The 72,089-nt window shown below is 40.1% G+C and overlaps 2 protein-coding genes across 2 annotated transcripts in view; one reads left to right on the top strand and one right to left on the bottom strand.

Moving 5' to 3' along the window:
* The window catches only part of LRGUK (leucine rich repeats and guanylate kinase domain containing), a 123,961-nt gene extending 123,932 nt beyond the window's left edge, over nt 1-29 (top strand). The window contains exon 20 of the mRNA XM_017532523.2: nt 1-29. This exon is cut by the window's left edge and continues 311 nt beyond it. The gene's annotated coding sequence lies outside the window, so the exon portion shown is untranslated.
* Nucleotides 30-25,082: 25,053 nt separating this feature from the next.
* Nucleotides 25,083-53,029, bottom strand: SLC35B4 (solute carrier family 35 member B4). The gene is made up of 10 exons (XM_017532521.2): nt 52,592-53,029; nt 45,602-45,715; nt 42,905-43,007; nt 40,843-40,892; nt 38,082-38,163; nt 37,815-37,875; nt 36,208-36,317; nt 35,276-35,351; nt 31,812-31,887; nt 25,083-30,496 (listed from the first exon to the last, which is right to left on the bottom strand). Exons 1-10 carry the CDS (start codon nt 52,666-52,668, stop codon nt 30,250-30,252), a joined length of 996 nt encoding a protein of 331 aa, XP_017388010.1. The 5' UTR covers nt 52,669-53,029; the 3' UTR covers nt 25,083-30,249.
* Nucleotides 53,030-72,089: the final 19,060 nt, after the last annotated feature.

The following is a 72,089-nucleotide window of genomic DNA, read 5'->3' as shown; positions in this document are numbered from 1 at the left end:
CTTTTTTATTAAAAAATAAGTTTCTTAAATAATTTTTAAAGATGTGAGTTTCTTTTTTAAAAAACATGAGTTATTCTTAGCTTTTAAAAATGTCATTTCAGTTTTTTCCATAGCTATAAATAATTTTTTCCAGCTGCTTCCTGCTCAGAAATATCAGATGGGAAACTCTCCCAAGATCTCTGCACTGTGATATGCAGAGTGGCTTTTTGATATATCCAACTGGGATTGTGATCTTAAAATTTCAACATGTCCGTTTATAACATTCCTGTATGCGCGAGAGGATTGATTTATTTTGTACTCATTATGAAAGGACTGCAGAGTTCCATTTAACTTGTAGCCAACATGATACCGACTGCATCTCTTAAGGAATTAAAGTAATTTTGGGGATTCTTGACTTGCTTTAGCAACATGAAAGAATAAAACATAAGAGTTAATTGTTTTATTTCACCCTTCTCTGACTCTGATTATGTACTGCTTGTCTTAGATATGCTTTTAGACACTTTCATCACCCTTATGGTTTCACTCCCTGTCTTATAAAGAAAAACTCCACTGAGTAGTTACAGACAAGGCTGGTATTTAGCTAGTATGTGCCAGTAAGGCTATCCTGATTGTTAAAACTTTGAGATACATTCCTTTGTATCGGTAAATGGACTGTTTTCTAAGTACTCTGTGCATGAAGACTAGTGAAAAAAGAAGCCTGCTCGTAGTAGTGTACTCATTGTTAAATATTTTGAACATCAGAATCTTCTAACGACTTTCCTTTTTAAAATATCAAAGCCCCTTTTAATAATCCTCTTCCCTGTGACAAATGTGGTTGTAACACAATTTGCTATTGGCTCCTGTCCTCCTCCTAGTTCTGCTCTCAAATGGGAGCTGATTAAATTTCTTTTCTTGGGGTTGGTGAGGGTGGAGCAGGGGGACCACGGAGGAGATGACAAGGCTGGGCAGGGAAAACGGAGGCATCTTTTCTGGAGAAGTGGGGAGACAGGGGGTGGGTCACTGTACTCCAAGAATCTTCAAGAATAGTTTAACATTCACAAGCCTCATCTAATCTTTTAAAAAATTATGAAATATTTCAGGGATGATAGAAAATATATAAATAATACTTCTGATTTAAGACAACATGGAGGAGCTGCACATTTCCTGGTTTTTCTCACTGAATACAGCTAAAATCCTGAACATTATAGCTAAAACTCTGAGAGGTGACAAGAAGGCAGATAGGCTATGGATCTGAGAGCTCAAAAAACAACATGGTGGTTAATACTCAGAGTCTGTGTTTTCCTCATAGATCCTAAACTAGGTGCTAGAGAAACTATAATTCAAAGACACTAATGGATACATCAACAAGAGCCCAGCAAAAGCCCGCTGTCTCCAGCCAAAGGACTAGGAAAGGGGCAGCCTCAAAAGATAGAAAACTTTTAGACGATAGCGGCACCACTCCAGCCAACCACCGTGGATTAAACTCTGCTCCCCACCCTGTCGGCAAAGGCTTCCAACCTCTTCTGGCTGTAACAAGGTTTTCCTCCTCCTCTCTGCTGGGGTAGTATCAAAGAAGGTGTTGTGGACAGCTGGGACTTTAACCACTGCCCAATAGTAATGAGAATGCCCTCCCATGATGTCATTGAAAGCCACTTGGGGGGCCTGGACTTCTGTTCCTCACTTAGTAATAGTGAGGCACCTCTCCCCTCTTTCCACTGGAGAATATCAGAAAAGGTCTCATGGAGAGGACTTTTCCCATCAACCCATGTCCCTGCAGTGTCAGAGGAAGCCATGTGAAGAGCAGTGACAAGGTGCCTCTCCCACTCCCAGTGAGTGTGGTTCAGTGGAGGCCTAGTGGGGACCCTACACTTCCACCCCAAGGCATTAATGAGGCATCACTCCTCTCTTTCCCACCCTGGGTGTCAGCAGAGGCCAAGTGTAGAACTTTGACTTCTCTATCTACCAGTCATGAGCCAATGCCTTTCTTCCCCACTGGTATGGTGTCAGAGACAACCTGCTAAGACAACAGATTGAAATAAGAACTGAAGTCTCATAACATGCTATTCAAAATGTCTACGATATAATTAAATCACTCACCATATCAGGAATTAGGAAAATATCAACTTGGATAAGAAAAGACAATCAATATATGCCAACACCAAATTGAAACAGATGTTGGAATCATCTGGTAAGGATGTTAAAGCAGCAATCATAAAAATGCTTCAACAAGCAATTAGGACCTGAAACAAATGAAGTGATAGATAATTTCAGCAAAGAAAGAGAAAATCATGGCAAAGAAGCAGAAGACATAAAGAAGAACCAAAAGGAAATTTTATGACTAAACAGTACAATCACTGACATTTTAAAACTCATTGGATGGGCACAAGAGTGAAATAGAGAGGACAGAGGAAGAAAACTTAATAACCTTAAGACAGAGGAATTGAAATTACCCAATCTGAACGACAGAGAGAAAATAGACTGAAAAAACTATGAATCCCAGGGATGTGTAGGACTATGTGAATTTGCGTCATTGGATTCTAGAAGGAGTACAAAAGAGAGAGACTGAAAAATATTTTTTAAAAAAATGATCCAAAATCTCTAAATTTGGCAAAAGCCAAAAAACTACAAATCCAAGAAACTGAGTGAATCATAAACAGAATAAAGCAAAGAAATTCACAAGACACATAATAATCACACTTCTGATAATTAAAGATAACAGAAAATCTTAAAGGAATGAGAGAGAAATGCTATCTTCATTATAGGGAAGAAAACAAATGGTAGTGGACTCTCATCAACAACCATGGAAGTGGTATATTTTGAAGTGCTCAAAGAAAAGAACTATCAACTTACAATTCTACATTCAGTGGAAATGTCCTTCAGTTCTGAAGGAAAAACCAAGACATTCTCAGATGAAAGAAAATAAAAATAATTTGTTGCCAACAAACCTATCCTAAGAGAATAGTTGAAGGAAATTATTGAAACAGAATGGAAATGATAAAAGAAGGAAACCGGAAAGATCGTGAAGGAAGAAATAAAAATGGAAAGAGTGAAAATATGGAATAGTACACAGCCATAAAAAGAATGAAAACCTGTCTTTTGTAGCAACATGAATGCACCTGAAGGCCATTATCCTAAGTGAAATAACTCAGAAACAGAAAATCAAGTATCACATCTTCTCACTTATAAGTGGGAGCTAAACAGTGGGTACACATGGACATAAAGATGGAAGCAATAGACACTGGGGCTGCAAAACGTTGACGGGGGGTGATATGGTTTGGCTGTGTTTCCACCCTAATCTCATCTTGAATTGTAGCTCCCATAATTGCCACTTGTTGTGTGAGGGGCCTGGTGGGAGACAATTGAATCATGGGGCAGTTTCCTCCATACTATTCTCATGGGTAGTGAATAAGTCTCACAAGAACGGATGGTTTTATAAGGGGTTTCACCTTTTGCTTGGCTCTCATTCTCTCTTGCCTGCTGCCATGTACGATGTGCCTTTCTCCTTCCGCCATGATTGTGAGGCCTCCCCAGCCACGTAGAGCTGTGAGTCCATTAAATCTCTTTTTCTTTGTAGATTACTCAGTCTCTGGTATGTCTTTATTAGTAGCATGAAAATGGACTAATACAGAGAGCAAGGTTTGAAAAACTTCCTATTGGGTACCATGTTCATGATTTGGGTGATGGGTTCACTAGAAACCCAAACCTCAGTCAGTGTCATGCAACATGCCCATGCAGTGAACTTGCACGAGTACCCCCAGAATCTAAAAAATAAAAAATAAAATACATTGAACTGAATAAAAATGAAAATATACCCTATCAAAATTTGTAGTATGCATCTAAAACAGTGCTGAAAGGGAAATTTATAGCAGTAAATGCCTATATTAGGCAAGGAAAGTCTTAAATCAATAAGCTCCTACCTCATAAACCAGAAAAAAGCAAAATAAACCCAAATCAAGCAGAAGAAAAGAATAGAGAGCAGACATTAATGAAAATGAAAGTGGAAAAAACAATAGAGGAAAGTCAATAAAACAAAAAGTGTTTCTTTGAAAAGAGAATAAAATGGACTCTTTAGTAAAAGCAGATGAAGATAAAATATATTAATAAAAATTACCAATAATACAAATGAAATAGGAGATGAAACTACAGACTCCACAAATATAAAACAGATAATAAGGAAATACTACAAACAACTCTACATGCATAATTTTACAATTTAGATAAAACAAACTCATTTTTTAAAAAACATAAACTCCCATAACTCACACTGTATGGGATAATTTGAATAACCCTATAAATATACTAAGAAAATCACAGAATTAGGTTAAATGAAAAAATTTGTAATCTAACTTGAAAAAGAATCTCCAAGCCCAAATGCTTTCACTGAAGAACCAATTGCTAACAGAAGCATTCACACCAATTCTATATAGTCTCTTCCAGGAAACAGAAGAGGAAGGAAAACTTCCCAACTCATTTTATGAGGCCAGTATTACCCTGATAGCAAAATCAGACAGACAATGTAATAAAAGAAAACTGCTAACCAAAATCACTTATATATGCAAAAATTCTTAACAAAATATTAGCCAAAAAAGCCTAGAACTAGACAGATTCACAGCCAAATTCTACCAGTTGTACAAAGAGCTACCACCAATCTTACTGAAACTATTCCAAAAATTCGGTAGGAGGGATTCCTCCCTAACTCAGTTCAATGTATTTTTTTTAATTCCCTTAAGACTTCCTTGTAGATCCATGAATTATTTAGAAGTGTGTTGTTTCATTTCCAGATACTTACAGGTTTTCCTGTTACTTTTTGTTGTTAATTTCTAGTTTGCTTCCATCACGGTCAGAGAACATACCCTATATGATTTCAATTCTTTTTTTTTTTTCTTTTTTTGAGACAGGGCCTCTCTCTGTTGCCCAGGCTAGTATACAGTGGTGCCACCATACCTTACTGCAGACTTGACCTCCTTAGCTCAAGCAATCCTTCTGCCTCAGCTTCCCAATTGGCTGGGAATACAGGTGTGTGCCAGTATACCTGGCTAATTTTCTTTTTTGTAGAGATGAGGTCTCAAGATGTTGTCCAAGTTTGTCTTAAACTCCTGGCCTCAAGTGATCCTTCTGCCTCAGCCTTCCAAAATGCTAGGATTACAGGTGCAAGCCACGGTGCCCAGCCTCAATTCTTTTAAATTTATTGACGTTCTTCTATGGCTCTGGATATATTCTATCTTGGTAAATATTTCATGAGTAAATAAAATTCAACAATACATAAAAAATGTATGTACTGTGACCAAGTGGGATTTAATCCAGAGAGGCAAGGCTAGCTCGACAGTTGAAACCAACCAATGAACTCTATCATAATAACAGGCTAAAGAGGAAAAATCAGAATATATAAATTGATGCAGAAAAAGCACTTGACAAAGTCCAACACCCACTCATAATAAAAGTCTAAGAATAGAGGGGACCTTCCTCAATTTGATAAAGAACAACTACAAAATATCTACAGTTAAAAATCATACTTGGTGGTCACAGGCTGAATGGTTTCTCTCTGAGAATAACAAGGCAGAGATAACTACTCTCATCGCACATTTTACATAGGACTAGAAGCTCAAGCCAGTGCAATAAAGTAGGAAAATGTAATAAAAAGAATACAAATTGAAAGAAATCCTTAAACTGCAGATAACACTGATCTACATAGAAAATTCCAAGAAATCTAGAAAAGAAAAACTCTTAGAATGAATAAATGTGTACATTAACGTCTCAGGTATCAAGATCAATTCAAAAAGTCAATTGTATTTCTACATACTGGCAATGAGCATTTGAAAACAGAAATTAAACTACACTCACTCAACACAATGAAATATTTAAATGTAAATCTTTTTAAAATGCACAAGACTTATATCTTACAAGTGAAAAAGAATAATATAATAAAACTCCATGCCCATAATATACCCATGTTAAGAAACAAAATATTACTAATATATTTAAAGTACATTTTTTATCCTTTCTAATAAGATTTTCCTTTTCCCACCCTGATGTAACTATTATTCTCAATTTGGTTTTTTATCCTTCCCATAAATTTTTTATACTTTTGGTATATATGTGTCTATTCCTAAAATATATACTGTTGTTCTCCATGAGTCAAAACTTTAAGTTTTACTACATGTATTCAGCAATTAACTTTCTCAGCATTATGTTTGGAAGATTAATCCATACAGTTTTTCTTATTATAGTTTTATAATTTTTACTGCTATATAATATTACACTGTAAGAATATAGTGTAATTTATTCACTTTTCTGTTGATGAACACTAAATTTGTTTCCACATGTTTGTTATTATAAAGGATGCAGCTAAAAACATTCTTGTCTAGGTGTGGAATTGCTGTGTTATACGTATAAAAGTCTTTAACTTTATCAGATATTGCTATAGTTTTTGTTGTAATATACCCTCACCAACACGTAAGAGAGTGCTCATTTTTTTTTTTTACATTTTCAACATTGGTATTAATAGTCTTTTTATTGCTAATCCAATAAGTGTTATTGTAATCTCACTGTGGTGTTTAGTTTGAATTTCTCCAATTGTCAAGTAAAGTTGAATCTTTTAAATAAGTTTATTGGCCACTCATGATTCCCTTCTGTGAATTGCCTATTTATATGTTTTGCCCAATTTTAAATTGAGTTATTATCTTTTTAATTTATCTTTTTAAATTAATTTGACATGTTTATATATTCTGATTAATAATTCTTTGTTAATTACGCATATTACAAAGGTCTTTTTCCAGGTTGTCACTTATCTTTTCACTTTCTAAAATGTTATATTTTAAAGTTTTTTTATATGACCAATTTTGTTAATCTGTTTCTTTTTGATTTGTACTTTTTTACATCTTATGAGTTTCTTTTTTATCCTATTGTCAAAAACATAATCTCAGATATTTTTCTAAATTTTTGTTAAGTTTTGCTCTTCCAATTTAGCTCTATATTTTATTTGGAATGGATTTCTGTGTATGATGTGAGGTAGGATTGAATTTTTTTATTCCAATTGTCCCATTACTCTCCCCTACTATTTTGTAAGATTCTCTCTCATAGATTGTTTCCATAAATGCTTTGACTTATGCATCAAATTCTCCAAATGCCTTGCTTGGAGTTGGTTAGGATTACATTCAATTCGTAAATTTGAGGAGGCTTCTCTTTTTTATGGTACTTGCTCTCCATATCTATAAAATTCTCCATTTACGTAGGTTTTCATTAACTTCTTTAATGAAATTGTATAATTTTCTCCATAAAGGACAAATGTATCTTTAGTGAGATTTATTCCTAGATGCATTTTATCTTGGTTGTTGTAAATGGAATGTTTTTAAGGGTTATGGTTTCTGTGTCTGGTGTATAAAATGCAATTCATTTCTACAGATAACCTGTGTATTAATTCTGACAATGTACTATAGATTATTTCAGGGTTTCTCTGCAGATAGTATAATAAGATAACAATGTTCCTTTTCTTTCCAGTCTTGTTATTATTTTCTGTTTTCCTTTCCTTTGTTCTTTTCTAAACTGCGCTGGAGAGAACCTTCAATATAATGTTGAATACTCACACCTGAATCTGTCTAATCTTATTCTCAGTCAATTCAGGACAATCTCAATTAGTTCACAGTTTCTCCTCTCTTGCATTTTACTTTGGATTTTATCCAACTTCCAGGGGGTTGTGGGGTTTCAAAGCATCAGGGGAGACATTAGGTTCCTCCCTGCATCCATGAGAAAGTCTTAGGTATTATCTATTTGCCAGAATGCATGCCTGTGGCTGTGGCTACATCCCCATCATTCTGACCTCTCCAGGTATGTCAACAATCTTTTTTATGGAACTTTGGTTCCCTTCATGAAAGCACATAATAAACCAACTGCTCCCTGTGTCAAGAGTCAGGCTCACCCCTTCTCTGCTTTGACACGCACCTGGTCTCACCCTGACTAGGAGAAGACGTATTGGGACGTGGACATATTGGGAATTTGGCAAACCTGTTATCTGGTAGAGCTCTCTATGGTAGAGCCAGGCAACAGGCATGAATGCCCCTCCTCTCAGAATCCCACACACAGATATGATTTCTAGTGTACTGGTCCCTGAAGTTATGCCTCTAAAGTCATTGTTCTCAACCTGGCCTGCATATCAGACTTTTTTTTTTTTTTTTTTTTTTTTTTTTTTTTTTGAGATGCAGTTTTATTCTTGTTGCCCAGGCTGGAATGCAATGGCACAATCTTGGCTCACCACAGCCTCTGCCTCCTGGGTTCAAGTGATTCTCTTGCCTCAGCATCCCAAGTAGCTGGGATTACAGGCATGCACCACCACGCCCAGCTAATTTGTATTTTTATTACAGATGGGGTTTCTCCATGTTGGTCAGGCTGGTCTCAAACTCCCAACCCCAGGCAATCTGCCCACCTCAGCCTCCCAAAGTGCTGGGATTACAGGGATGAGCCACTGTACCTGGCCATATCAAACTTTTTATAAATAGCTACCAAAATACCAAAGCCCAGTATTTATCACAAGCCAATTAAGTAAGAACCTATGGGCAGGGAAGCTCAGCCTTTGCAATTTGTTTTTAAGTCCCCAGAGTGATTCCAGTGTGCAAACAGATTTGAGAACTGCTGCTCCACAGGGCTTTCTAGGATGATTCTGTCAAATTTTTAAATTTTTGGCCTTCAGCAGTTTATGAGTGACCATTTGAACACACCCTCATTAGCATAAAGTATATTATACTTTTTTAGAATTACTGATTTGATTGTTGAAAACTATGTTATTTTACTGATTAGGTTTGCTGTTGTTCATATGTTTATTTTTTAATTAGTATTTTTTTCTTAATTGAACCACGAATTGTTGGTTCATGTCTTTGTTGCAATTTTATTCTGGGATGTTAGTGTTTCCTCTTATATTTTTGTGAAAGCGGTTCACGATTAATAATAGTGTATTCAATATTAACTATGTGGTCCCCATTTGTTATAAATATTCATTTCAATTTGTTATTGGTCTGCATTTATTTTAAATAAAGGTGTCTTTAGCTCTATATTTTCCTATGTAGTGTTTGCTGGTGTATATGCACAATTCTGTCTTCCGCAAGCAGCTCTGTCCAATAGATCTTCCTGTGATGATGGAAATGTGTAGAAATATCTACATTGTCTGTTATGGTGGCCACCAGCTCCATGTAGCTGTTGAGCACTTGAAATGTGGCTGGTGTGACTGGGGAACTGAATTTTTCATTTTACTTATTTTTAATTAATTGAAATGTAGATAATCACATGTGACTAGTGACTACCACATTGGACAGTGCAATTATCAAGGGTTTATCATTATAGTTTTGTGCTTTTTGACCCAACAGTCATGTTGAGAGTTTTTTTCCTTATAAGTTAAAGTTTTAGTGAATTACAATAAAGAAATACAAGTATGGCTTATGTAGTTTATATTTCTAAATTTTATTAATGTTCCTTGTAATCCCTTATTATAATGTGCTCAATTTTAGAAGATCAGTGGAACTGAAAAGAAAATCTGTGATATAAAATTTTGCAACATCTACTAATTCAATTTTGCTGATTATGGTATTTAAATTACCTAGATACAAGCTCTTATTTTTATCAGCTTGTTCTGTAATAGATGGTGTGGGATTTTAGCACCTAATTATAATTGTGTTTCAGTCTCTTTCTTCTTATACATCATAGTTTTTTTCTATACAAATTTTGATGTTATGTTAATCAGCTCATAAATGTACGGAATTATTACATAATAATTACAGATTTCATCTTGTTTCAATGGAAAAGTGTCCTTTTTGTTTCAATGTTGTATTAAATTGTTTTTGCTTTGAACTTTCCTTTGAAAATATCAGTGCCACCTGTGCTTATTTTTCTTTGCCTTCTATACTCATCCTTTCAATCTTATTCTTTCAATGTAATTTAATTTTGGTCTCACTCTTGACCTTCTTTAACTCAATTCAAACCTGTCTTTCATTTCAGTCGTGCAGCAAAACTATTTTTATTTTTCATACTAAGTTAAGTCCTATTTCTATCATTTTGTTTTATATTTTTATTGAGTTTGACACTGATATTTTGCTGTTTCACTTATTGGATTATGTTTTTGCTGTACAGTTTTTGCTCCTTTCATTTATAGTAATTTGGAAGGTATATTGTTCTCTAGTCTGGCATATATCATGGTATTTAACTTTTTTTCATTTACCCCTGTCTTTCCCATTCCCACAATTATAAGTTTAATTAGAAATTATAGACTCAGTTTATAGAATCTCATCTCCATTTTTTTTTCAAATAAATCTTTAAGAGCTGTTTTGGCTTTATATTAAATATTTATTTTATTGTAATTCTATCTGAACTTTTTAGTAATTTAAATGCTTACTACCCATTATTTTATATGGAAACTTTCTCATGGTCAAATTCTTGATCTTAAAGCCAGAAGAGAAAGTGAGGGGAAGGGAGTATTTCTGAAAATATACAGTATAGAAAAGTCTGCTTGATTTCTGTATTCCAACAGGAGAGATGAGAGGTAAGAAACCACTGAATTTTTTTCTTTTCATTTATTTTGCTGTTCCCAGGGTATATATTTTTTTCTGCTATATTCAGGATACTGTGCTCAGTGGAAATACCAAGACTTTGGCATATGGACTTAACTTTAGATGTTACTTCTAGTGCCAATTACTCTTGTTATTGTTGAAGTTTTTTCCTGGATTTTATCAAGCAGTTGTCTTTGACCCCCTTGATAAATTCATCTTATGGGAAGTTTAGGATAGGTAGCTGCCAATGTGCTACCATATTAACCAGGTTATCTGTACTCCAGTTTCTAGAGAGCACTAAGTTTTCAAAAGTTCACCAAAAAAATGTGTGTATTTATGTATTTTTATATCATCTCATTCCAAAAAGAATTGAGGACATTTAGTAGTAAATTCAATCAGATAAAGCACAAAAAGGGCAAGGTATTGTGCCAAAAAGAAATAAAAATGTTTAATATACCAAATGCAAGCTCTAATTGTTAGAATCACAAAATTAAGCTGCCTGGTAGCCAGAGCAAAGAAAAAAGTGTAAGGCCGGCTGCCTTGCAGAGGGTTAAACTGACACATCCATCTCGCTCCACGTCTGATAACTACGTCATCACCCAAGCTCGTTATCTGGCCTTGCCACATGGCTTCCCGGCACCTGCCTCCGCATGCCAGACCCAAGCCCACATTCAGCACTAAATTATGCATTCAACCCCCAGCCCGCTGTTGATAAACCCTGCAGGAAAATTTTTTAAAGAAGCCCCATCAGACTCTGCCTGGTAGCAGTCTGCTCTGTATGCCCCCGGAAGGCCTGCCTACCCATGGCAACTAGTTTCAAGCACTTCCTCCTTCCTGACAGCCAATAAAATTGCCTTTGCTTTGTTTCCCCAATAGCCAATCAATAGCCTCCCCTTCCCATAAAACCCCATGACCTAAACAGCTGGGCTCTACTTCTTTGGCCCCTTACTGGACCACAGAACCTCCCCAGGAGCTGAATAAATTAGCTTCTCATTTTCTTATACTTCCCTCAGTTTCCCCATTTTACATCGGCAATAAATCTTACAAAAAGCAAGCTCCATTGCACAGTTCAAGACTCATGGTGACCCTCAGACCTTAAGTCAAACAGTTGCTCAGAGGCAGCACAGCTTTTCTTGATAATGACTTCAGAGACTTACTTTCCCAATTCTCCCAAAACGGGTACTATATGAATGTGTGGACCACACTCTCAGCAGCCTACAGGCATTAAAGACAGTCTTGAGTTTGACAAAGCCATTTCTATTTCTTGTAATGTCCTCTAATGTAGACTAGCGAATACGAAATCTCCCCATCCCCACCAAAGGTGTGATTTGACAGGCATGTCTAACTATGTTGGAAGGCACTATTATGATTCACTGTGGGAGACTGCTGTCAAAATTCCTGCGTTCAAATCCTGGTTCAGCACTTTGCTAGGAGTCTGACTTTAGGTAATTTACTCAGTTCTCTGTTTCTTCATCTGTTAGGCTCCATCACGGAAGGACCGATAGTGGTGTCATTCACCAGAATAGTGGGGGATGGAGCGAGGGAGATGAATGGTGGCATATCATGAATCAGGTTGAACAAATATCAGGCAGGCCTCTAGCCTCAAGTCCTCAATTCCCTGTGGCTGCATCTTAGAGGAGAATTAATAAGCAAGTGGTGGAAAATAGAAGGGGAAAAAAGTATTCCATTGATTCTAAGAGGACATTTTTCACATTTTAATATCTCTAAACTCAGGGCACATTTAAAAATTGATGGCGTGCCATAGTTGAACTGGCAGCATTGTTTTTCTTTCTTGGTGGAATAGAAAATGATGGTGTATATTACAATGTACCACATCCTAGATTCAATAAATTATGGTAGCAATAATTATTTTAAGAGCTGGGCCACTCCTCAGGGGGAGCCAAGGTCTGTCTGAGGAGGTGGCATGGATCTCGCTAAAGTTCTGGCAATCCAAGAGGACCACATCTGTCCAGTTAGGGTGCTGTCAGCAGAAGCACAGCTCTCTCATTTTAAGAGGAATCCTTCATAGGGCGAATCCTTGCTGCCATTCTCAGAGTCCTCATAATGATGGAAAGGAACAGAGGAGCTACATATAGCAGGAAACTCCTTTCATTTGTCAGGGAGGAGAGCCACAAATGCACATGAGAATATGCAGGTCAGAGGGATGCAGGGAGTAAGTAGAGGGGCCTCTCTAGTACCACTTCCCTGTGGTTCTGTTTTTTTCACCAGTCAGCCGGGACTGCAGAGAGATCATTGCCAGTGGATGCTTTCTCTGACCTTTCCCTCCCGCATGCTCTTGGCAAGACTGGCCCCAAATCCAACGGGAAGCATATCAGAGACCACCAGGATGGGTGCAAAGAATCTCACAGAAACGTGGGAGAAGCAGAACTAGCCACACCATACCAGTTCTGGAAGAGGCTACATCTACCTTCAGGGAAAGTTTATGCCCCATTCCCCTTGAACTGCCCATGTAAAGTGCTTGCCAAATAATCGGTGCTTCATAAACATGAGCTATTTTTCTTTTTATAAATTTGTTTGCCCAGACAGGGTTGGAAGACATGGAAGATCTATTAGGAAATCCCAGAAATGCAGCTCTGGTTTTCATGGTGCCTGGGAATGCTGGAGAAGGGGAAGACCTAGAAGCGTCCTTGTGGGTTGAGAGTTGCATGCACTTTGGTCTGCCCTTGGCTGTCCCAGTTTGTGTCTATCATCCCAGCAAGATTATTAACAGAGGTCCTTTTCACTCTCAAAAGTATTCTCATGCAGACAATAATTTCATGATCACTCTATGTGTGGGTCATGTGAGTCCATCTTTCTGTTTCTATTCATACACATGAGAAATAATTTAAATATGAAGTGATAAAAAATGGAATCAGTAAGGTATTCAAATGCTTGAGAACAAGAATTTCAAACCCAAGAAATTAGAAATAGATAAAAACACAAAAAGAAAAAAATAAATAACATAGCATAGAACATTTCTACATTAGACTCGTTAAATAAAAACACTTGAGAAGTTAAAAGAACTATTCTAAACCAACAGTTCAAAATAAGTATTTTTAAGGTGTAGCATTAAAACATGTATAATAAATCTTAAAAGACAAAATAGAGAACCTAAATAATTAAGTAGGTAAATTGTACAATAGGGTGAATATAAATAGGAAACAAAAGAATAAAAATAGAGTGAGAAAAACTCATTAAAGCAGTACGTATCTGTATGTAATACATATATATGTTTACATTTGTAATATATTTATAGATACATAATATTTATCTCTTTAGCACAACAAATAAACCAAAATCTAAAAGAGAAATGGAAAAAAAATGAAAATTAGGCCTTAGCTAGAAGTCCATGAATAGCAACAACTCTTAAATTCTGTGGTCAAATGGTTTTCCCGCAGTGCAGTCCCCAAGCAGTGTCTGTGGGGGGAGAAGAGGTGTGAGGGCACCCAGAAAATTTACCTTCATTCCTCTCCCAAATCACATCAAACCCCCTAAAACAAACATAGCAATATCTGTGAGACATTGCATGCACATTCGTACATGTGCCACTTAGATTTCCAAATGCATAAGCATTCTGTTATCATTTTTGACTTTTCTGAAAAAATCTTCCCTAAAGAAGTTGATTAATGAAAATACCCTGATCCCAAACTCTATTAATAGCACAGGTGGTGTTTAGAAAGATGGTGAAATTAACACATGAAAAACAATTAGTACAAAAAGAATCAGCCTAGCACCAGGCAGAATCTATGGCATTACTCTTTTTAAAAATATATGCAGGAAGTTTCGTTGAATAAGAACTCTGAAAAATGAGAGCAACTTCATCAACTAATTAGAATGCTTCCATCAATCAAAGTGGCTCCACTAAGGTCACATACAACTTGGTTGCATTTAAGAAAGAGAAAAGTCTGTAGCTATATATTTTCTTTTATTTACTAACATGTAAAAAACTTCAGGTTTTTTAAATTAACCCAGGCAGTTGTTGGCATGAGAGATTAGTTTTGCAATTTCATGAGGTGCATTCCACAGCATGTTAAATTAGAATCCCAGACACTAAAGCCCCAAATCTAATTTTCACCCTGGTTTATAAGGTTCTCTTGAAAATTCTATTATCCTAATGCATGCCTCTAATTCTTTAACTCCTATTAAAAAAAAAAAAAAAAGCATGTCAATTATAAAGTCAAAAACATTCTGAATTGCCACTGTGGACTATGTAAATTTTATATGTACTGGATCATTGAGCCTAGGTACAAAGATCCAATCTATTTTACCTAAAATTGCAGTTCTTGTAAATTGTAGCAAAATTCTGGATCTAACTATGAATTGTGCAAAATAAAGATTTGCTTGAGCCACTCAATTTGCCTAAATAATAACTACACTTGCTTGTTCTTGGGCAGGTCCTTAAAAACCTAATCAGTATATGGTTCAGAAAGCCAGAGGATGGAGGGAAATGGAGAAACAGGGAAGGCAAGATAATGGAAAGTGAAAGAGGCTGGTTGATTTCACTGCCCCAGTGTTGATAACATGACTTTCACTTATGAAACTGAGCTACTGATGAGAGTGTGAGCACTTCCTGTAACTTTCCCCAGGACACTTTTTGCCCAGATCACTGAAGTGCTTGCTCCCTCATCTTCTCAAGTCTTCACTCACACATCTCAGGTCTCCTCTGATCATCCTATTTAAATATCTCTCTGTCTAGAGCCCCCACCTATACCCCACCTCTTTCTCCTTCCCTGCTTCATTTGTTTCCAGAGCACTTTTCAACATCTAACATTTATTTTAATTATGTATCTTGTTTATGGTGTGTTTCCTCTTATTAAAATGTAAGCCCAGAAACGTAGAGATAACCTCAATTCTAAATTTCTAGATTGTATTTACCTTGTTTTGTTAATAGGACATGTTGCTAATTTTTGAGCCTTATGAAAATGCTCCAATTTTTGTCTTCTGAGCCTGGCTTTTTATGCTCAACATTACGTTTTTGAGATTCAGCTTTGTTGATGGCTGAAGCTATAGTACATTCATGACTTTTCCACTTTTCCATTCTCTTGTCAACAGCAATTTTGGTCTTTCCAGTTTTTTGCAAAGCAAGCAGTTCTATTATGAACAATCTTATGTGTATCTGCTGGTACACATGTGCAAGAGTTTCTCTATGGGTATAACCCGGAGTGGAATTTCTGGTTCCTGGATAAACAGGTCTTCAGCCATAAAAGATAACTTCAAGGCCGGCGCAGTGGCTGCCGCCTGTAATCCCAGCACTTTAGGAGGCCGAGGCGGGTGGATCACAAGGTCGGGAGTTCAAGACCAGCCTGGCCAATATGGTGAAATCCTGTCTCTACTAAAAATACAAAAATTAGTCGGGCGTGCTGGCGAGCACCTGTACTCCCAGCTACTCAGGAGGCTGAGGCAGGAGAATCACTTGAACCTAGGAGTCGGAGGTATGCAGTGAGCCAAGCTCACGCCACTGCATTCCAGCCTGGGTGTCAGAGGGAGACTATCTCAAAAAAACAAAACAAAACAAAACAAAACAAAACAAAACAAAACATAACTTCAAGTTATTTCCCATGTCAGCTCTACCAATTTGCGCTACATAGTAGTATATAAAAAGTTCCTGTGGATACACTCTTTGTCCATACTTAATGTTTTCTGGCTTTCCAATTTGGGCCAATCTGATGAATGTAATGTGATATGTCACTCTGGATTTAAAATGCATTATTAATGCAATCAAACATCCTTTCATGTTTAGTGACTATTGGATGTTTTCTATTCTGTGAAATTCTTATTTTTGTGAAATACTTTTCATGTCTTTTTTGCCTGTTCTATTTAGTTGTCTTTTCCTTACTGATTTTAGGAGTTCTTTCTAAATGCTGTTTATTAATCTTTTATCTGTTGTATTATACAAACATGTTCTCCGCGTTTGTGGCTTAATTATTATCCGTTCATCTTCCCCCCTTCCTTTTCATGCTTTCCCCCAGAATATCTATGGATTTGGAAGAGGAGGAGAACCCATTCATGTCAACTTGATTTGTTACATTATGCAGAAATTCCCAATAGACTGTTCCTTCCTCTTAAATTTTCCCATTCCTAGCATTTTTGGTAGCCTTTCTTAGATAACTTTGCAGGAAAATAAATACTTAAACCTTCTGGTGTGTGAATTATTCCTTTTCATTATTAAATTGGGGAGTAAAATAATTATTTTGATTTCTCCCTTTGAGAACCATTTGGAGTTAAACCAATTTCTAATATTCCTCCATAACCTTAACTAACTGAACACAATGCATAATTTATAGGTAATTTGACAGCTGCTACAGTGCTTAGCACATTTTAATGCCATTTGTTTCTTGGAATTATTTGCATAAATGATATTCTAAGAGTCAAAGCTTTCTTTTTGTTCTTATTTTTTCCTTCCCCTAAGGTTTTAATTCTGCCTGAAATTCAATATTAAATCTATGAAGCTTCTTGTTCCCAGATTAGATCTAGATTCTTGATCAATGATAACATTTGTAAGAACAGGACTCTGTTGATTTTGCTCAACAATATATTCCTGGTTCTGGTACCTAGCATCTTATCTGGCATCTAAGAACTTGCCCAATATATGCTTGACTAATGACTTAGGTAAAGTATACAGCCACAAAATTGTCTTTAAGAATCTTAAATATTTACATTCTACGGACTAATATGTCTATTTCTAGGGATGTATTCTAGGAAGAAAATATGATCAATGTAGACATATTTCCCTACAAAGATGTTCATGGGATTGTTATTTACAGTAAAGTCAATTTGGAAGCAATGAATGTTAAATGATCAACAATAATGAATTTGTTTAAATAATTATGGAACATCCACATAATAGACTGCCATGAAGTCATTAAAACTCACATTTTCAAAGAATATTAGAAACATATACAAAACAGTGTTTAGCAAATAAAACAAAATAGTACTGTATATTTAGTATTATACTAATCTTGGCATATGGCATTTGGTGAATAAAAAACTGGAAAGAAAAATACCAATGTTTTTCAGTAGTTGTCTTTGATTAGTTAGAACCACCACATCAGACATGTTGGAAGCACCTTGAAATTAGTACCAAGTTGTTTCAGCTACATATTTCTATAGCTTAGCTCTGTGCTTTTGAATTGTGGTACTCAACAATTAATGAATTAGAATAACACACTTAAAAATGATCAGAATGCTTAATCCTTCATGGCTCATTTTTCACTAGCTTGTCATTGGTCATGTGTTCTAAAATTTCACGTATCATCTCGAGTTCCTGCTTGCAAAACAGGGCGTAGGCCATGCCCTCCAAGGGCACTCTGGGAACTGGAAATGACAGAGACACCTAAGTGACTTTTCGCCAGCACCTTTGAATGCCTGCAGAGTGCGCTGACAAAGTGTTGTGGAATCTGTGCTTTACCTGCTTGAATTAACTCAACATGCAGCATCCACAGCAGAGTGTGTGTGTGTTTGTTTGATTAGAAATAGAAATATTTCCATTAACTCTTCGTGGGCACTAAACATACTGAGCCCAGCAACACTGCCTTCCATCAATTATCTATGATACCATGGCTACATTTTGGCTACTTACGGATGATTCAGGGATATGTTCTCACTCTAATTATTTTGTATTACTCATTGGCTGTCAATATCTGATCCTGGATTGACTGTGTGTGACTCCAGCAGTGGTTACTATGGGGCCTGGGCTTCCTGGGATATTCAATTATAGGATCACATGTTGTATTAGTTCATTTTCACACTGCTGATAAAGACATACATGGGCAATTTATAAAGAAAAAGAGGTTTAATGGACTCATTAGTACCACGTGGCTGGGGAGGCCTCACAATCATGGCAGGAGGTGCCATGATTGTGGCACCTCTTACATTGGCGGCAGGCAAGAGAGAGAATAAGGACCAAGCACAAGGGGTTTCCCCTCATAAAACCGTCAGATCTCATGAGGTTTATTCACGATCATGAGAACAGAATGTGGGAAACCACCCCCATGATTCAATTATCTCCCACCGGGTCCCTCCTATGACATGTGGGAATTTTGGGAGCTACAATTCAAGATGAGATTTGGTTGCGGATGCAGCCAAACCATGTCACAAGTCCTCTGGCCATGAAAGCCCTAGAGGTCCCCTGGCAGGAATGTCGCAGAGGACTTTGGGAAAGTAAGGAATGTGTTCCTGGTTCCTCAGCAGAGGATCACTCTTATCTGTAATCACTCCCAGGTAAGATTTTCTAAGGTTGGCTGATATTCCTGTGGTCACTCAGGAAGGAGAAATTCTCCTTCAGCATCGCAAGTCAAGGAATGGGCATAAACGCAGCAGCAGAGACAAGGGGACCCCACAGACAACAGAGAGCACAAGCCACACAATCTCCTTGATAGAGGTGGTGGTGGTTGTGGTGAGTCCTCTTGGAACCTGGGAGAATAATATCAGGAAGACAGAAAGCTCTAAATCAAGGAGGTGCCCCAAGCCTTCCTCCACGTCAAGGCTACACTTCCAGTGTTTCACTGAGTATGATCTGCCTCTGCCATTCATTTGTCTCCATTAAAGTCCCTTTGCCAAGCTTTAATTCCCCCACTCCAAGCCCTTTGTGCTCTCTTGCCTGAGGCAAGCCAGGGGTTTGGACCCAGGGAAACGCTCAAATGCTGAGGCGTAGCCAAGGCATTGTTCTGGGGTCGGGCACTGGAGCTGCAGGGTAACCAGCCTTCAGGGACCTCAGAGCACAGAAATGCAGAAGCCCTCATTCATTTTCCAAACATCACATAAGCCTCCTGGGTTTTTCTTTGGCCCCAGGGAAATGAGGGTTCCTTGGCAAAGGTGGAGCTTGGGAGCCCTACCAGCCTGGCAGAATGAGGGCTGAGAATGAGTTCGTGAAATCAAAGTCTTTGTAACAATTCTATGTGCCATTCCTTCCACAACTCTGTTTGTGGTGCAAAATTCATACCCATTGTACTCACACCGTCCGTGGTTGTGGGGAGTGTACCGATAACAACCTTGGGCTTCCCAAAGACTTTAGGGACAAATTCCAAATGACATCAATAAGTATGGGAGTCAAACACTCCCATAAAGCAAGAAGCTTTTTGTCTTCCAGCAGATAGGTAACAGTGAAGTGTTACTCCTAGCATTGGTGAAATACCTTCTGTCACTGTCAGCTGCCCTGGTTTTCTGTTGCTCCTAAATGCCATTCATGGTTTTATATTCTACCAAGTGTGCCTCTCTTTACATAATTAACAACTTCTGCAGTGGTTAATGGATGCAGAGAAAGCTCTCTAAGGAGGCAATCTTAATTCATCCCGCGTCTCCTACAGGAAGACACGCGGTTCTATGCCAAGCGTAGACATGACACGATGGGGGATTTACATACGGCCTTTATAGAGTAATTTACTAGCAAGCTTGGGTGTATATTATTGTAAACTGCTGTATACCATGTGATTACATGATTAAGAAAGGAGGAGTGAATTGCTAATCTTGTCAGTCCAACTGTTTTCTTCCTTGATAACATTTGCATTATTACACTTTGGGTGATGAAAGATTGTAATTGGCTGTTGACACTGATTGAAACAAGGAGACGTGGCTTTTTCAAAAAAGAGAATTAATTAGCTTGGTGAGGCGGGGGTAACACAATTCAATCTACAGCTCTCACAGCTGCAAAACAGAAGTGAACTGTTAAAGAGTGTTTTCATCTTTTTCTTTCCCACCTGTTTTTCTCCTTTTGATGACATCTTTTCCTAGATTTAACACATTTAAAATGGGCCCACCAAAGAAAGAGGTGTGGGTGGGTGGGGGGAGCTGAGGAGCCTTCAAATGAAAAAGAAAGAATGTAGCTTTCAGGATTCACAGCAGAAATACTGCAAATGTGTGTGCGTTCCATTTGCATGTGTTTAAGCAACGTTTAAGGAAGATGCCATAGACAGATTAAGCTCAGCCAAATCTCTTTATGCCACTCAAATTTAAACCAGTAACAAACACCTGAGACCTCATTGCTTGTCTGGCAGTCAGAGAAGGATGATCTAGGTAAGTTATACATCCTGGTTTATTTGGTCGAGTCTCCATGGAGGCTGATTCTATGATTAATGAAAACCTGCTGTCCCACAAGATACAGTGTATGCTTGAACTGCCACCGGTTCAATATGGCACCTTTTCACCCACAAGAAAACCCAGGTCCAAGTGTTAGGAGGTAGATGTGAATGGCTTCTCATTGTTACCCATAATAACCCCTTGCCAAAGTTTTGTTTCTGATCCCCACAACTTCATGCACTGCTGGTCTAGAAGTTTTAGTTCTCAAGGGAGGAACACTGTCACCAATGAGTGCAACAAAGGTGCAGTTAAAGAGAGAGCTGAGACTGCCATCTGGTCACATTTGCCTTTTTATGCCACTGAAGCAGTAGGCAAGAAAAATGATGACTACAGTTGCTGGGGGAATTGATCCTGGTTATCAATGGGAAACAGAGTTCCTGCTACATCATGCAGACAAAGAATATGTGAAGCTCAAAACATTCCCTGGGTACCTTTCTTAGTACTTATCGTGTCACAGGTCAAAGTTAATGACCACCACCAATGTAGGCAGGAAAGGGAATGAAGGTTTTGGTCCTTCCACAAGGTGAAGACCCATGACCAACGGTGGAGCTGGCAGCGGGCAAAGGGAATACAGACTGAGGAGTGGAGTATGGCCTCGCACAATTGCTAAAATGTGGACTCTAACTCTACATGTCTTACTTTTTGCGTTTTTACAAATAAATATATTAGTATATTACCATTAGCAAATTGATTTTATATAAGATGTGTGGTTAGCTTTTGATTTTTGGCTTTAGGTTCACAAGATTATCAAAGGGTACGGCCCACTGAACTAGAAATGGATATGGAGACTTATGGGACTTTGAATCTCCATTTTGGGAAAGAATGATAGCATGTTCATTTGCGTGAGGGATAGTCATATTAGGAGCCTGCTGTTGTTGCTCTAATTTTTTTGTCTGGAAGTTATACATTATGGTCGAATAGTCCACCAAAGTGGTGGACTGCACTGGATCGCCGGTTGCCAAGTCAGCCCTATACATTTTTCCCCTGTACTAGAGGAGCTGGGAGTCTTGGAATCTACATTTGCCATAATCTTTGCCAGCAGCTTTCTGGGATTTCTCTAATGACAGGTACTCAAGGTCTGGAAGGCAGAAGTGAAGCAGAAGCCATCAGATTGCTCCTCTGGCAAGTGGGCTTTTGCAGATGTGCCATTTTATAGTGGCTTCCACTTGTTTTCCTTGACAACTTCCTTGAATGACTGACCCAGCCCCAATGTGCCTGTCTCCTGTGAAAAATAAACCATTAGATTAATGGACTGGTTTGAGTTTCTATTATATGCAATTAAACATAATCCTGATAAAATCTGTATAAAAGGGATGACAGCTAGTGTTCATTTTCTGACAAAATCATGTATCCAAACACATCTGTAGAGACAAATATTTTCTAGAACAAAAAATTGAGCCATACTATAACATTGATCCTTTTTGAATGGGTGATATTAGGCAATCCAGTGGATAACGGCTAACATATTAAACTTCATTTGTGTCAAAGATACTGAATCACTGAAAATAAAAACTCTTGTAATGATCCTTGTAGAATGGTTGAAGGTTCATTCTCAAAGGATAATTCAGGGATGGCATTTTTCCAAGTAGGTGAGATAACAGAATCTAAATGTTTTCTGGGACCAAACTTGGAGAAATTGAAAGACAAGTTAACACATGAAACATCCTGCAAATTACAGCTACTTAAGTGGCATTCATTGATACTTTGATTTAATTACCTTTTTCTATTCTGTATATTTATCATTGCTGATCAACCTGAAAGTGATATGCTACAGATACCAGAGAAAATGGGTCCATTTTGATGTGAACATCTGAGAAGCAGAATGGTTTCAGAGTCATGTTTTGCTGCTAACTTCCTGGGTTTTATTTTCTTCTTGCTGGTTGATATGGCTTGGCTCTGTGTTCCCACCCAATTGCATGTTAAACTGTAATTCCCATATGTCAGGGGAGGGACCTGGTGGGGGGTGAAGAGATCATGGGGGCGGATTTCCACTTGACGTTCTCATGAAAGTGAATGAGTTCTCGTGTGATCTGATGGTTTGAAAGTGTGAGGCACTTCCCCCTTCACTCTCTCTCCTGCCAGCATGTGAAGAAGGTGCTTGATTCCCCTTTGCCTTCTGCCATGACTGTTAAGTTTCCTGAGGTCTCCCACTCATGCTTCCTGTTAAGCCTGTTAAGCCAGTGAAACTGAGTCAATGAAACCTCTTTCCTTCATAAATTACCCAGTTTCAAGTAGTCCTTTACAGCAGTGTGAGAACAGACTAATACCCTTGTACTATAGAACAGATCATAAGTTCTTAGAGAGGAAACAGGACATTAATTCAGACACATGATGACATAAGACTCAAAAATTTAGCCTATAAATATCTACACCAAACAGGGACACACAGGGCAAAGGGAGACAGTAGTCTCATTACTGAGATTTTAGAGGTGCCATAATGCAGGGATTTAACAGTATGAATTCTGAAATCAGATTTCATGGGCTTAAATCCAAGCTCCAAAATATAAGAGTAACTGAGGCAAGTTAGGTCACTTATCTGAGCCTCAGATTCCTTATCTGTAAAACGAGGATAATTTTCTTCTTTCAATAATTTTTCATGAGGACTAAATAAATTGATATAAATGCCTAGCACATAGTAAATGTATGTTTACTATTATTACTATGTCACTCCATTTAATTGCTGGAATGAAACCTATTAGTTTAACAATGCTAAAGATTCTGGGAAATCAATACAGATTTATGGCCTTCTTGAAAGGAGTGTTTCATGCAGTAAACTTCAAAGCTATTACGGGAAATAATAAAACTCCAGTAATTATAATCATAAGCTCCCTTGGCTTTAGAATGCATCTGTATATCACGGAGTCACATGCAAAAATGGACCCATATGCTAATTCCTTGAAGTGCTGATTAAGAAGCAATCAATACTAAAATAATTTTAATGAGATTTTATTAATTTGAAGATAAAGAACATTACTGAAAAGCTCTATTAACAAACACTTGTGTAGCCAGATGTGCTTTTTTCCTTTTAAAGAAAAATTTTGACATAAACACGCATCCCATTCATTGATATGTATTCATTTCTTATAGCTGCTTGATATGGTTTGGCTGTGTCCCCACCCAAATCTCATCTTGAATTGTAATAATCCCCACCTGTCAAGTACAGGACTAAAGTGGAGATAATTAAATCATGGGGCAGGTTCCCTCCTGCTGTTCTCATGATAGTTCTCACAAGATCTGATGGTTTTATAAGTGTCTGGCATTTCCCCTGCTTATACACTACTTCTTCCTGCCACCATGTGAAAAAAGATGTGTTTGCTTCCCCTTCTGCCATGATTGTAAGTTTCCTGAGGCCTCCTTAGCCATGTGGAACTGTCAGTTAAACCTCTTTTCTTTATAAATTATTCAGGCTTGGGTATGTCTTTATTAGCAGCGTGAGAATGAATTAATGTACTGCTTGAATGCAAAATGTAAGACAAAGAAATTGGATCTTCGTTGACACTCACCTATGTGCTTGGAGCCTTTATGAATGAGGGACATCTCAGCCTGAGATGCCGTTGCATTATCTACATCTGTGTTTTGCTGCTAGCATCAGAATCACAGAGTTCTGTGTAGAAGGCTGCTCCACTAATGAGATGTGATACAATTTGCTAAACAGTTGACCTACACCATAATTTACTCCCTCAGAAGGTTCTTTACCTTTTTGTAGGCTTGTGGTTTGTAACATCTTAGAGTTCAACACACTCTAAGGCCTAAATGACTGAGTGAAAGGGCTTCAGAGGCAATGACATCATTTCTGCAAGAAATGACAGGCCCAGGGCTGTTTAAGACCATCCAGCCCTGTCCTGATAGACATGTACTGCCACTTTTAAAGACATGAATTTTAATTATGCTATATTTAGTGCAAAACTTCTCATTTTTCTTTTTGTCTTCTGTACCTGAGGGCTGCTGCATAACATGATTAAAAATAGGCTGGGTATGGTAAACTCCTTTGAGAGCTGCTTCCCAGTTGAGGTTTATTGAAAAGCAACATATCAAAGACAAAGAGGAGAGCTGGTCACTGCAGCTTACAAAAGTCAGTGTATTTCTATTAAGGCAAAGAAGTTTTGAGAGATTTGCTATAGCACGTACATGCCACAAACCTCTAAAACTTCCAAAAGTAGGCTGATCCTCTTTAAACTAACTTGCGATGCAGAAATCGGCCTGAGAAGTGGTTTATTACTGATCCAGCTGCGAGGCATTAGGAAGACAGGTTGCTGACAATCGTTTGTAGTAAAATATGCCACCGCCACTCCACAAGGTAAAAATTGGAAAGCTTTTGAAATTGCACACAAGCACTTCAAAAGTAATGGTGATTGGAAACACCTGCAAGAAATTTATCACTTTTATTAAGAAACAATGATGGTACAATTCAAGATAAACCCCAGATGTCTGAAGAGTTGTTTCAGAAGGTGAAAAAAACGGCTCTCTCTAAGAAATAATGGAAAAAGATTCATTCTGTTTGGCAAAACATTTTATTCACAAAATCTCCCTTTCCTCCTTAATTCTCTGCTCAAACAACTCTTAAGGCTGGAAGCCGATGTTTGATATTTACACAGCTCAAAATCTGAATACCCACTAATGTCTTGTAGCTGTTCTGCATGTACTCTACTGCTTTCTATTCCCTCCTACCCCATCATTGTTCTTAAAACCTAATGGTAATACTGAATGAAGAGCTCAGACGGGATGAATAAAACCCCCGCCATCCCTCCCTGCCACATAATTTGTCAGGAAATCCTACTTCTAAAATCATCCTCTCTTTTCAGAGAATGAGGCCATTCTCTGGAATGAAAGCAACTGGCAGAGAAATGACTGGCAATCACAAGTGATACACAAAGGCATTTTTATTGCGCTGGGGAAAAACCACTACTGCTCTCTTTGGTTCACAAGAGTTTTCTATACATTTCAAGATTCAGTAAGTCAGTGTGCCAAAGGAATTATTACAACATCTGTCTCAGAAAATATTCGTATGTCTGCTTTTCTTTTTTCACCTCTCTCTGGCTCCCTTGCAACTTGCCTCACTTGATTAAAATTGACAAATTTTGGTAGGATGGTTAGCAATGTAAGTAGGTAAGGCTCAGGGGAGGTGTCTCAGTGTGACACTGAGAACAGACTGGCAGACAGTGATCTCCAGGCATCAGTATCCACCACCGCAGAAGCTAACTGTACCAGTTATGGAGATGTTAAGGGTGGGATGGTCACCCCGGGCAGCCTACTTCAAAAACTTTTAAGAATCTTTAATGTTCTAATAGGGAGCTCCTTGTACTTTCTTCCTGAGCATCAACTACGTAAGGTGCTAACTACACAATGCTCTTCCCTCCTACCACCAGGCAATCTAGAGAGCCAAAAGTGAGGTGGCAGGCTGCACGCCGAGCGACCGCTGGTGTGCATTCTCCTAAGAGTAGTTCTTCTTTCTTTTGCTTGGAATGTTAGGAAGGTTTCCCCTTATTTGCTTTCTTGCCAGCCAGTTGATGAAGAGTGGGAACAGGTATCAGGAACCCTCAGGTTTCCCAGAACCTTGAGGGAAGAAGAGATTTGGCAAGCATTCATTTATTCACGTAACATAAGCCAGACACTATCCCAGGTGCTGGCGATACAGAAATGAATGACATGATCCCTGGCCCCTTCCATCGTTGGAATGTCTACTAGGAAGAAGTTGCTGGAAAAAGACAGTGTGCTACAAAGCCAGGGGGGCCCAGTCTCCCACCCCAGCTTGGTACATACTGAACACATTCAAGGCTTATGACTAGTTCTTTTACCTACAAATATTGTTTACACACATTTTCAGATGTCACACCAACCAATAATAAGGAATGGATTTTACCTACATTGACAGTTCTTTCAACCTTACGAGTAAACTGCCACAGGTAAGATTCAATCACATTTTTCAGGAGAAAGCTATTGAGACCAGAATGCTTTGGTTATCTAATAAGAGTGGAACGACTTACAGTGCTATTTACTCCAGGCAAAGAGAAACAAAATACAACAAACATAGGATCTTGATTTCAACGTGGTTCTCCTCCATGTGCATTTCCCTATCTGCTGAGGTCAATGCCAACTGGTCTACCAGTGAACATGTCCACCAGCCCAGAGCTTACTCATTGGTTTATAATTATTTCTGACCCAATGTTTTTTTACTTCTTCTCTCTATAGGTATCTGGCACAATTGAGTGAAGCCAGTTAATAGAAGGGTAAACATAGCAAAATAAAAAAAGTATTATTTCCCAAATAGAGAGGGGAATGATGGTAGAGATTCTCATATAGAGAAGGGAATGATGGGACAGATTCTCAGCCCCACTTTGGGCTGTAAAAGAATAAACAAACATTTTTACCTTAACCCTTCAAGTTCAACCTCATCTACCGATATGACATTCACATACTCTGCCAGATATTCTCACTCTCATAAATGTACCCCCTCAATATCAATGCTTATAAGAATGTATAACAAAATGCATGCTCTGCAGATATAAATACTCTGTAAAAATCCACAAAAACATCCAGAGGCCCCAAAGAATAGAGGCATAAACAGATATAAGATGATAGGTCTTTCTTAGCAGAAAACACTGCAAGTGAAGAAACTGCAGTGAAGAAACTGCAGTGAAGAAAGTGGGGGAAGGAGTTCAGAAGTGAAACAGAGGAAAGGTGCTCATGAGACGACTGCAAGATATTTATTGGAATCCTTTAAAAACATCAGGCCATCTTCCCAGAAGAATAGAAGAGGTTTATTCTGGGTGGCACAGATCCATTCAGCTTTCATGATCTTCCTCCGTAGCACTGACCAAATTAAGGTACTGCAGCGTTTCATCGTGGTTAACTGGATGGAAAGGAGGAAAAAACTAAAACAAAACCAAGTATTTGGATTTTGTCTAAATACTTTAGAACTTGATACAAACGTATCAAGTACATTAATGGTTGTTTTAGTTGGACGAAAAAGAAAACAAAGAATCAAAAATAAATTACTAATAAACATGGAAAAGATAACATTTCTAATATGACAATAGTTTTGACAAAAGATATGTAGACATTAAGCTAAGACAATTCAAACATCTACCATCTTCTGCTCCCTTGTCTGTTACACTGCCAAGCTGTTCAGCAGGCACACAGGTGCACATACACATACACTATTTTCTGGCTAGTGTCCTTTGCTATTTGATCTTTGTTCTAGCATAGAGTTTTGGATGTCTTAAAGACTAAACTCTTTGTAAACAAACTACATTCTCATCTCTGAAGCGCAAAATTACATGGTCTTGACCCAGAGAAAGAGGAGAGACATTTACTTGACATTTCTCTTCCAGTTAGGTATGAATCTGATCTACAAAATAGTTTATTTACCCTTTTAATAAAGGTTGAAAAAATGTCCACCCTGGATTGAAAAATCAGTTAACCAAGGGAAATTTTTTTTTAAGAGCAGTTTTAAAAAGTATTAACTGCTGTGTATTAGACATATTTCCTTACATCCAGCTACTAGAGAGAAAAAGCAGTTCCCAGGGCATTTCGGGGTTTCTGCTTCTATATGTGGTCATCTTGTATGAGTGCTCTAATCTATTCTCTGTGCGTATATAGCCTCCTATCCATAAAACTAGCTGAGGTATTCACGCTGAGATGAATACACATGCTCTAAAACCAGAAGCTAAAACCTAATTGACCCAAGTACCATCTGGGTACATCAACACATACCCAATAATGAAAACTTGTAATGTTTTCATCAGCAAAAAACGGGTGATATTATGTTATGTAAGGCTGTAGCCTATTAAGAGTTCAGAGACTCCAGATATGTAGCAATCAAATCGCCTCTAGGGACAGGTTCTTCTATTAAGTAATAAGAAAAGTAGCTTTTGTTACTTTTAAAAGGTTATTTAACACTTGGATATTTCTAGCACCATCAATTCCGAGGGACTCCACATATTTCAAAGCAAGTGGCTTTTGATCCTATGAATGGGTTCACATCTAATTCAGCATCTTTCAGAAGAGCCCATGACTGGCTCTAGAAAACTGCCAATGTCCAGAACAACAAATGACTCTATAAACTCAGTGATTTAGGTGGAGAAATAATATTCGTATTTTAAGTTACAAAAACCCGAGGCAGCTTAAGTGACTTTTCTCCAAGCGACCTGGTGACTCTTGGACATTTATCTTCACTGCCATTGCTCAAATCCATCAAAGAATAGCTCTGGACAGTGGAATAAACATAACACACCATGGAATGAGCCCAGAAGACCTGGAGAGCCACGTCTCAGTTTAAGAACACAATGTGCACACCACACACAAAAAAGTCTTTGTCTATAGGCAAAAAGAGAAGTGGCCAGTGAGTTCAGCTGCTTCCGGAGGAGCATGTACTGCTATGTAAGGTCCCAGCTGAGTGAAGAAAGGGGATAGAAAGTGCAGCCACTTCTGTGCCTGTCAATCACAGACTATACAAGAGCACACACAAGCTATGCATATTACAGCAATAGCTTTCCTCCCACTCAAGACTGTCCCATGAGAGGAAAACTGGACCTCTGAAATGATTTGCAAAGAGAGGCACGTTTCCACATACAATCAAGCACATCCAACCATCCTCAATACCCATGGGGAACAGTAAGATACCTTATAGGACAAATAGGTAACTTTCAATTGTAGTTGAGGTTTGACCTGATTTATACACCACACCCAACTCTCTGTCTGTGCATCCCCTGACTGGTGGTGATTCTATCAGAGTCGTCAGGCAGAAGGGAATCTCCTGGTGGTGAAAACTTATCCTCCCACTAGGGACCCGCCCTTCTGCCCTGTGAGTGCCTGGCTGGGCCAGCAGGGGCAGCCATGGCTCTCGTGGTGCTGAATAGGGCCAACTGCCGCTGGGCCATCCTGCTGTCACCACCGTGATGGGCTAGGTAAAGGGCTTCCTGGGCTGCCAGTCCGTAACAACCTTCCTTTCTTTTATCACTGTGCCTGCTGTGAGATGTGCTACACAGCTGCCTCAATCACAGAAAGCAACGTATAGAAGAAGCATCTGACTTTTGCATAGGAAAAAAAAAAAAGCAAAATGTGGGAAAGAGGAGTCCCACCAGTCTTGCTCCAGTGTTACTGGGACTTGGCTCATGGGAACATCTGTTTCCTTCCCAACTTGCTGGAGGAGGTCCAGCCCTGCTGTTACCAGTGCCTCAGTTTACTTGGCCACTCCTGATACCTGCAGCGTCTGACTGACTGCGAGGTGCTGCTGAGGAAGGGAAAGGTGACGGGAGACAAAAGGGATGAGGCCACAGGACAATGGCTGCTGGGGCAGAGATGCATGAGAACAGCAATAGAAGGGACAATCTTTTCCAAGACCATGGACAATAAGCCAGTAGTTCTGGGGACGCAGAATTCAATAAACAAGAATAATACTGAATATTTTGGTAAACAAAACAGAAATAAATGTGTGAGCTGTTTAATAGTCCAGAACTGCTCCTTTCTCTACTTTAGGGCTGAGGGGTTTCTACTGACTCTACACGTGTTGGTCTGTATCGCCACGAGCAAGGTGAGAAGTCCCCTCCTCCCGAAGACTTCCTGTCGCACGGCCGGGTAGCTCGGCATTAACAAAAGCGAATCGGTGGTCAGATCTTCACCGGGTCCCTCCCTCACGACGACACCGTTCTAATACTGCAGGCAGGCCTCAGTTCTGCTTGTTGTCCTTCTGAGGCTCACTTTTTGTGGTCCCTAGGTTGTTCCACACCTCTGTGTACATTAAGGTCCCAATGAAAACAAACGAGGTGCCCAGCCAGTGCCACAGGGTGAAGGGGTTCCGGAAGTACAAGATGGAAAAGATGAGGCTCACAAATTTGCGTAGGGTCACGACGAGCGTGACAGTGAGGGAGGCACACTCCGTTGTGAGGATGAACACACCCCGGATGCACACATACCTAGAGCAGTGGAGTCAAGGTAGTTTTCTGTAGACAGTACTTGGGGCATCAGTGGGAGAACCTTCTGCCATGGTCCCCAGCTTAACTTCTGAAGTTCTAAGAAAACATGAAGGTCTTCTATGGCAGCTCTGAGGCTCCTCCTGGGGAGAACCTGCAGAACTCCTGCCATTCCATTTGTGGGTCCCAATTCAAAACTACCTAAAAACCCTCCTAATTCTTATGTTGGAGTCTTCCTATAGTTATAATGACAGACACCCCCAAGGTAATGACAGAGGGTAACTGGGAGTGTTAGTAAGAGTGATCCCATTCACCTTTATTTATCTTGCCTCCAGCCCTTCTATCCCCTCCTCCAGAAAGGAACTCTATGGCAAATATAGGAGCAGGAGCTGACTTCAGAGGAATGAGGTCAATCTTGATTCGTTTCACTATTTCAAAGACAACAATATTTTTATAATGAACGTAAGGTCATTCAAAATAACCATTTAAAAGAACAAAAGCTTGATTACTTTGAAAAAAAAAATTTTTTTTTTTTTTGAGACAGGGTCTTGTTCTGTTGCCCAGACTGGAGTATAGTGGAGTGATCAAGCTCACTGCAGCCTTGATCTCCTGGGCCTGAACAAACCTCCCATCACAGCCACCTAAGTAGCTGGTAATTTGAAATTTCTTTCAGGACTTTGTGGCAGCTTGTTATAACTGGAAATATCTCAGGACACCCAAAAAATCCCAGGTAGAAATCACAGATGATTCATGCTATACAGTAGCTTCTTGTTTGTTTGAGACAGAGTCTCACTCTGTCATCCAGGCTGGAGTGCAATGGGACGATTTCAGCTTACTGCAAGCTCCACCTCCCGGGTTCAAGCAATTCTCCTGCCTCAGCCTCTGGAGTAACTGGGAGTCAGGCACTCATCATCATGCCTGGCTAATTTTTATATCTTTGTAGAGATGGGGTTTCACCGTGTTGGCCACACTGATCTCAAACTCCTGAACTCAGGTGATTCGCCCACCTCGGCCTCCCAAAGTGCTGGGAGTACAGGCCTGAGCCACGGTGCCGCCACTACCGATCGACAGACTGCACTTCCACTCAGAGCACTTCCTTCCGCTGCCCTATGCCTTACTGACCTACTGCACCACTAACATCTCTTCTGCCCGCTACAAGGAGTTCCCTGCATGGGTTTCTTTGTCTCCAGCTTACTGCAGAATAAATCCAGTGAAAATCAGATTCATTTGAACACACCGTTAGAAGAAAAGAATGACCATTTCTATGCCAAAAGAACCGGAAGATGACACAAAGGTGACAGCAGAGTCCAAAGGATACTGAGTGATGACGTTCATGAGGAGGTAGAACCACATGATGGGCAGGGTCACTCCGATGACTGGAACTTCATATAGCTCTGCAGAGATTACGAGAGGATATAGCCATATCACTTTTTCACAGCTGAATTTTTCTTATTTTTAACAGGGTAATACAGATGGAACCTAATAAGAACAGCAACACTGTTTTCCGTGCAAACAGAATTGGACCACACATCACTTTACTTGCCTTGACTCCAGTCTATATCAGCCACCAAAGTCATTACGATGGTTTCTTAAAACAAATAGTTGTTTTAATTTTTAAGTAAATGCTTTACTATTTGCCTGAATAGTATCTCCCTTTACAAAGAAAGACTGTGAAGCACGGAAAAGTTCAAAATGATACAGCCTTAACTGGCAATTGACACAAGAGGAAAGGCAGCTAGTAACTACATACTGTTTGGAAATATGTTCGATCATACTAGTAATTACAGAATTCTGAAGCAAATAAGACTGTACCATTTTATAGCTACTAAATTAGCAAATTCAAAATTTATTTATTTATCTTTTTGAGACAGAGTCTCACTCTGTCATCCAGGCTGGAGTGCAGTGGCGTGATCTCAGCTCACTGCAACCTCTGCCTTACAGGTTCAAGTGATTCTTGTGCCTCAGCCTCCCAAGTAGCTGGGACTACAGGCACATGCCCCCACACCTGGCTAAATTTTGTACTTTTAGTACAGGTAGGGTTTTGCCATGTTGGCCAGGCTGGTCTTGAACTCCTGACTTCAAGTAATCTGCCTGCCTCAGCCTCCCAAAGTACTGGGATTATAGGCTATAGCCACCATGCCTGGCCAATTCAAAATTTATAAATAATATCTTACTCTGGTAAGGTAGAATGGAACTGGCAACCATAGGTTGGTGGCAGTGTAACTTGGTGTCATTCTTTAAAAAATCAATTTCATAATCCTTATTGGGGGTATATAAAAAGTATTCCTACCCATCCTTCAGAATTAATCCTAGATAATTCAAAAGAAGAAAAAGGTTCTGCGTTCATTAAAGTACTGTACATTATAAAGAATAACTCTGAATCAAAATCAATCAAATGCCCAATGATGGTGCAATGGCTATATAAACAAAGGAACTTTCATTAGAGGAGACACTGTACGTTTGATAAAAACAAAAATCATGGAGATTATATTGCCATATTAAAAAACTCAGAAAAAAAGTAAAAAACAAATATAAAATTATATCCACACAAGGATTACAGCTATGTCAGAATCTCTATAAACAGACATGGTCTAGAAGAAAACCAATAAATATAAAATTAGCAGATATCTAGGTTGATGGAACTAGACATCTGTGAATAACTTTAGATATATTCTTATGTTAGTTTCAGGCCAGGAGTCGTGGCTCATGCCTGTAATCTTAGCACTTTGGGAAGCCAAGGCAGGAGGATCCCTTGGGCCCAGGAATTTGAGACCAGCTTGGGCAACAGTCTTGTCTCTATTACAGTACACATACAGCCGAGCACAGTGGCTCATGCCTATAATCCCAGCACTTTGGGAGGCCAAGGCAGGTAGATCACAAGGTCAAGATATCGAGATCATCCTGGCCTACATGGTGAAACCTCGTCTCTATTAAAAATAAAAAATTATCTGGGTGTGGTGGCGTGTGCCTGTAGTCCCACCTACTTGGGAGGCTGAGGCAGAAGAATCGCTTGAACCTGGGAGGCAGAGGTTGCAATGAGCCAGGATTGAGCCACTGCACTCCAACACCACACACACACACAAAAAACAAACAGAAACCAAAAACCACACAAACATACACACACTCACTCTCATTCTCTCTCTCTCTCTCTCTCTTTCTTTCTTTTATGTTAGCTTTATATAATGACACCTGCACAGTAAATTTGTGGGAGGATATAAAATAAGATGAAAGATAACAAGGACATAGGAATCCTCAAAGCGTCTGTTTTTTTGTATTGCTAAATTATTTTCAGGTTTTGAATTATACAGCATAATTTAAGAAGTTCTGATACAGTGATGCTGAGATCTGGTAAGAAAATAAACATTAATTTTCTTTCGCCAAAAAATGTCATTCATACACACACACACACACACACACACACACACACACTGTACACATACACAGAAAGGCTAATTTTTGAAACTTGGTTCTGGGTCAGTGGGCAATGCCAATAATCTGGTATTCTATTGCCTTTGATATATACTTAGAGGTATATCAAAAACATAACAAATGTGATTACTAATTTCAGGGAAACACTGTATCTCTGAAGGAAAGATACAATGAATATCACTTAAAATATTTTGATGAATATTTAGCTCTCTTGAAAAATTCACGAATCCCAGATACTTAATCTCAAGAAAAGCGAGAAGGAAAATGTATCTTTAACTTGGAAATGATTCTGAAGAAGGCAGATTCTCTAAAACATTTTATCATAAATACCTAGCTCTGTGACTTTTAGAAGCAGCATTCTAATAACTAAATCAATTGCATGGAATTTGACATTTTTATTTCAACAGCCCTTTGCTATGTGGGGCTTCTCAGAGATCTTAAAAACTGTTGTGTTAATATGAGGAAATGATTATTTGAGTAATTCAGAGTCTTACAAACTTTCTTACATGCTACCTTCATCACATTTTTGGGGACTGGGGCAAATGGGAGAGGCAACACTATAAATGCAGAGAATAGTCCTAACTTCACCACTCACGCTCACATGGCAAACAAATGTTTACTGAGCACCTACCGCCATTCTACAAAATGTGCTTAAGCATTCAAGGTGTGTGCAACATAAAGCCTTAATTCTAAAAATGTTTACTTGTTCCTTGTGTGTTCAATTTGTCTATATAATACTCTTTTAGTAGATAATCAGCTCATATAAGTGATCCCTTTCAGGTTAACCGACAATCTATAGCTAATTTATTAACTTGCCACTTTAAAAAGTAATAGCTAACTTACATTAGATGCTTGAAACTAATTTTGCTTATTCATCTGCTACCTATCTCTTCTGTAAGTAGGAGAAAACCCTTGTCATCATTGAGCGCCCCTCTCGCTCTGCTCCATGGCAGCTTGGGCTGGATCTGTGAGCAGCTCTGTCTTTCATGGCAGAGAAGGATAAACAGCAGTTGAGAGAGCTGGATGGCTGCCCAACTTCGCAGGGCTCCAGTCTCTGCAGTGTGCTGTGAGTATTCATTTTTATTCTCAAAACATCGAACATTTCACATTCAAATGCCAACACACAAATTCCAAAGCAAAACAGAAAACTCAAAGATATTCTTTTACTTCATTTGTAAATAATTGAGAAACGCCTGTAAAAGCTTTTGCTGCTGCAATGACTGGAAAGTGGAATGGAGACATTTTCAAAAGGAACACATGATTTGAATAAAAGGCCGTGGTCAAGTCAAGAGTGAAACTGAGACTCTGCCTCAGAAACTGTCAGGTAATTCTACTGTCTAACCCCAAACTCACCAGACTTATTGAATAGAACTGCATGGTCATAAATATCAGAGGCCAAGAAGACGAAACCAGGAAGTGGAAGGGCGTGCTATGGAAAGGAACAGGTCACATAAATTTCAGTGCCAAAACATTACAGAATAACTGGAGTAGCTTTACAATGATTAAAAGTTGTACGCGTTATTTGACAAGCAATATAAATAAAAGTAAGTTAGACTTCAGTTAAATGTATACAGTGCTCCTTGACCACGTCACATCGTATGGCAGGATATCAACTCTCAAATTATGGTTCTTGCCCTTATAGGGTCTGAGGGCCACCACAGACAAAGCAAACAATGAACCCAGCATCCTTTCCCCAATAACAGGGAATGGAGACATTTAAGCACATAGTCATTCTGCACAAAAGAATTTGCTGCCGGGCGCGGTGGCTCACGCCTGTAATCCCAGCACTTTGGGAGGCCGAGGCAGGTGGATCACGAGGTCAAGAGATCGAGGCCATCCTGGTCAACATGGTGAAACCCCGTCTCTACTAAAAATACAAAAAATTAGCTGGGCATGGTGGTGCGTGCCTGTAATCCCAGCTACTCAGGAGGCTGAGGCAGGAGAATTGCCTGAACCCAGGAGGCGGAGGTTGTGGTGAGCCGAGATCGCGCCATTGCACTCCAGCCTGGGTAACATGAGTGAAACTCCGTCTCAAAAAAAAAAAAAAAAAAAAAGAATTTGCTAAATGTGCAGACACAATTTAATTCACACTGATTGACAGTGATCATCTCATGTAGTGAACTGTGGCTCAGAACCCACAAGAGCATCCCATCAAAACTGCCTCAGTCTGTGCATCTGAAAGCCAACTACTAATAATATACCTTAACTACATCAGAAGAATGGTATAGTTCACTTAAAGTAACATTTTACAACTTAGGAATTTTCATGTTCAAGAAGTTGCTTACGTTATAAAACAAAGCCTCCTTGGAGTGTTTCCCAAATCGTTTGTAGAGAGTCTCTTGGAATATACCCATCCTTGCTGACATCAGGAGAGCAAAAGTCAGTGCCCCGATACCTAGAAAACAAACATCAGCTTACAAGATACCTGCATTTGTTCATTTCCAGATGTTTTTCTTGAAGAACATTGTTTAATGTCTTGCAAATATTACAAACTAATTGCAGAACATGTACAAAATTGTAAAAAGAAATAAAAATACGTTATTACCACCTAGTCCTTTTCAGCTTTCTACATCTCCTTATGTATTCATTTATGTAAATTTTTTTACACTAAGACAGGATCAGATGGCATATGGAATTTCACATCTTGTTTTTTTCATAAGCTTTTGCCTGGACTTTTCCTTCAAATCAGTCATTAAATTTTTTTCAGAAGAACACTTTTAATGACGATCATATGGACGTACCATACTTAAATGTCTTATGAGAATGGTTATTTCCAATTATTTCATTATTAAAATCAACGTACATCCTTGTATACAAATCTTTAAACAAATGTTGATATGCTTTAGGATAAACTCTTATAAGTGCAATTACTGACTCAAAGGCTGTGGACATTTAAAAAAATATAATACACAATATTTTTCCATAAATGCTGTGTCCATTTATACCCAAACTATTTTTATTATATAAAAATAGTTGTCTTACTGTACCCTCAGCAGCAATGAGAAACCATTTATCATCTTGCCGATATGATAGGCCAACATAAAAAGGTATTACATTTGGGTTTCAATTTGCATTTCTTTGATTACCAGACTAGTGAGGCTGAACCTAAAATTGTTAGGCACTACTATTTCCCCCATGGACTATATGTACATACACTTTGCAAATTTTTCTCATTGGGTATTTTTCTAATAGCTCATAAGGATCTTTCTAGGTTACAAACAGCAACCTAAAGAGACAGTTTCAAAGCCAAGAAGCAAGGAGAACATAGTTCTTTTCATCGCTATTTCTCTTCCACTTGGTCAGTTTCAATCGTTATTGTTATCACTGAAAGCTCCTGAAACGAGTCTCACCTCCATATCAAACAACATGAGAACAAAGCTCTATAGGAGTTGCCTATTTAATTTCACAAAGAGATCCTTATATTTTAAAAACTTCCCCAGGAGATTCTGATGATCAGTCGGGTTTAGGAACACTGCCATATGGAACAGCTAACCTCTGAAGAAAATAAGGCTTTAGAAATGAGTCCCTTGGAAATGTAAAGAGTCGGTTGCTCTAACATGCCCTGCAAAAGCTTCAACTCGGCAGACAGATCGTGATGAGACGGATGATGTTCAAAGAGTCTGATGGGCAAGTAGACACACACTTGTCTTTCTACACCAGTGGCAACCAAGAAAAACATGGATCCATGCTGTAGAACATACTGCCACGAATGCGGGCATTTTCTTTTTTTCATTTCTTGAAAAAGGTTCGGAGATATATGATCCCAGGTGCCTCTCTTCCAGGGCATAATTTGTTGAGCTGAAGCTTCTTGCCAAGAAACATGTCTCTTAGGAGAAAACTCAGCAAACACAACTACAGAGGCAATTAGCTTTATTACAATTATCGTACTTGCCTAGTAACCACCATACAAATGCCTGGAATCCATCATTCTCACTCAAGCTGGACTGGGAAGTCTAGGAAATAAGAAAATAAACTAGGTACAGAGAGCAGAACTACATGCAAGACGCCGACAAACAAGGGAAACATTTATGTTACCCATTTCCCTCCTTTCTTCTCTTTCAGAATCTTTGTATTACATAAGAATTTGAATTTTATTAATTGCCTGGTAACTGGGCGCTAATAGCAAGTAGTGAAATAAAATGATTTGCGAGCTTCTTACCACCTGCTTTGCTGACATAAAAGTGCAAATAAATATCCCCACAGACACCAGGGCGATGGAGGTATATTTGAATATACTGTATCTGCAAAAAAATAAGAAAAACACCTTAGGAAAGCACAGATACGAATTTCCAAGTGATATTTACAGTCAGATGGTGCATGAAAATACAAATCACTAAAATATGACAGACAGGATTACTTTCCAGCAGAGTCCACAGAAATATGTATATGAATGAATCAGGATACTGACTGGTTTCTAACTGACACTTTTCCTTGGTACTGTTCAGTCTGTTTCTAACGCTTTGTTGACCAATTGATTACTTCATCAGGAAACAAAAACAGAAACAGACCAGGGGTGACAGTTGCATTCTGCTCTCAGGAGTCCAAACGAAAGCCTGACCCAGTCCTTACTAGGATCTATTGCTTTTCCTGTCTTCAGGAGGTCCACATCTGTGTCCTAAGACACACTATCCAAGTGGAAGAACAAGCTGTCAAGTGCAAGTAGCAAGATTCAATACACAGAAAATAATCCAGTTATCCACTCTCTGCAGGAGGCTTATTTTTTTAAATCTCTGAATGATTTAATGTTGTTTTAAAATGTTGGCATAGTTGGATAAGGGGAAGGATATTCCGTTTATAGAACTATGAGCAGTAATAACAGTAGCATTTCACACTAACTAGTATCATTAGCACCCTCTCAGATTCTTGGTGATCAAGCAAAAGTCCTCAGGCAATGATTAAAAGACATTAAACTAAGATGATGAACCATCCGAGGTTTTCTACTCAAATACATAGTATTGTTCTGGTCACAGTATCTCATAGAAGGCCTGTAGAACTAGGTAATAAGGAGAGAAAGGAACTAAAAGGGCCAAGAGGACCATGCTAGAGAGGGGTCGGGGGGGAAGCAGGTGCGAGGAAAGGTACAGTAAAAAATTATGCACCTCTTCAGTCTGGAAGGATCATGCTGAAGAGGTTTACAACTCAGGCCAAGAAAAAAAAATAATGAAAGGCATGGGTAAGGTGAACATAGATTTGAATTTCAAATCCTGGAATGAGGAGCACAGTGAACTTGAGGGCTTCTACCCAAGATAAAAGGAGATACGAAGTTACTAATTCACTCTACTGGAAAGTTATGGAAATTCCTGCTCTAAGGGAAAGAGATATGTATAGAAAAGAGTCAAAAGGCTTCGACAGATACAAGATGACAGACTCCAAACAAGTTCTTAAGGGCATCAGATGCTTGAGAAAGACCCCTAACATTTTGGGGCAATATCTGGAGAATACAATTCCTCTTATTACATTTTCTTTTGTATCCTCGTTATGAGACAGAATCAAAGGTTGTGAAAGACCATAGGCCTGTCTCAAGGTGAATTCTACACTACAAGTAGTATGGTGATCACTTCAAATGTAATAAACCTGACCATCACATGTATATATTTTTAAATACAGAGAACCAAGAAGAAAGAAATCAACTACTGTAGTACTTTTCGGGGAATTCAGAAGCCTCAGGAGATAAAGTGTCCATGATACAGAGCCTAGTGGGACAGGACAATTGTTCTTTTTGTGACACAGCCCTTAACACTTAATAACTCTAGGTTCTCACATTCTGAATTGACAGCTACTTTCCAAGCTTGTATAGAGAGCTTGGGGCTGGATAATGAATACACTGAAAAGTTGCCATCAACTTGTATAATTTTGGTCTTAAAAGTGAACTTTCCCTGAGAAATTTCCCAAACTCTATGTGTTATCTCTCACTAGCATCCTTCCTCCTTAGGAGTGAGGGGTGAGGATCAGAATGAAGGTGAGAGACAAATATGTTGAAAAACCATCCCAGGTACTTCTGGTATTTCCTGCCCCTATCCCAAAGATAGCCATTGGTGACGGTCACAAAGAACAGCCCTGAACCTTTCATTCCATCTTCTCGGCTATTGGGCCTTTGTTAGGAATTTCCTTTTTAGTATGTACAACCATTCCTTAGTTTGTTATGTTGTACTGAAAAGTGTCTTCTAGGGCAGCAGCATCCCATGGAATTTCTGGAATATTAGAAATGTTCCACCTCTGGGCTCTCCAACGTGGTCACTGCCAGCCACATGTGTCTACTGAGCATTGAAAATGTGACTAGGAATTTGAGACCAGCCTGGATAACATGGCAAAACTAATCTCTACCAAAAATACAAAACAACTAGTTGGGCATGGTGGCGCACACCTGAGGTCCCAGCTACTTGGGAGGCTGAGGTGGGAGGATCACTCGAACCTGGGGGGTGGAAGCTGCAGTGAGTCAAGATTGTGCCACTATACTCCAACCTAGATGACAGAGTGAGACCTCGTCTCCAAAAAAATTAAAAACAAGAAAATAAGGTGACTAATGAAACCGAGGCACAAAGTATTTAATTTTCTTTAATTTTAACAATATAAATGTAAATGTAAACAGTTGCATGTGGCTAGTGGTGACCATAAGTGCACAGTGAAGCGCTCTATCATCTCTGTCAGCTGGTGTCACAGGTTAGTACGACATTAAAATTCAATGACGCCAGGAGCTACTCAGTTCTACACAGAGACACCACAGGTGGGGCCTCTTACCTGGTCAGCTGCTTCAGGACATTGCATGATTAGGCCTTACCGGTACAGAAAGAACTAAGAAAAGAGGTCGATGGCCAGGAACAAACATCACTATTTTGGGACAAGGAATTCAGATGACTAGCTTATAGACAGGGGCTCAGGATATCATTTCCATACAGAAAATATAAAAGTATATTGCTTACCTTTTCTTCAAAATGATAATTCCTAGGATCATGTTGGCAATTAGAGAACCCTGCAAAAGGAGACAACAGTAACAGAGAGGTTTAGTGCACTAGGGCAAAAAACAACACAATTCGAGATGAACAGGAACACGGGCAAGGGTAAAAACATGGAACAAAGGAGGCTAGGATAATAATTAGTAGGATTTAGTTGTTCTTATGATGGCAAAAGTATAAGCCATAAAAATCTATTATGATGGCCGGGCACGGTGGCTCATGCCCATAATCCCAGCACTTTGGGAGGCTGAAGTCAGAGGATCACCTGAGGTCAGGAGTTTGAGACCAGTCTGGCCAACATGGTGAAACTCCGTCTCTACTGAAAAATACAAAAATTAGCTGGATGTGGTGGCGGGCGCCTGTAATCCCAGCTACTCCAGGGGCTGAGGCAGGAGAATTGCTTGAACCCAGGAGGCAGAGGTTGCAGTGAGCCAAGATGGCACCATTGTACTCCAGCCTGGGCAACAGAGCAAGACTTGGTCAAAAAAAAACAAAAAACAAAAAAAAAACTATCATGTTAAAAAATAAAACCTTCTAAAAATGACAATGAGAATAAAAGGGATCAATTCTCAATACAGCTCTTATCAGTCCTCCTTATAGGCATGTCTTGCATCCCATGAATACTGTATTTTTGTATTTGGTTGAAACAAATTCGCATATATGTGGACCCATGTGGTTCAAACCCATGTTGTTCAAGGAACAATTGTAACTGGTCAGTCCTGACGCTAGGGCTAGCAGAAATAAATGTTATCATAGGCTTATTTTTGTCAAAATTTCCATCTACTTAACTTATAAGAGCTTTTAATAAAAGCTTCTCCCCATTACCCACACCCCCTACCCCTGACCAGTTTTAATGGAAAAAGTCATGCAAGAATCTCTCTCTTCTCTAAAAAGGTGACAATCAATCAACAGGTGTTTATTGAAAGTCTACTATGTTTTCATCGCTTCGAAGGTCACCTTAATTATTATAATTAGCTTTGGAAAGTCCCTTCGGGAACAGTACAATCTCACAAAAATCTCAGGCCACATGGAAATGTTATCATCACAATTCTCAGCCTTTTGTGCCTGGACTGCTTTGGGAGAAACCCTACCTTCATCAAGAATTTCCCCTCTATTATCTCAAGTCTCTGCTTAAAAAAAAAATCAGAAAAGACAAGTAGCTCTTTCATGCTCTAGAAGTAAATGTAATTTTATGGAAGAAAGAAACAAAGAGTAAGTGATAAGAAATAAGTTAAATAACATTAATAGCATGTTTGAATATAAAATTAAAGAGACGGGGGGAAAAATGAAGGTAAAATGTTTCCTGGGAAAATTTTAATTTTCTTTTAATTAATCACTCATCAGACCTCAGATGAATAAAAGTATACTATCCACTTTGAGATTTCTTTTTGCTTTTCTTTTTTTTTTTTTAGACAGAGAGTCTCGCTCTGTTGCCCAGGCTGGAATGCAGTGACACAACTCGGCTCACTGCAACCTCCGCCTCCCGGGTTCAAGCAATTCTCCTGCCTCAGCCTCCCGAGTAGCTGGGACTACAAGCATGCGCCACCATGCCCAGCTAATTTTTTTTTTTTTTTTTTGAGACAGAGTCTCACTCTGTCACCAGGCGCCAGGCTACAGTGTAGTAGCGCGACCTCGGCTCACTGCAACCTCCACCTCCCGGGTTCAAGCAATTCTCCTGCCTCAGCCTCCCGAGTAGCTGGGACTACAGGTGTGCGCCACCACGCCCAGCTAATTTTTTGGTATTTTTAGTAGAGACGGGGTTTCACCATGTTGGCCAGGATGGTCTCGATCTCTTGACCTTGAAATCCACCCGCCTCAGTCTCCCAAAGTGCTGGGATTATAGGCGTGAGACACCGTGTCCGGCCTCTTTTTGCTCTTCTTCTCAGATGAAAGCCATCCTTGCTCACTCACTCACAAACCTATTCTTCTACCCAAGACCACTTACCACCTTTCTAGTTCTGCCATATAGTCAATCTATCAACTTTACACTTTTCAGAGGCACATGCACACGTGATCCAGCAGCACTTACGGATCTAAATATCATATGCAGGGGCATGGCAATGTTGAGATTCAGGGCATAGTTGTTCACCACGCTCACGGTGAAGAACATGGTTACCATTATGGCATAGTACCTGAAATGCAGACAGAACCGCATATCAAACAGAATCTAGGATTTCAAGAAAATCAAGTACAGGAAATACATATTTTTGGCTACAAAGGCATTTTGCGTATCTCCTCTGTGTTATAGGATTGCATTACTATTACCTGAAGTCAACTACTTAGCACATATCAAAATACTTCATAAAGCCAGACTAACATGGGAAAGCCTGAGTTATATATTTAAAGAAACACTATTTAACATTTTTCAAGTAGACATAGCAACTTAAAACAACTGTATTGATTCTTTGTAGATAATTTTCATATACCTGTGAAGAACTTGAAAATGACTGATTCTCTCAAAGACTTCCTCCATATACTTGTTTGTACTGTTAATTTTTGATGTTTCTAAAGAAAATATTTGCTAAGTTAAGAATTACTTTCAGCCTAGCCGCTGCTAAAATTTTCCGGCATTCTGAACTAGTGGCCTCCAAATTAATGAGGACATGATTTGACTTGTACAGATTTTTATTTAAAATTAGGGTCTCTGTTTTTTGGAAGTTCATAGGTCTTAGGAGATGATAACAGAAACAAAAACTTAAAAAAAAATCCAGTAACCCTAATAAAGGGATAAACATAAATGAGTATTTATGAACAGATGAATTAAATAATTTTACATTTGTATGTCATCACTGTGATCCAAAAATATATATAAGATGCCTTCTACCTATATTGGGCCTTCTACATATGAAACTGCCATTTTTTATAGATCAAAAAGAGTTGAATGTCAGAAATTTCATATGACTCAACTTACTATATTCAGTAAGAGAAAAAACAGTATTTAAAATAAATGGCTAAAGAATGCAGGGAAAAAGCAAATAAGGACTCCATATTCTTCAGGAAATGTTGATCTTTGAGATTCCCAACCATTTCCCACCTTTGCACATCTGAAGGATATGACAGCACTGAGTCCTGAGTGATCTTCCCTGAAAGAACCTATTCTGTGTTGCTGGTTAGGTATGGAGCCACACACCACAACACGCAGTCAAACCAAGGCTAAATTAATACAGTCTGGAAAGTTTGAGGAACTTGACAATGAACGCACAAGCAAAATTACCAGCAACAGCTTCTTCAGAGCTTCTAAATAATACACTATCGGCAACTTTACAAGGTTTCTTGCCAAATTTTCTTAGTTCTATCTTGAAGAGGTACCATTTAGAGTTTGTCAAGGTCTTTAAGGATAATTAACTATTCCACATTGCTTGCCTAGATATTGTTGATGGGGATGAATGACCTGAACAAAATTTTGCTTATGGCTTCACCTACAGAAAATAAAATAGCCACCACACATAGGACATGCATGGGAATATGGCTGTTAGGGCAAGGTCACAGAGAACCTCAAAGGACAGGCTGGGGAGTTTGGACGTCATTCAGACGTGATAACCACAGAGTGGGGCAACGTGATAAAATGATATTAAGTGAAATGGACAGATGAAGAGGTGTGAGGCAGGGAGGTCAGCCAGCTACAATGCTATTATAAAAGATATGGTAACAGGGTATAACTCCTGGTCTATGCTAGTGGTAGAAGGAATGGGAAGAGACAGTGGGAAGAGGTGGGAAAGGGCCAGAGGAGTCATGAAATGCCGGGGCTCTTACTGCGATGTAAATGCTGGCCTTTAGAGGCAGAAAGTTTTATGCAGATGCTGAAGCCAATGCAAAGCAAAAATTATCTAGGATATTTAGCATCACACTGGGAAATTTAAAAGTATAATATTACTAAAATTCAGCCGGATTTTCTATAGCATGCTACATGGGAATCTGCAAAAGAAAACAACGAAGATGGGCCTTCACCTTCATACTTGGATATATTCATACCAGAATGTCGCTCTCAAAGGAAGTAAGTGACACTGTCCTACTAAATACGCACAGTTGGATGAATTACACTTTTATCTCAAGTCATTCTCAGCAAGAAGGCTGAGTTTTCAATACATTGTTTATCACAAGAACTGCCCTGTTTTCTATTTGGCCCCATGAGTACAATTATGCAAATTTGGACTAATGGACTCCAGGTCTGGCATCCACAAATTCTGACTTCGTTTGCCATTCATTTTCTTTTAATTGAAGTGAAATTCACATAAAATAAAATTAACCAGTTTAAAGTGAAAAACTCAGTGGCATTTAGTATATTCACAAAAGTTATGTTACTACCTCTATTTATTTCCAGAAGCCATTCGTTTTTAAAAAGAAAAAAGGATACTTCTCTTTTAGAATGTTTGCTAACTTTACCAACACAGAAGGCAGCCCAAAATGTGTGGTCACACTAGGCCTTTTGACTAATCCTATACTAAATAAGCGCACGCGCGCGCAAACACACACACACACACACACACACACACACACACACACACACACGTCTCCGTCACAGTTATTTTAAATTTTGTGGCAGAAATTTTATTTTGGAAGTAGGCACCTGGGAGTTCCACGACATCTTAAATTCAGAAAATGACTTATTATTCTACTGATATCTTTGAAATAAAAATCTATAAAAGAATGTCTCATACTCCTTTTATACCACCTCTTTACTTTCTTAAAATATCCAAAAGCTAAAAGAGACTCTAGTGTGCCATACCTTATAGGGATAGCAGGTGGCTTCCTTCCCAAATCAGCTTCAAAGAGGAAACCTTCCACAGCAATAAATAAAAACTGTGCAAATGTCACAATGTTCCCACATCCTGGATGCTTCCTGCATAGGGAATAACAAAAAAGGAGGGGGAGGCAAAAATGGAGATAACACTAAAATGCATTCTAATTACAGGGCCAGAATAACAGGGTGGATAGATTGCGATTACTCAGTGTCCTTCTTTATCTCAATGTTCATAGCCTTTGTATCACATACATTTAGCACTGATCTCACAGAGAAGGTCAAGCTTTCTTATTTCACTCCTCCCTGCGTGTACCAGGCCATGAGTGAGAATTACTGTGATATACTGGTGCCTAGAACTATGATACAGCTTTCCTAGTAAACTGTAGGAAATTGGTCATGTGTTCTTATTGGGATCTTTGCTTCACCAAAAAGGTCTTTAATCAGGATCCTAGTCAGCTTAGGTAGCAAAGCCCAGGGACAGAAATACGCTCAGGTTTCCTGGAATGTTTATATATCCCTCCTGACCAGGAATCACCAAGACTGCTGTCAAACGAACAGGGGACCCACTGTTGATGATAGGGACATTACTTTAAATGGTGCCCAGAACAGGATAAAAATTGGTTCTTGGGACGGGAGGAATCTTACTCTTTTTATGATAAGAAAATACAAATATCAGTACAGTACCTGAACCAGTAGATACTGTATCTATAAGGGGGTGGCAGGGAACTAGGAAAATAATGTCTAAAAACTATTCTGGAGGAAGCCATAACGAACAAAAGGCTGAAAAACACTGCTGTAGTCTATTCTCCGCAACCCTTAACCTAGTGTTTTGAATATATTAGGCACTCAAAAAATGTTTGTGTAATTCAATAGATCCCCTTTAGTGATCTATGAAATGGTTGGGGAAGATTCCCCACATTCCACAGTGATTGTTAAGAACAAATTTACAAAGTTAAAAACTTCCTCCTGACATTCATCTTGAGGCACTCTGAAAATCAGTCATTAAAAATGTTCAGGTTTTCTTGAGCTTGTCTTCCATTCAGCTCGGCTCCATCACTGGAAGATGAACAGAGTGAGCAGTTATCTTTGCTCTCCTGAAGCTTCCAGATTTCCTATAATACCAATATTCACCAGCCTTCGTACTCTGTATTTTCATCTTGACCAAAGGCATTTACCTAAAGCTCGTGAAGAGAGGAATGTCATTGTATTCTTAAGTATTAATATAATGCTACTTATGAGAAATGATTCCATCCTTCATTGGTGGTATTATTATTATTAAACAGCAATGCCAAGATATACAAGTCCTTAAATATATCCATCAGGCACAAAAATAAGACAACTGAGGCATGAGCCATTCTTCTACCGAGCTAGGCTTACTAACTGAAGCAGAAGTCTTGCTATCTTTAAGCTCTGCTGCTTATGAAGGTTTCCTTGAAAACTGCTGCTTTCTATGCAATTCAACAAGTTCTCTTTTAGCACTTCTTATGTTCAAAGGACAAGGTAAAATGTTGCAGGAATCCATAAATAATCATGTAAGACATTTACCTCATTCAAGGAGCTAATTAAAACCATTAGCCTAAATATGCACAACAGAAGGAACTTTAACTCTAGATGGTTCGGTGCTTTGCAACTCTGGCCAGCCTGCTCTGCTCTTTAAAAATGGCCATGGCTCACGCCCCTAATTCCAGCACTTTTGGAAGCCGAGGCGGGTGGATCACCTGAGGTCAGGAGTTTGAGACTAGCCTGGCCAACATGGTGAAACCCCATCTCTACTAAAAATACAAAAATTAGCCGGGTGTGGTGATGCATGCCTATAATTCCAGCTACTCGGAAGGCTGAGGCAGGAGAATCACTTGAACCTGGGAGGTGGAGGTTGCAGTGAGCCGAGATTGTGCCACTGCCCTCCAGCCTGGGTGACAAAGTGATTGAGACTCTGTCTCGAACAACAAAACAACCATCCAACTTGCCCAAAGAGGCTCACTCTCCCACTTTCAGTTTGATTAGTCTGACCCTGGAATCTGTACTTTTAAAAGCTTTCCCCTTGATTGTCACATGCACCCAGGTTGGAGAAATACCAGTCAAAGTGCAAGGAAAGGGCTGAGAGTGTGTGTGTGAGTGCAAGTGCCACTGTGTATGTGAGGCACAGGTGGTTCTCAGGTGCTGACACAAGGTTGAGAACCACTATGCTCCATTGTGCTTAAAAGCACACACTGACATGCAAAATGCTGCTCTGTCACTTACTATGTGACAGCAGAAGTGAATTAATTTACCTACGTCAAGTGTTTTTATCTTTAAAATGGGAACCATATTATTGCCCATCTGTTTGATTTATGGTAGAGTAAGTGAGCCATCCCTGAAAAGCACTTAATGCATGCCTGCCACAGAGTGAAAAAGGCAAATATGATGACCATGATTTAGGATCTTGCATATTAAAAGGTCTTCAACCTTTAAAAGGTCTTCACCCTTTCATCAAGTTGACTAATTTTTCTCATCTCTAAAATGGAACTGACTTCATTGTTGTGGTGAGTATTCAATGAGAAAATATACATAAGTGCCGAGCAGAAGACTTAATCAAAAAAAGGCTTAAAAGTTTCCTTCTATGTTCTCCTTAACAAACTTAGGCCAAGTAAATTAAAGAACAATCATCAAGACCCAATTGTGTGTAGAGTTAGATGGCAGCTTCCAGGGAGCCCCCAACTTGTATGGGACCGGACCCCTGCCCAAGAAGTTGGCAATACGAGGGAGCCAGACATGAAGGAGGCAGTCAGAAGCCAGTGCCATAGCACGGTGAGGGGACTGACCAGGTCCCATTATCTTTGTGCTCTCACTTTCGGGTCAGTGACCCACCTTCATTTAAGCCAGAGAATGAATGTGAGGGTTCCAATGTGATCTAGAATCTTATAATTTCTAAGAAAGATAAAAAGAGATTTAAAAAATGATTCATTTTATATATGCATTCGCTATAGGATTTTTTAAAAGGACATCTTAGTATTTTAAAATTTGATCTTTATGTTATGGAGGTAGGTACTGATATTTCATTCCATTTCATCCCATTGCTAAAGATGCTGAGGGTCCCATGGCATTGTGTTAGGTGAGTCTCCCAGGGGTCAACGGCAAATAAACGGCATTTGGAGTTACCCTTAGCATTATTACTGTTACAGTTCAGTGGGGTTCGGTATGGGTTTTGGTACGGGTTTTTAGTTGTGCAATAATTACCACTATCTAATGTTAGGACACTCCCAAGAGATATTCCCTATCCATTTTGAGTCACTTCCCACTTCTTCCTTCTCCCAGGCCAGCAACAACCCTAATCTACTTTTTGTTTCTATTTTCACAGAATTTAAAAAAATCTCCCTAGTGTACCCGAATAATTCAATTTTTGAAAACCCAACTTATGAAGCCTTTGTGAAACACACTGTTGTATAACTACGGATGGAATTGTTTATTTTAACTTGAATAATTCATTCTAAAACTTCAGAGTAAAAACTTGGATCCCTTAATCTCTTGTTTTCTTGAGCCCTATTCCTCAGGAATTGTAATCACCAACTGCAAACAGTTTCTCTTACTTTGAATTCTCTTGGCAAAAATTCAAATTTTTATTTAAAAAAGTATGCAACTTTGAAGAGAATGAATTTGGCAGATAGTTTATGCCTTTTGCATTTCTTTTGCTGAATTTAGGAAACTTGAATGAAAAATAAAATGGGAAAAAAAATGTTTCAGCTTGTTTTCCTGATGTAAGACATGCAATATCTTGCCTAGTTAACCAGCTGATGTGTGTATATTTTGTTTCCAAGGTAGAATGTAAGCTCCCTAAGGAGGAATATCAAGGCACTCATCCATTACCACCTACCTGCTCTGTCCACTGCATTGTGTTTTATTATTGGTCCCAATTATAGGTATAAAAATCACAAAGGAAAGACTAAATTTGTTTTCCAATTTGGGGAAAATGTTTAAAAATGTCCTCTTCTGAGGGACAGCAGAGGGTGGGGAGTTGGGGAGGGATAACATGGGGAGAAATGCCAGATAAAGGTGATGGGCAGGAAGGCAGCAAACCACATTGCCACGTATGTACCTATGCAACAATCTTGCATGTTCTTCACATGTACCCCAAAATCTAAAACGCAATAAAATATATATATATATATATTTTTTAAATGTCCTCTTCTTCCTGCAAGTCACTTAGCATTTATATTTAGCGTTCCACTTGCTACTTATTAGGGCACCTAATGGCTCCAAGGCAGCCAATATAAAAAGCACAGTTCCTGTTCTATAAAAATTTATGGGCCTTCCACTGTGATGTCCCAAGATAAAGTCACAAATTCCAAGGCCACATCTACAAAGAACCTTAAGGCCATCTGGTTCAACTAGTTCTTATTTTATTGATCTGTAACACAAGAAGTGGCGACTTGTCTAAACAAGTTAGGAAAGCGCTCTATTCAGTCTGGGGTACCCCTGATTATTCGAATAAATGCACCTCCTCACTGCTTTATCAAAACCCATCATTTTATGCAAAAAATGCAGATTTACAAAAAAAAAGTAAAGATGAGTGATGACTTATTTACAAATTATTCAAAATATTTTAAATAGACTCTCCTATAATGCATTAAAATATTTTGTAAAATTAGATTCGTCCATGACTTTGCAGAAACAGCTCATAAAACAAATATACCTGTATTGAAACCGAGTGGTTGGAGAGAATGGCAAGCCCTACAGGTGTGCTTTAGGCTTTACGTGTGTATCTCACTGAATCCTTCAGAACTCTGTAAAACTGCTAGAACCATCATCACCATCACCCTCTTTGACAGTTGAGTCAGACTCAGGGGATCAAGTAATTCAGTCAAGGGCTCACAAACTAGTAAACAAGGGATTCAGTTGCTTGCATATTCTCATGTCATACAGCCTTTGGCAAGATTTAATTTAATGGCATATTCAACACAAATATTACACCATTATTCTCTTTCATTTCCATGGCTGGCCTGATGATATCACTTTTTTATATTTTCAAATCAATTGTTGCCAAAGTGGCCTTCCTTTAAAAGTGTATCAGCACCCGGGCGCAGAGGCTTACACTTGTAATCCCAGCACTTTGGGTGGCTGAGGCGGGTGGATCACGAGGTCAGGAGTTTGAGACCAGCCTGACCAACATGGGTGAGCCAAGATGGTGCCACTGCACTCCAGCCTGGGCAACAAGAGCAAAACTCCATCTCCAAAAAAAAAAAAAAAAAAGTCTATCAGTTGAATAAATTTTTTTTCACTTTTATATCCCTCACTACCTACTCCCAAGTCAAATAACAGATCTTTATCAATACCTTCTGTATAATATAACTTCAAGCTGTGTAACAGCAAAACTTAACCCCACAGAGTTTACCTGAAGTAAACTGGTTGCTTTGGGATAATTTAATCAATGGTATCAAATAAAATAAACTTCTAGTAGGCACCACATGAAGAACTGGATGACCAAAATCTATGAGCTGCTCCAGGTCAAAACTGGCAGGGAGGTTGAAAAAGGTACTGGACTAGGAGTTGAGACGTCTCGGGTCCTATTTCTGACTCCACCACTTACAAGTAACAAAAGGTCATCTAACTTCTTTGGACCATTTCCACTTCAGTAAAACAGTTTATAATTTGTGACCTATCTTCTGCACAGGATCGTTTGGATGATCAACAGAGACACAGGCTGAATATCTCTCATCTGAAAATCTGAACTCTGAAATGCTCTAAAAACTCTGAAACTTTCTGAGCACTGATATGCCACAAGTAAAAAATTCCACACCTGACACCTTTGCTTGATAGTTCAATGTATACAAACTTTAATTCATGTACAAATTATTAAAAATATTGTATACAATTACCTTCAAGCTAGGGTTATGTGTATAAGGTGTATATAAAACACAAATGAATTTGTGTTTAGATTTGGGTACCATCCCCAAAATATCTCATTATGTATACGCAAATATTCCCAAATCCAAAAAAACTATAAAATACAAAACATTTCTGTTCTTAAGCATTTCAAATGAAGGATACTCAACTTGAAACACGAGCTAGATAACACTATATATTGTTTTACGGAAAGGAAAAGGAGGCCCAGAGAGGCTTACTGACTTAAAAGGCTAGCCAGCGGATGGCGGAGCCAAGAGTGAAATTCACAACACTCAGCTTTTTAGTCCTGGAGCCTTTTCCACACCACCTGTTGTCTCTTCCGTAAAAGCTTCTAACCACTGAACTTTGCATATTCAAAGCGACCTCAAAGACCCCTCTCGGGTCACTTGGACTGATCTTCTACATAATTTTTCTTTCTTTTTTTTTTTTTTTTGCAAGCCACCTCAAAGAGCACTCTGGGGTTACCTGGACATAAATATCTGTTCTACCGCGTCATTTATGTATGTTTGGGCAAAGTACCCATAACCATCTCCAAGACCAATAAAGAAAATGCTTTGCAGGATGTCATAATAAAAATAAAACTTTCTTTGCAGCATGTACAAAGTCAGACTGCTTTATAAGTTAAAAAAAACTTCGCTCAAGTCCAGCCTGTGCCATTTAACAGGGTCGAAAAAAGAGCTGGAGTTGGATGGGAAGGAAGAGAGTGGTTTGATAAAGGAATCTTGGTTCTGACACTAGCTATCTGCGGACCTTGGACTGGTCATGTGAAAAACTCTTCAGGTTTTAATCCCCCCGAATGTGGAAAAGGGGTGACGACAGCAACACCCTGAGTGTTCCACTCGCAGGGATGCTTTGAAACTGTCAGGCGGGACTGCGACCGGTGCGCAATTTTGGGAAGCAGCGGACTCAGCGGGGTCCCAGGCTGCCCAGACAGGACGAATTGTTGGGGGCTCAGGCCGTCCCGTCCCACCCCGAGCTCCGTGGGCGGCGGGGTGGGACGGGGCGCGGGCGCGTCCCAGGGTCACCCCTCCTCCGACCCGCGGCTTCCTCCGACCCGCCCCGGGAGACCGGGTGCGGCCCGAGCGGGTCACTCACCGGGCCAGGAGCTCTAGGAAGATGACGTTACTGCAGCAGCCTGCGAACACCAGGCCCACCGCCAAGGCCGGGCGCATGGCCGGTGCAGGGCTTGGGGAGCGAGCGCGCAGAGGAAGCGCCCGCCTATAACGCTACCCCAGGAAGCCGGCCTCTCGCCTCGCCGCAGCGCAGCACATCGCACCGTCCGGAAGAGCCGCTCTCAATGGGGGCCGCCGAGGTCTCCCCTTCCCCCGCGGCCAACACCAACGTTGCCACCAAGGAGCTGTAGTTCGCAGTCAGCCTCGGTCCCATCCATTCGAGGGGGCGTCCGGGCACCGGCCAGACTACATGTCCCAGGATGCCGTGCGCCTTTACGTCTGGCTGCGACGTTCCCGCTTCCGCTAGGCAGCTCCGCCGGAGAGGACAGAGGGGCGAGGTGTACGGCATGCCTCGCGTGATAGGCGGCCGCAGGGCTTGCTGGGAAGTGAAGTCCCAATGCTGTCAGTGTTTCTTGCGAGACTGCCCAGAGCGCAGAAAGTAACTTGGCCACTAGTGTCACAACGAACTTGCCGGTGGCGGCTGCACTAGAACTACAAAGCTGCACTGTTCGTTGGAAGTGTTCTAGCATCTGAACCAACTCTGCTTCCTGAACTAAGTGAAAGTAGAAACTCATCTCAACTTAACGTGTCTACCTCTAGTAATAGCGGGACTCAGAGGTTCTGAGGTGGAATCTTAGGCAACTTCTCTGAGCCTCAATCTCACCGTAGGTGAAGAGGGGAGCAAGAATGCCTATCTCACCTGGTGGTTGTGAGAATTAAAAGATATGGTCTCTGAAAAGCCTAACATACTAAGTATATTGCTTTTATATTCTCATTCTTGATGAGGCACCCAGCACACTAATTGACCCTGTTAGCTACCCTAGGGTAAGGATCCTTTCTTTCTTTTCTTCCCTCTCTAAGAACAAACCTACCTCCTTCCTTCCTTTTTTTTTTTTATTTTAATTTTTCTCACCCAAGGCTCTCAAGAGATCCTGAGAACACGTGCCCCAGGACTTTCTTTAATTCATTGTAATGTGCCAGCACTGTGCAGACTCAAGACAGACGCTCATTAAATACTGAATTTCACAGGTAGTAGGCATTTTATTCATGTTAGTTTTTTTCCTGCTCACCTTTTTAAGGCAGCAGTTCTCAAATTCTAGAATGCATTAGAATTAGAACCTGGAGTGCTTGCTAAAAATACAGGTTTCTAGAACCCATACACAGGGATTTTGACTTAGTAGTTCTAAAGTGAGGCCCAGTAATCTGCACTTGATAACGAGTACCTCATGATTCCAGTGTGGTCTCCCAGCCATGGATTGGGAAAAAGCATTCCGAACTATGTTGCAGATCTCAAGAAAGACTTCAGAGTGTTCATGTCTCACACGAAATAGCAAAAACAATATAGTATTCCAAAATCCTACTTAGCTTTGTACCACATACTTTGCTATTGCTGTGGGATTCAATTACAACTTAAATATTTGATGTGGTAAAATACTGAGCAGTAATGCTAACCTTTTATAGTAGACACCGGGAAGCAGAAAGGAAGTGTAAACACGTTTCCATCAAAAACAAGTCTTGCTGGGTGGACAAACCTATTTTAGAAATAAAGAGCAGTGCAGCACTAGCTTATGTACATAATATGTGCTTAACAAACATTTGTTGATTGAGTAATTAAGGGTCACGTTGAATGACTCAGACTGTAACTGCTATGAGAATTCCACTGGAAGAAGAGGGAAGTGTGCCTTTTTTTCACCATTAAAGATCTGATTGCTGACACAGGCAGTTTTGCCGGTAGAAGTGCTTGGACATGGGCAGTTTTCAAAGCCCCCATGTGATTTGATTGTGCAGTTAAGTTTGAGAACCACTGAGGTAAAGGAAGGGAGTACCTTAAAGAGCTAGGATTAGAAATAATATCAATAGATCACCTTTAAGGCTGCACCTCAGCATAATTAAATCAGAATTGCTGAGGGCAGGATTTGGCTATCAGTCATCTTTAAAGTTCTTCAAGTGATTCCAATGTACAGACATGGTTGAGAGCCACTGCTTTACTTGAATTCTCAGTGATTCTCAATCCTGGCAGCATAATAGACTCACACAGGAGATATATATGTATATATATATGTGTATATATACACACACACACGTATATATATCAGTTATATATATACACATGCATATGTACATATGTTATATTTATATATACACACATGTATATACATGCATATATATATATAACTGGTATATATACATGCATATAGTAGCACCAGTTCTACCCAAGACCAAATAAAGTAGACTATCTGGGAGTGAGGCTGAAGCAATAATATCTCCACCTCCACTGTAGGTAATCCTGCCAAGAGGAAGGTTGATCTGGAGTTTCATCTGGATTTCATTAGAGGTGACTTCTCATCACACAAACCTTCATTTTCCACATACTCCAAGAATTTGGAAGCCCTTAAAGGATGTTCTAAACATTTCTCATTACATCTCAGATTAAAACCAAAGCACGCCTAGGTAATTGAACAAGAAAAAAATGATCTGAGTACTGTAATACCTTCACGAGTTCTGTATCTTCCTTCCTTCCTCCACATTTCTGTCTTGACCTACTGCAGTGAGTATTAATTTAATGCACATGTTAATCACCTGGGGATCTTGTTAAAATGCAGATTCTGATTTAGTAGGCCTGCAGCGTGGCCTGAGAGTCTGCATTTCTAACAAGCTCCCGGATGATGGTGGTGCTACTGATCTGTTGACCACACTTGGAGAGCAGAACCCTGTAAAATTGTTAACTGGAAAACCTCTCTATCCTCCTCTCTCATTCACTTAGAGAACTCTTGCTAGCAAACCTGCTCAAAGGAACGAACTTATCTTTCTTCCTTCTTCATTTTACCATCAACTATCTTTAAAGAGTAATCCATATTCGTAGTCTCTCTACTTTGAGACGGAGTCTTGCTCTGTCGCCAGGCTGGAGTACAGTGGCCAATCTCGGCTTACTGCAACCTCCGTCCCTGGGTTCAAGTGATTCTTCCACCTCAGCCTCCCGAGTAGCTGAGACCACAGTCATGTGCCACCATGCCCGGCTAATTTTTGTATTTTTAGTAGAGACGGGGTTTCACCATGTTGGCCAGGATGGTCTTGATCTCTTGACCTCATGATCCGCCCACCTTGGCTTCCCAATGTGCTGGGATTACAGGCGTGAGCCCTGGCACCTGGCCCTTACTCTCTGCTTTTTAAACTTCCAATCAGCTTCTTACGCTGCTCTGATCAATGCCGGAGTATTAAAAGCAGCCTTGTTTAGTGCCCTAATGACTTCTTAATTGTCAAAACTATATACCACAGTCTCACCTTACTTGATCTGGCAGTGGCTTTTTACAATGAAAACCGAATATTTCTTGACATTCTCTTGTTCCTCTCTTTCTAAGACATGAGCCTCCTTTTCTCTTTTGACTTCTCTGACTTATCCTTTCCAGTTTCCTTAACGGTCTCTCCTCCTCTGACCACTGGGTTCTCCTTTCAGAGAGATTCTATCATTGATTCTCCTTCCATCATTGATTCCCTCCTTTTATTGCCCCGAAACGTTCTCTTGGGGATTTCACCTCTGGAGCTTCCACCATTGCCATATGGAACAGTGAACCTGCATGTATGTCTATGTACAGCCCCATCTCCCTTGTGTCCTCTGAGTTTCCAGTGTCTTTGGAATCCTCACTAATATTTCCCTATAAACTCTTCGCCATCAGGGCATGCACATTTCATTATCTACCCTCCCTAATAGGCCTTTATTTCTATTAAGAATATTGTACTCTACCTCTTCTCTTTAGGAAAAACCCCAAAAGATTTTGGTCTTCCACTTTTTCCCACTGCACATTTATTTGCTCTTTATATCCTTTGAGTTCCACCTCAGAAGTATCTCTAGATTCCAGCCTTTCTTTTCCATTCCCATTGACATCCACTTCTTCTCCTCTAAAGTCCTCCTCACATCTTGGTACTTTCAGCCTCAGTGTTCTTCAACCCATCCTCCACGCTCATTCCAAAAACAAACCCAAAATCTTCACGTCCCATTGCTATTCCGAGACGTGTGTTCCAATTGTGCAGTACAACATGACAAACCGCCCCAAACTGTAGTGATTCAAAGCAAAACAAACAAACAAAAAAGCCCAAATTCTATATTTCTCACTCAGGTTCTGTGCATTGGCGGTGCTCAGCACACAGCTGCTCTGTTCTCTGTTTGGGTCCTCATGCAGTTGCAGTCAGATGTGGGCTGGGGCTGGAGTTCTCTGAAGGGTTGATGCCCGAGATGGCAGGTCTCTTCACATAGTGTCTCTTAGGCTGTGCTTGCTCACAGCATGTTGGACTCAGGATAGCTGGAATTCTTAAGTGGTAACTTGCTTCCCCTAGAACAAGCATTCCAAGATATTAAGGCAGGAGCCATGGTGGTCTCTGAAGTCACCACAGTGCCACTTGTACCATACTCTATTGATTCCAAAGGACCCAGCCTGATTCACTGTGGGAGAAAACTAACAAAGACATCTGCTGTGTCTGTGTGGGAGGGGTGACTTTGAAGTCTAGCTATACAATGTTCCTTGATTCCTTGTGTAAAATTCACACTTAGTAGAAAACATATAAACATCACAGTCAAGCCTCGGTTTACCTCTTTGGTTTTATCTTGTGTCATTCTCCCTAGGGCTACCTGGGCTCCACCCACATAAACTCACTCTCTTCTCTGAGTTTACAGTAACTTTCAAAATTCCTATCTGTGCATACGCTGTTCTGTCTGCTTGGAATATCCTTTTCTCTTTAGCCAACTCCTGTTCGTCCTTTCATTGTGACCGGAGAGGACAGTAGAGCAAGTAGATATCTCTATGTTGTGCAGGAGGAAGGTGCTGTGCTAAGATGTCACTTTTCTGTGTGTAGCTTTTCTTTTTTGTAGGTAAGGGGAGTTTTGTTCTTGTTGCCCAGGCTGGAGTGCAATGGCGCGATCGCAGCTCACTTCAACCTCTGACTCCCAGTTCAAGCAATTCCCCTTCCAGAATAGATGAAATTACAGGTCCCCGTCACCACACCTGGCTAATTTTATTTGATTTTTTGTATTTTTAGTAGAGACGGGGGTTTCAGCATGTTGGCCAGCCTGGTTTCGAACTTCTGACCTCAGGTGATTCACCTGCCTCAGCCTCCCAAAGCGCTGGGATTACAGGTGTGAGCCACTGCACCCATCAGTTTTTCAACGAACCACTTATGGCTCCCTTCTTCATACCTCTAGGACTCCTCCATGCCCTGACTAATCCATTAATCATGTTGCACTGCAGTTATCTGTTTTCATGTTGGTCTCCCACTCTAGACTAAGACTTTTATGAACAGGATCCACAAATAACTAATCTATCTCTAGAGTCTCAGCATCTTACACATGGTGGCTGGTACATGATATGTGCATATACTTTCTATTCAGTGAACGAATGAATCAGCTTGACGTAGTCATATAATTCACACCTCATGAATATATGATATTTTTAACTTGACTAATTTTAAAAACGTAAACAGCAAAATGTACTGCTCAGTGAATTTGCATAAACAGTGGTGTATAAGCAATACTCAGGTTAGGAAATAAATGAGTATCAGCATTCCAGCAGCTCTGTACCTCATTCCAGTCACTAATCCTCTCCAAGGGCAAGCCCTAGTCTGACTTTCTGGCACCAAAGATAAGTTTTGTCTGCTTTTGCACTTTACACAAATGGAATCATGCAGTATATTTCTTTTGTTTCTGCTGGTTTTGCTCAACACGATGTTGTCATTTCAGCTTTTTGCTGTGTGTATTTGTAGCTCATTTACTCTTATTGCTGCGTAACATTTCCTTGCATAAATATACTACGATTTATTTGTTCTCTGGTGAGGGACAATTTGGCTATTTCAGTAGTGCTACTATGAAATATCTTGGACATACCTTATATACATTTCTGTTGGACATCGATGTATCAATCAAGGTCCAGTCAGGATACAGAAATTATACAGTATTTGAACAAAGAAAGTTTAATATAAAGAATTATTAACGAATAGTATTAACTAGAAGATTAACTACTATAAAGGATTAAAAGAACTCTTCAAATTATAGGAATAGCAGATACAAGGAGTAGCCACTACATAAGACTGAGTCACACTACCCACGAAAAGAACATATTTGGAAAAGGGCCCTCTCCCCTCCTCCCCAAATGGAAATTCAGATCTCATTGAAGGGCGAAGGGCTGTAGTCCTCTGGCTAGCAGAGAAGTTCAGTGAGGTGCTGGTGAAACTCACTAAAGGTCACCCTCTGGGGTCCAGGTGGGGCACTGGCCAGCTTGTTGAAAGTTTTGTACTGGCTAGGAAGCTGGGTGGGGCTCTGGCAGAATTTTCTGGATACCACCTGTAAGAGTACTGCTGAACTCACCAGGGTGAATGCCCCAGGGTATCCTACAAGCTGGCTGAGTACTGCATGAACGACATGGAGGAAAACACACCAGAACCAGGAAGAAAGGCCACCTCCTCCCTCAGTGTCCCTGCAGCCCCCTCTGTGACAAAGCTCCACACTGTGCTCCCTGTCAGAGGAGAAACGTCCACGGGGTCCAGCTCCAGCACCCCAAACAAGGCCATGAAGGGTGAATTTGGAGCGGAGAGGCCATAAATTGACAACTAGAACATTCAGGAGTTTTTTTTAGGGCTCATGTCAACTTCAACATTTTGTTTCATCATAAAACCAAAGTTATGAAGTACAGCTATGACTTCATCTCACAGAACTTTTTTTCTTCTTTTATTACCCTGAGTTCAGAATTCTAATATTTTTGAATGAATAGCAACTTGTTAGCAGCTGGGCTCAACATGTTTAAACCTCTTCACAGTCCTCTTACCTTAGAAGGATCTATCGCTTAGATCTATCGCTTAGATAGAAGGATCTATTGATTTTGGAATGTTCGTCATCTTTGACCTAGTGTTGTCAGTGGGAAAAGCTGTCAAGCTTGTTCTAAGAGCCATTTTTGTTTCTAGTTCTAGACACTCAGACATATTTTGAATCATTTGTAAAATTCACATAAACAAGTTGTTGACAAAAAAATTAAATAATATAAATAAATAATATAACTCTGGTGGAATACTGCCTGATAAGTCTCAAATTGCCAATCCTGCAGAGATGTCTTTGACTTTTTTAAGACTTGTTTTCCATATCTATCATATAAAGATGATTTTCTCATCTTTGCATTACATAAATCTTGAGATATTTAGAGCTGTGCACAGGAAAGGAACACTGTAAATATACTTAAGGTATTATTTATAGAGTCAAAATATTCTTGTTGTTTGTTTCATGGGTCAGATTCAAGCAATGCCCTGGTATATTCATAGACTTATGAACTCTAACATTTTCAAGGGCATTACTTGAAGGCATATTTTTTTCAGATTACTGTCTTTTCGGAGCATGACATTTTGGCTAGGAAGAAAACCTTCTTGACCAGAATATTAGTGGCCCAAGGACAAGGGCTTTGTCTTATTAGCCACGGTAACCTCCACAACCAGATGACATCTGGCTTATAGTAGGTGCTCAGTAAGTAACAGTTGGAGGGAGGGAAGGAAGGAAGGAAAGAAAGAAAAAGAAAGAAAGAAAAGAAAGAAGGAAAGAAGGAAAGAAAGAAAGAAAAGAAAGAAAGAGAGAGAAAGAAAGAGAGAGAGAGAGAAAGAAGAAAGGAAGGAAGGAAGGAAGGAAGTGGGGGAAGAAAGGAAGAGGATCTTTCCAAAACCAGCTACTTTTTAAGGGACTCATAAACAAAAGAGATAAGGGTTTGAAAATGGTACCTGCTATAAGAGAAACCAAGTACGAATAATTACCTGAAGAAAATTTGTAAGGAACTCAAACAACTCAATGAGAAAAAAACATTAAGAAGTGGGCAAAAGACATAAACAAACATTTTTCAAAAGATGACATGCAAGCAGCCAATAAGCACGTGAAAAAAACGCTCAACATCACTAGTCACACCACTACACCAGTCAGAATGATTATTATCGAAAAGTCAACAAACAACAGATGTTAGTGAGGATACAGAGAAAAGGGAATGCTTATACACTGTTGGTGGGAATGCAAATTAGTACAACCCCTTTTGAAAATAGTATAGCGATTTCTCAAAGTAATTCCACTACTGGGTATCTACCCCAAAGAAAGGAAATAATTATTTCAAAAAGATACCTACACTAGCATGCTTATTGCAGCACTAACACAATAGTCAAGACATGGAATCAACCTAAGTATCCATCAACAGATGATTGGATAATGAAAACATGGTATAGTGGAATACTACTCAGCCATAAAAAAGAGTAACATGGATGGAACTGGAAGCCATTGCCTTAATAAAATAAGTCAGAGAGTCAAATACTGAATGTTCTCACTTATCAGTGGGAAATAAATAATGTGTACTCATGGACACAGAGAGTGGAGTGATAGACACTGAGACTGGAAAGAGAGAGATGGCAGGAGGAGGGTGAGGGATGGGAAGTTACCTGATGGGTACCATGTACACTCTTCATGTGATGGGTACACTAGAAGTCCAGACTTCAACACTATGCATTATATCCATATGACAAAACTGCAATCACAGCCCCTAAAATCCATAAAAATAAAACAATTTAATTAAACAAGAAAAAATAATAATTCCCCGAAGAAATAAACCTCAGTGTCCATGACTGTGGATGAGCTTCTGAACAGCAGGAACCAGGGCTCGTTTATCTATGTGCCTTCCCATTTTCCCCTTCATTTTTGCTGAAAAGATGTTTGTTAAATTATATTATTGAACAGAGGTAGCAAATCTAACTGAGGAAAAGAGACTGTTTATACCACCTTTAGAAAAAGAATCATGTCCAAGAATCAAGTTTTCTTGCTTCTTCACCCAGGCCAAGTGTGACAAGTCTCCAAGTTATTTTTATTTTATTTATTTTATTTTTTACTGTGCCTCTATCCCCCTGTCTTCTTGTATAACTGATAATATCTTTTTTTTTTGAGGTGGAGTCTCGCTCTGTCACCCAGGCTGCCATACAGTGACTCCATCTTGGCTCTCTGCAGCCTCCGCCTCCTGGATTCAAGTGGTTCTCCCATCTCAGCCTCCTGAGTAGCTGGGACTGCAAATGGACGCCACCATGCCCGGCTAATGTTTATATTTTTAGTAGAGGTGGGGTTTCACCATGTTGGCCAGGATGGTCTTGATCTCCTGACCTCATGGTCCACCTGCCTCGGCCTCCCAAAGTCCTGGGATTATAGGCGTGAGCCTCCGCGCCCAGCCAACTGATAATATTGTAGGGGAAAAAATACCAAACTTATGGGATCATTTAGTTTTCCTACCCTGACTGCCACCTTTCTCCTCTGATTCAGGCATTAGGCGCTTGTGAAGATGTAACTAAACCACGTACCAAGCATGTGCTTTGATCTGCTGTTCTAGGAAGAGAATGCAGCACGTCTCAGTTTCTGACAGCTTCAGTTTATAAAGAGACCCCATACATAGCTCATCTACCCGCTACATTAATCGTATGAAGCAGGTAGGCATTATTAGTCCTAGCAGAAATATGATGAAATATACTTTCCAAGGCTCACTTGTGTGAATGTGTAGGCCAGGCAAGGAACGTAAAGTGGGTAAAACTGATTTCTAAGGTAAATGTGTGAAACTGACCATAAATCATAGGAATTTTGTTGGGGAATTAAAAAGTGTAAACTCTGTCTGAATACATTCAAATTTACATTTTCAACATTATTTTTCACTGTGGTAACATACACATAACAACCATTTTAACCACCTTCACCATTTTAGAGTGTAAGTTTCCGTGGTATTAAACACACTCACACGGCTATGCTGCCATTCCCACCATCCAGCTCCTGAACTCATCTTTCAGAACCGAAACTCTACCCCCGTTCTATAATAACTCCCCATTCCTGCCTCCTGTCAACCCTTGGAAACCTCCATTCTACTTTCTGCCTCTGTGAGTCTGACTCCTCTAGGTATTTCATATAAGTGAAATTATACAGTATCTCCTTCAGTGACTTATTTCATTTAGCATAATGTCCTCAAGATTCATCCATGTGATAGCACGTGTCAGAATCTCCTTCCTTTTTAAGGCTAAATAGCTTTCCACTCTATGCACATCACACATTTTGTCTAACCATTCACCCAGCCACAGACCCTTAGGTTGCTTCCACCTTTTAGCTTTTGTGAATAATGCTGCTATGAATACAGGGTTACAAACATCTCTTTGAAACTCTTTCAGTTATTTTGGGGATATACCTGGAAGTGAAATTCTTGGATCTTATGATAGTCCTATGTTTAATGTTTTGTGGAATCGCCATACTGTTTTCCACAGTGGCTACACCATTTTATATTTCTACCAACAGTGCAGAGGGTTCCAATTTCTCCACATCCTTGCCAGTACTCGCTACGTCCTGTTTTTTGTATGATGGCCGTTCTAGTGAGTGCAAGGTGGTATCTCATTCTGGCTTCGATTTGCATTTCCCTAATGATTAGTGATGTTGAGCACCTTTCCATGTGTGTGTTGCTTATCTGTATATCTTCTCTGGAGAAAAGTCTATTTAAATCTTTCAAATTCACATTGCTAAGGCACTACATACACCAATCTTTAAGCCAGATTTCTTCTGTAGGCTGTTGGCTTATGACCCCTGATCATGTCCCAAGTGACAGAGCCAGGAAAAGGATGATCCAGCTCTTTAACACCCTCATTTGAAGCCAGCTCCGTCTCTCTACCAGCAGACCCCAACGTATTGCCCTTGGGATTGGTGACACTTTTAATTTGTAATATGTATAAACGGTACAAAAATCAAAAGGCATAGAGGATACTAGTATAATTTTCCTTTCCTCTCCTGAGCCCCAATAACCCACTGTTCCCACTTTGAGGCAACCACTGTCACCAGTGTTTTGTATACTCTTCCATTTTCTACAAAATATGTAGTTTTTTCACTCTCATACTGTATTTTTCCTTAAAAAATAGGTCTTGGAGAATATTCATATTAGTACTATGTTGTTCTTTTTCATGACTGTATAATATTCCATTTATGGATATACCATCTTTTATTGAACTGGTTCCCTGTTATTAGATCTTTAGGTTGGTTCCCATCTTTGGCTCTAACGGACAGCCCTGCACTGAATATCAATGGTACGTATTTTTGAGTAAACTAAATAGATGGACAACTGGCCCTTGCTTGGCTATGAGACTTAGGTTAACGGACTTGCTTTAGATTCCTAACTGTAGCATCAATAGTGCAAGCTTTCAAAGAACTCCTGTAGCCAAGGATTCTTCTTTCCAAATCTTCTCCCTAAAACCAGATGGTTTAAAAAAATTCAAACCCCAAATATAAATAACACCAAAGCGGATATTTTGTTTAATACTTAAGTATAATGTAAAATGTTATTATGGTATACGTTATATATTGTCTGACAAGTGCTGCCTACAGTAATTCCTCAACAATCCAGTATCACGTGGGCATAACTCATTCCAACTAACCAAGAACTTGCAGGTAACATATTGATTTTAGAACTGAATATTTTTGTACTGAAATAATTTTGAATGGGAATCTTCACGCAATCCCCTGCTTTATCCAATATGATACATAAATGTTGGCTGTCCTTGTTTGTGTACTCAACGCCATGATTTTGAGCATCCCCTATTGCAATGTGCTGATTCTTGCTGAGCCATTGTGTGAAGCATGGTCTAAGGGCCCTGATACTAAATGGCCCCATTTTCTCCAAGAAGTCTTCTGATGCGTGAGACCGATCAGCGCTCCTCCAGTGCCCCCTAGTGTCCTGTACTCTCCTTGGCCTCTTAACACATTGTATTAAAATCATTTCTTGCCTGTCAGCCCCCTCCACACCCTTGTGTATAAGCCAGGGTGCCTCTGTGAGGGCAATAATATGTTCTTGTCACTTCTATGTACCCAGCTCCTAAGGATAGTGCCTAGCCTACAATACTTACCCATAAATACGTGTTGAGCGAACGAATGAATAATTAAAGAAACAAAGGAATGAATAGATTCCTATATTCTTTCTTTGAGTCCTTCTCTCTGCTTTTTAAAGCTTTTATTTTCGTCTTCTTTCACACTGTTGCTCTTTTTACATTCAGCATGTTGCCCTTGGCCACTGTCCCCTCTAACTCTCTGCAGCTTGAGAAACTCAACTGTGCCTGTAAAATGAGAGGGATTAAAAATGAGTAGGGAGCGGAGGCCTCTCCGTGATTCAAGTTTATAGCTTTAGTGCATAATGTTTCTGACAGGTGTTTTGGGAATTCAAAGACATATTTTGTTTTCCTCCCAGCTCTGGTGTTCCGAATTGAGTTGTCCGTCAGCTGATGGCTAGTTTAAAAAGTTACTGCTGTTTTGTAAGTCTTCAGAAAATTAGTGAAGAGTCTAGTTATGTGGCCAACACAACACTAGGAAGCCTGAGATTATCCATCACAGTGCTTGCATGTGGTAAGAGATTAATATGTGTTTATTGATAGGCAAAAGAAAAGCTCAGAGCATGTTCCCATCACCCTCATTAATAGCTGACGTATGGAGGAATTACACAATGCCAGGCATTTTATTCAAGTTATCTTATTTAGTCTTCATAAAAATCTAGTGAGATGGGCATTATTACAATATTCATTTCCTAAATGAGGAAATTGAGGCTTAGAGAGATTAAGAGCCTTTCCAAGGCGCTATAAAGTTGGGAGTTTGGCTAACACCCAGATCTGTCTGATTCTCAAAGCCATAGTTGTAGCTATAACTACTCTACTCCACTGATCCTAGAGGCTTTCAATTTCATCAGAGAGGCAAGATAAACACAGATGAAACACTGAGACTTCTCAAAATACTCCAGCCTGTGACCTGGCCCCTGATAACCTTTCTCCTACTCATATGCCCATGCTTGCTGTGCAAATTGCCCCCCAGCCATGCTGGGCCCTTTGCAGCATGCTGAGCTCATTCCTGCCACAGCGCCTCTGCCCTGCCCATTCTCTCAGCCTGGAAGACTCTCCCTCCAGGTGTAACCATGGCTCTCTCCTTCCTTTCATTTAGTTTTTACTTACATGTGACTTTCTGACAGAGATCTCTGTTGACAACCTTATCTAAAATAGCACCCCCTGACACTTTATTTGAACTTACTCTGCTTTACTTTCTTTGTTTTACCATGACTCAACAGGATATTCGTTATCTTTCTCTATTTTGTTTTTTATTGCCTGTCTCTTCCACTCAGTCGTAAACTCTGGGAAGCCAGAGACTTTGTGTGAAGCCCCGGCAGCTAGAACAGTGCCTGGCACACAGTAGCACTCAATACATACTTGCCCAATGAACAAACGCCTTTACTCTATGTCAGTGTTCTTTAAGATAACTGACATATATTGAACAGCAATCCTATGCCTGATATTTTACCAGATGTTTTTCATTACAATGTCTCGTATATTACTTTGCCGCAGCCCTATGGGAGAGGTGTATTATTTTATTTTCATTTTACAGACACAGATAAGGAAATCGAGTTCAGAGAGGTTAAAAAACAGGCCCCAGGCAGCTGGCAGCTGAGCAGGATGTGGACCACAGAGTCTGACGTGGAGTCCATGCTCTTTGCCACTGTGAGTTATGTCCCGGGAGGTCATTCTTCCAGGCTTATTTTTCTTGCAGTGCTGACGTCTACATCTGCAAAGCTTTTAGCGGCAAGTAGTTTCTCTTCCATTTTGCCCTCATGGTATTTCAACAAGTCCTAACAGGACAGAGAAGAAAACTGAATTACGGGCCTTTCAAGCTCCTGTCTAATGTCCACAAGCCATAACCTCACAAAGGTCAGGACACTGGAGGACTGCTTGTCCAGGATCAGATTTCATCCTGGATTCTTCAGATCACTTTGCTTTTCGGCCATGACAGATGGCTCATGTGAGCGGTAATGAGGAGTGGTTGGAGGAACGCCGAAGTAAAGAAGGTTTTATGTTCCTGCCCACTCCACGGACATAAGGAAAACCTGTTTCCTAGGAAGGATGTCTTCCAAAGTTTCTGATGATGTGGCAACAGGCTTTGTTCAAGTGCAGTTTGTTTGTTTGTTTGTTTGTTTGTTTGTTTGTTTTAGAGGAGGCAGGGACAGGCAAAGAACACAAAACCTCAGTCTGTAGCAATTGGTTAACCCTTCAAGTTTCTTATAGTCTAACCTGATCCCAAATGGCAGAAGTCTCACTCCATTGCCCAGGTTGGAGTCAAGTAGTGCGATCTCAGCTCACTGCATTCTCTGCCTCCCAGTTTCAATCCATTCTCTGGCCTCTGCCTCCCAAGCATCTGGGATTACAGGTACCCACCACCATGCTTGGCTAATTTTTGTATTTTTGTAGAGACAGGGGTTTCGCCATGTTGGCCAGGCTGGTCTCAAACTCCTGACCTCAAGTGATCCGCTTGCCTCAGCTTCCCAAAGTGCTGGGATTGAGTCACTGCACCCGGCCCAAGTGCAGTGTTTGCAGCCTGCTTTCCTTGTATGTCTCTGATTGTTGGAACTTACATCATGTCCTCTGAAGGCAGAGAGTCAGTCCCCGATCCCCTTGGATAGAATAATCCTACTCAGAACATGGAACCTGGAAGGCACTTGGACAAACCCACCTCATTCACTTTTGCTTGTTCTTGCAGGCAAGGGTGAAAGAAGGTGGTTCTTTCAAGTAAAATGAAAACAACTCAGGATGAATATTAACTCTGTTTCTCATGAGCCACCAACATGGCGGTCTGGGTTTTGTTAGAAATAAAAGTTTTGGTGTTTCTTTATTAACAAACCATTTGTTGTTGTTGCTGGGTCATGCCCTAAACACCCATAATTTTAGGGTATTTATGAAACAGCATTAGGGGTGCTGCAGAGGAGGGTGGGAAGAGAAAGTTAAAGGGAGGAAGTTGGAGTCATCAAGCCTACAGTGGTGACGGCTAGAAGGGAAGCGCCGGCATGCCCACTCCAAAGTGAGAAGCTTCAGGAGGCAGCCAGGAGAACTTCAGGAAATTAACTTTTATCCTGCAATTGCTCTGCTGTAGGCAACATAGTGGCCCTTACACAGATCCCCAAAGCAGGTGTCATTATCCACAATTCAGTTTTCAAAAAAATGAAAGAGAAGCTCAGAGAGGTTGATAGTTAAACCAAGGTCTCACACATAAGATACACTTTTCTGTTTAAAAGTCTTGATGAATCTCTTATATCTTTACAGAAAAGGCAAATCCAAACTTGTGTCCAAGGCCCTTCACTCCCTAACTTCCCATCCTTATTTCACAACCCTCTACCTCTTGCACGTGGACATCCCTGAGCGTGGCCACGTGGTCCTGCTCTGGTGCTTTGCACCTGTTCTTGTCTCTATCTCCAATCCCCTCCCTGTAGGGCCACCTGACAAATGTCAGCTCAGTTTTTCAAATTCTTTCCAGGTGTGGCCTCCTCCTCCAGGAAGTCTTCCAAGCTCATCTTGAGTTGAGGCTCCCTCTTATGAGCTTTGATAGCACCCTGTGCTCTGTGTATCCTCTGTGATGCTGCAATTCACTGCAAATCCAAATCTGACGGTCACTTATAGACTCACACTCTTCGGTGGTTTCCCACAGAGAATCCAAGGCCAAATTCTGAATGGAAGTGCAGCATCCAATACTCAACCCTCTTGATGTGACGTCTCTTCCCCACCCTTTTCCAAATTGCGTCGTCCAGTTTGGTAGCTGCTAGCCCCATCTGGCTACTTACATTTAAAATATTTGAAGTTAAAGAAAAGGCAATATTCAATTTTGTAGTCAAATTAGCCACTTTTGAAGTGACTTTTGAAGTCAGCATTTCATGGTGCATCAGATCTTAGGCAATGGCGCCAGCCAGACCTTGATTCAAGTCTCAGTTCCAACATTTACTAGCAGACCTTGGGCAAGTTTTTAGAATTCTCTAAACCAAACTCAAGTTCTTAATCTGTAAAAAGGAAATAATACTACCTCCCTCCCTCATAGACTCATAGTGAGAAATGAATAAGATTGTGTGATATAAAATGCTTAGCCCAAGGTGCATAATGAATGCTTTGAAACTGTTAGCTCTCTATGCACCAAGCCCTGTGCTAAGACGTGGAAATATAAATATATAATACATAAGACATAGTCTTTTGCCTCAAGGAGCTCATAGATATAATAAAAGAAAGAGATGGCTTCCCTATAGAGATTTTCTGATGTCCATTTTGGGACTATAATGTAGCCTAAACCCTTCCACTCACCTCCCCCTGCCCATCCTCACTCCTTTTCAAACTTCTACGTCTGTCCTGTCTGGTCCCAGGTGGGCAAATTGCAGAACCTTGTGTTCAGTGGAATCGTCTTTGATATGGTTTGGCTGTTTGTCCCCTGCAGATCTCATGTGGAAATGTAACTCCCAGTGTTGGTGGTGGGGCCTGGTGGGAGGTGTTTGAGTCACGGAGCCTGATCCCGCGTGAGTAACTTGGTGGTGTCCTTAGGATAATCAGTGAGTTCTTGCTCTGAGTTCATGTGTGATCTTGTTGATTAAAAGAGTGTAGCACGTCCCCGTCTCTTGTTGCTGCTTTCATCGTGGGTATGCCTGCTCTGCCTTCACCTTCTGCCATGGCTAAAAGTTCCCTGAGGCCTCACCAGAATCCAGGCAGATGCCAGCACCATGCTTCTTGTACAGCCTACAGAACCAAGAGCCAATTAAATCTCTTTTCTTTCTTTCTTTCTTATTTATTTATTTTTTTTAAGACAGAGTCTTGCTTTGTCACCCAGGCTAGAGTGCAGTGGCTTGATCTCAGCTCACTGCAACCTCTGCCTCCTGGGTTCAAGCAGTTCTCATACCACAGCCTCCCCAGTAGCTGGACTTACATAGATATGCCAACACGCCCAGCTAACGTTTTGTATTTTTAGTAGAGACGGGGTTTTAACATGTTGGCCGGGCTGGGCTCAAACTCCTGACCTCAAGTGATCTGCCCACCTCAGCCTCCCAAAGTGCTGGGCTTACAGGCATGAGCCACCATGCCCGGCTGTAAAGCCCTCTTCTTTATAAATTACCCAGTCTCCTGCATTCCTGTATAGCCATGCAAGAATGGACTAACACAGTCTTCATTATTGCCACTTTCCCATTGTCATCCATCTCTGGATGGTAATATCTCTGCTCTGTTAAAGGTGATTCGTGCTCTACTTGGAGGTCATCACTTCAAGGCCACCCGATTCCATGGGTTCGAATAGAAAGATGCAGCTAGTGTGCAATGTCCTTTGCCTTTTATCTGCCTTGTTGGCCTGAGATGCCATGATTCATCTGCAGTAGCGTCTTCCATTCCCCCAGATCATCGGAAAGATCTCTGCTTACTTATCGGCATTCAGTGGGAGCCTTAGTGACAATGCTGAGCTGATGGAAGGGTTGGTATGCATCATGAATATGAATATCATTATTCAAATTATCCTGGTAGATGTTGAAGATAAAAGGAGTTGTCTTATTTTGTATTCATTAAGCACTAGAGGGTATTTCCCCCTGGCTGCTGACTCATTATGCCTGTTATGGTTAATGGGAGTTAAATTCCAGCATCACATCAAGGGGGATAAATGATCCCTCAAGTATTTGGAAACTCCTTCCTCCAAATTGCATATCAAAGCTAGGTTAGGAACTTCTATGCTATCTTGCTAATGGATTAGACAAACTGCATTATTTGAATTTTTCTCTCCAAACGCTAACTTTCCCAAAGTAGAAATGATTACAGAAATTTCCTAAGCATGAGTGATTGTGTGGTCTACTACAGCCAGCCACCATTACGGCTTTTGCCTCCAGGGGAGAAAAATTAACATCGCCTGTTTTGTATCAGGAGCTCTGCTCATGCCCTCACTCACAGTGGACAAAAACCCCAGTGACACATCCTGTATATGAGGAAACAGAGGCCCAGAGTGGTTAAATTACCCATCCCAAATCATCCAGCCGATGGGAGAGCCAGGCAACAACACAGGGCTTTCCGGCTTGGAAACATGAGAATCTACTGTTTGGGGCCATCTCCCAAGTGTCTGTCAGATGCCTGCTCTAGAAGAATGTTATGTTCAGGGCTGGAGTCGGCATATGAGAAAAGCTCATAACAAAGCTGCCGGAGAGATGTGGCTGATCCATAAGAACCCATACGAGCTCTCTGCTGATGTGGTTTTCTCCTCCTCCATACGCCTGCTGATGAGAACATGAATTAATTCTGGGTCACTGTGGGTGACAGCTGGGAAAGTGCCCTCTTCTGTGACGTGGGAGGGAGAAGGGGCCTGCTGGAGGTGAGGGAATGTGGGCAGGAAAGAGCAAGTTGCTCGGTTGTGCCTTTAGCATCCTCCTGGAATCAGAAGCGCCACCTTGTCTGTCACCTTACAGTAGAGGAGGCTTCTAGTGACTTCTGGAAGGAAAGAAATCCTAGAAAGCTCAGCCTCCTGCAGGTTTTCATAGCATTTAAGACAAAATGTCTCTGCTGCCACATAGCACCTGTTCTCTTGTTGTTACTGAAGATGGAGTAAGAAATGAACTCCTGTCCTCTTCGTCGCATCTCTTCCTGTGACTGCTTCTGGGCCCTAAATAGAACATGGCCCAGCTTTGTATCTTCCTCCCAGGACCCATTTTCTGGGTCTGGGTAATGTCTGTGTTGTTCTCCTTTGTGCTCTCTTCAGCTCAGCTCTGTCTGGGTGAAATGTGGGGCCCAAGAGGAAACGGAACTGGATCCACTAAGCAACACGTGGAGAAACAGCTGAGTCTGCTGAGCCCCCATCTGGAAGGCTGTGGTCAGCTCTGAGCACCTAATTACCAGCCAGGTACAGACAAATGGGGTGAGCGTGAGGGAGGGAGAATGCAACAAGAATGATGGAGAAGGACAACTTGATTTATGAAGAAAGATTAAAAGAGCTGAATAGGTAGAGCTCAGTAAATGATGATCTGGAGGAACTTGGGGACCATCCACTTACAGCTGAAGGTTGTAAACAGTGAGCAGAGTAAGAATTATTTTGGTTAGAGCTAAGAAATATAACAAAGAGTAATGAAGAGAAATTTATAATAATAATGGACTGTAATGTTATACCTATTTCCAACCCAAGAAACCTTAAGACATTTTATGGCTAAGTATAATATACACACTACAACAAGGCGTACTCAGACTATAATGTGGCTTGTAATTTAGCTGAAGCCTTTGAAAAAAAAAAAGAAAAAATTTAGTGGGAGGGTAATGGACACTTTGTGTGTAAAGTGCAGGGCCCCAGCTTTGTTTTCCCTGCTGCCCACTCACAGGCGTACTGTACGTGGAGAATGCTTTGCATAAATAAGACCACTTTCAAAGCTTCCTGCTGCCACTTTCAGAGATGCACAGAATCCAACTCCCATTTTATAGAAAAAAGTAGAAGGATCTTCACAGTCAGGGAAATATGGGGCTGAGAAAACAGTGGAAGGCTGCTGCAGTTTGGTTCTTAACACTTGCTGACTGCCTCCATCCATTCAGGCTGCCGTAACAAAATACCGTGGACTGGGTGGCTT

Source organism: Cebus imitator, unplaced genomic scaffold, assembly GCF_001604975.1.
Source record: "Cebus imitator isolate Cc_AM_T3 unplaced genomic scaffold, Cebus_imitator-1.0 Scaffold77, whole genome shotgun sequence".
Lineage (NCBI taxonomy): Eukaryota > Metazoa > Chordata > Mammalia > Primates > Cebidae > Cebus > Cebus imitator.
Note: the sequence above shows the minus strand (reverse complement) of the source record. Positions and strands in the feature narration are given on the sequence as shown.

What these genes read in the sequence shown, in the direction of transcription:
- SLC35B4 (XM_017532521.2), bottom strand. Translation starts at nt 52,668, where the DNA reads ATGCGCCCGGCCTTGGCGGTGGGCCTGGTGTTCGCAGGCTGCTGCAGT. An exon ending in ATTTGTATGGTGGTTACTAG is followed by an intron (nt 36,318 to 37,814) that starts GCAAGTACGATA and finishes TTTGTTTTCTAG; the next exon opens with GTATCGGGGCACTGACTTTT. An exon ending in CTCATGAACGTCATCACTCA is followed by an intron (nt 30,497 to 31,811) that starts GTATCCTTTGGA and finishes CCACTGCTCTAG; the next exon opens with GTATGTGTGCATCCGGGGTG.